We start from the raw sequence: 60,304 nt of genomic DNA, 5'->3' as shown, positions 1-60,304 counted from the left end.
GAAATGTTGAAGCAGAACCTAAAAACATCAGGAAGGAAGGTAAAGTTTGCCAGCAAATTGTTCTTCCATAGGGACAATGATCCAACCCATATACGTACAATCCAGTGGTTCCAAAGTCGGTTAAGACAATGTCAATGTGTTGGCGTGGCCTTCACAAAGACATGATCTCAATCATAGAGAACATTTGGGCACATATGAAAAGCCGTATGAATGATTTGTCCTACAAACCTAACTCAGTGCCACAAGTTCGGAATGAGCCAGAATTCCAGGAAGCTATTGTGAGAAGCTTGTGGAAGGAAAACATTTGACACAAGCGATGCTCTTCAAAAGCAGGAAGTGGACTACAGTGTGGGGCACTATGGGTAGCTACAACCAAAACAAATGCACAAGTCTATCGATAGCAGGAGAAATGGCTCAAGGTTATTTATCAAAGATGAAAGTCAAATCCTACAACCTCTAAAATCTGATGCCGTTCTATTTCTACTTTTTGTAAAGAAGGAAGTTGTGCTCAGTGTCTTCTTCAGATGTTTTCATCTCCTTTCCTTCAGTGGTTCTCTGTGCCACCACATGCCAGGAGGACAACAGGTTTTTGAAAATGTTTGGTTCGTTTGACAGTGTAAGGTTAAAGAGAACCGCAGCTGGAAATGTAATAAATGTTGCACTTTTGCTCAGAATCTACTGGACTAATCAGGTGTGAAAAAACCTTCACTGACATAATTATTAACTGCACTTGTGACTTGCAAAACAATGACTTTTCAGACTTTTATTTGTAAAAAAATAAATAAAAATCTGTTAAACTTTGATGAATAATCTTTCTTCACATCAACTTTAGTAAAAAAAATTGAACAGATCATCACCTTTCCAGCAGAAGTCACAGCTCATCAGGACCAACGTTGTCTAAACTGGTCCACCAGTCTACGTACACAGCTCTTTGATTTTCGCATCAGCTTGCAGTCACAGCAACCTCAGTTTCTGCAGTCCAGGTTCAGCTTGAAGAAAGAGACTTTTGTACGACAACTGCAATTAAAAGGTTTAGAAAGGCTGTTATCAGAGCTGTGAAAGATGCTGCTAACCCACCATCTGGATGCACTTAATCTGTCTGTAGCTCCAATAGGCCAACATTTGGGCAGTTTCCAGTTGCTACGCAGACTTCTGAGGATGTTGTGCATTGGAATTGTGTGTGTATGTGTGTGTGTGTGCAGGCTGCTCCGGGGTGTGACTGAACACATTGTAGGTCCGTAGACCTTCAGCGCTGCCAGTTCTTCTGAGCCAAACTTCACTTCAAACTTGACTGCTTACGAAACCCCACTGAATCAGAGTGCTTATAGACCTCAGAGTGGGCCTATACTCATAAAGCAGCACCAGTAAAAAATCCATACGGGTACTATAGCCATACGCGCACGCACACACTTGCATTTTTTCAGGTCCTGAAATAGCTTTCAGCCTCCCACTCCCCCTTATATAAGCTCCCAGCACGGAGATCCATCCTCTGGTAAAGGCTAGGGTGTGTGCAAGTGTTGGTGTGTATTAATGCATGTGGCTGTTTGTGTGTGCACATGTGCGCCTCTGCTTCTTGTCTGTGTGAATGCCAGTGTGTGGGCAGCGGGAGCGTCTTGATTTGTGTGTATATGTGTGTGAGAGTGTGTGTGTGTATGGAAATATTTTGGATGTTTCTTTGCCGAGTCCTGCTGGTACCTCAGTGTGTGGCGAGTTACATAGCATGTGCTTTAATTGAACAGCTCCTGTCTTATTTGTGCCATTTTGACCATCATGTGTTGTGACAGCTCAGAGACCTGGTGATAGCCTCCTGACTACCAGTAGTTCATTTTTGTCCTCTGTAGAGGACATTTCTAAACTTGAATATCTCCCACCCCCTGCATTCTACTGAATTAATTCCTTTTGGTATCTGGAGAGGACATTTAGGGCTTTTCAATGATACCACATGTGAAGGGGTGGGACTTTTGTACGTATCTTTTTCTAATTCATAAAAATTGCGTTCATCAGTAATAACACATTTTATGGGAAGAGACAAAGTAATTGCATAAAACCTTTTATTACCTTACAAAGAATGTGGGATTTAAAAAAAATGGTGATTGGACAATATTTTTTTTCCTGGTAGTCAGGAGTATGACGAGACTTCAGTCTTTAAAGGGGGAAAAAAAAAACTATATTCAGCAAAAACACAAAACAAAACAAAAACTAAAGATGTTTACAGATGTCTACATGAGAGTATAAAACAAACTGAAATCTCAGAATACACCACCTGGGGTTTTCACATTCTTCTTGTATTTCATGGTATTTTTATGTAGCAGAAAAGCAGAAGTTAGTATAGAACTGTGCAATGGATGAAAAATGTTTTACAAATACAGGATATAAACAATATTTATGGTTAAACATTTTTTGCGGTCGGATCATCTTACAAACAACAAACCTACCATTTGAGTTTGAGAGGAAACCACTAATTCATTGGTTCACTAATTCATTCAGTTTACGTTGGGGGAAAAACAGTCAAGATGTTAATTAGATTAAATGAAGATTTTAAAGGATTCAGTCAAAACAGACATTGGAGTGACACTGAAAATCTTACATTAGATTTTAATACACATTCCAAAATTAGATTCAGTCAGCTGCAGTGTATGCAGATTTTTCTGTTTTTAAATTATTCTAGGGAAATTAAGTGTTTCTTTTGTTGTAGAGCACATTTAAGACATAACAAAATGCTGGTTGGAAGGGTGAAATATGTTGCTGCAATACTTAAAAAACATCAATTCTGTAGAAAGTCTGCTCAGACGATTGATAAAAAAACAGCATTTAATTTGGTGTGATACTTTCATCAAATCTAGCAAAAAATCTATATGAGCACACAAAAATCAGGTGATATACAAACTGAATGGAATTTGAATCTTACTGGTGTTCTGTTTTATGGCACCGTAGAACCCAAACACAGGTAAGATGCCGATGACGTCAAGTTGAAGAGGTATTTTTAATGAAAAAACAAAAATTAAGACAAATAGTACAAACCCCATGATCAAATCAAAATCAAATTTTATTTGTATAGCACATTTCAGCAGCAAGGCATTTCAAAGTGCTTTACCTATTAAACACAAAAACACAGAGTCAGGCAATATTGAATAAACAATCAAAAACATTCAATTTCCTGCCGAGTCGAAGTTCTGCCCTTCAAATCGGCAGGAAAAAAAAAGAAACAAGGGGGGGGACTCCAACCCCCACCCCTTTTCTCCCTAGCGCTTGAATCCGGGTTGGGATTAAAATCCCAGTTGTTGTTTAAATGTTCCATAAACAACTCTAAACAGGTGGGTTTTAAGTCGAGATTTAAAGGCTCTCAGTGTTTCAGCTGTTTTACAGTTTTCTGGAAGTTTGTTTCAAATTTGTGGTGCATAGAAGCTGAATGCTGCTTCTCCTCATTTGGTTCTGGTTCTGGGGATGCAGAGCAGAACCAGAACCAGAAGACCTGAGGGGTCTGGAAGGTTGATACATCAACAGCAGATCTTTAATGTATTGTGGTGCTAAACTGCTCAGTGATTTATAAACTAACAACAGTGTTTTAAAGTCTATTCTCTGGGCTACAGGGAACCAGTGTAGGGACTTTAAAACTGGTGTTATGTGCTCCATCTTCCTGGTTTTAGTCAGAACAGCAGCAGCAGCGTTCTGGATCAGCTGCAGCTGGAGGATTGATTTATTGGACAGACCTGTGAAGACGCTGTTGCAGTAATCAATACGGCTAAAGTTAAACGCATGGACGAGTTTCTCTAGATCTCGCTGAGACATTAGTCCTCTAATCCTAATCACACAAGGATTCAAGGATTTTTTATTGTCATACCACCTTGGGAGTTTGTGGTATGGAATTTGTACTCAGGTCCCAGATAAAGAAATCCACTACACAAATAAATAAATGAACATAAAGTAAATTAAGTGATGTAGTTATGTGTCTGTGTCTGTTATGTGTCTCAAGCTATGAGGTGAAGCTGCATTTGGTGCAGCTTGAGTTCAACAGCCTGACGGCTGAAGGGAAGAAACTGTTCCTCAGCCTAGTGGTCCTGCTCTGGATGCTCCTTGGCCTCCGGCCTGAGGGAAGCAGCTGGAATAGCCTGTGTGCAGGATAGGTGGAGTCCTTCATGATGAGGAGCGCCCTCCTCCTGCATCGTGCAAAGGGAAGTAACAAGGAACTAGCCATGGAGCAAGTAACGGGGGATCTGACAGTGACTAAATTCAAAACAACCCCACACAGAGGAGGGTGGACCTCAGATCACACTGAACCCAATACATAGTTTTCATATCACATTCCAGGAACTTTGAAACTGACAGCCATCTTAGTAGGCAGTTGCTATGGAGTTATGTCAACATTTAACAAACCACAAGCTTAGAAATAATTTATAAACAGTATAGGTACATTATAACTATTACCTGATGACAATTTTTGAGTGTTCAACCCACCTCTGTGTAATACTAAAATAAATATCAGTTATATTTACTGTAGACCAGAGGTCTCATTCTCGTGGCCCCCACCGTGATATGAAAGTATAATATTAGTGGGGCCCACAGGGTGAGCGGCCCTCTGAAGGAAGTGCCGCCCGCCGTTCCTCGTCATGGCTGACATTCGGTGCTAGGCTAAGCTACACTGACTTCATGCACACTACGCTTGTAACAATAGTGTGGCCTGATAATGGACCGGTCCGGTACCAGTTTCCCTTCCCTGCAGTCGCCATTGCGGTACTTTCTACCATTAACAAATGCCACGACCAAACGCAGAGAAAGGCGACAGTTACTGGGCTGCTCGTCATCCGCCGCGCTGTTGTGACAAGTTTAAGCTGTAATGACGTCACGCGTCGAGACGTTCTATAAAACGTAGAACAAGAGTGACGCCAAGTGGAATAAACTTAGAGTGCGTTCACACTGCAGCCTAAAGTGACCCAATTTCTTTTACGTAATGCGACCTGTATCTGATCTTTTCATGACAGTCTGAACAGCACAGGTCGGATTCTTTTCGAATGCGACCCATATCCGATACGTATCCGATTCAAATCGACCCAACGTCCAGGCCGCATCCATCCGAACTGAACGTCACTGATATTCAACAAATTCTGCTTCCTGATACGCGCAAGTGGGAAGAAAAACAACCATGACGGACTATAATGAGGATTAAGTTGTTAATATGCTGCTCCGGTTGGACAACAACTTCAAATATGTAAGCTAAGCTCCACCGTTAGCCTCCATGTTTACTTCCGCAAACAATGAGCACTTCTTCTTTTTATGGCGGTTGTCAGAACACTGAGAACGCTGACGCTATTGCGCCCTCTACTGCGCATGCGGGACACTTTCAGGTCGTTTGCCCGTTCAGACTGCAGAACACATACAGGTCGCATATGTGTGGCTGTGTGAACGGCCCTGCGAAAAAAGTCCGATTTGACAAAAAATCGGAATTCAGGCTGCAGTGTGAACGCAACCTAAATTTTGTCACACCCTCATCATGTCTTTGTCTTAGCCAAAGCCTGCAGTTCATGTATTGGAGAAATAATTAAATGTTGATGACATATGAGGATATTTTTTAACGCCTCCCGCCTATTTGTGTTTTTCTCTCTGACTATTTTCGTCCTAGAGTCAGTATAATAGAGTCAGTATAATCTAAACTAACATGTTTATTCTGTATGTTTGTTAAAAATAATATCTTCTGAGCTGATTAGATGCAATGGGTACAAACTCTCAGTGTCATGGCAACACGAGTTTCTCTGCACGTGTCTTTTCATGCACTCAAGTGTGAGTGTGTAGGCGGAAGCAGGCTGGTAAAGCCAGCCTCTGCATCAGTTTATCGTACAGCGTTGCTGCGTAATGTGCTTTGTAAGTTTTCACGTTGTTACGTTGCAAGTTATTCATCAATACTTACGAGTGATGCATGATGAAGTCAAACAGGTGTGGCTGGTTAATAGTGTGGTACATTCTCTTTATGCCAGGATTGAGGCTTGGAAGATTCTTAAGTCAGCTGGGAAAAAAAAGTCTAGTATAATTAACAAGTTTTCCAAAATGGGAAATATATCAATGATTTATAAAGATGTATTTGCACACATACATGCAGAGTTCACTTTTAGTAAAATCCAACTGGCTTATAAAAATACTTATAACTACCTGTTTTAATAATTCAACACTAAATATACATTAATATGCATTAATAGACACAGTGGAAACTGTCTTAGCAGTACAGTAGCTGGTAACATCCATAGTCTTCATTATCTTGGCTCTTCTGGGTTTGACCAATCAACGCCTAGAAAAGTGAATAGTCTTCCTGGATTGGCTGCTTTGAAAACACCACACAATAGCATTCCAGGTACCCAAACTGCATTTTCTTTTAAATAGGTTTGATAACTTAAGAATGTGTTAAGAAGAATTCTCCCAAAGGGCTACTTTTCAAAACTTCAAATTATTTGCGCTACACTCATTTCAGATCTGTGATAGTAGCATAAGCTTAAAAACCAAACCCTGAGTCCTTTATCTTCCACCTGATGGTTATGCTTTATTTTAAGCTAGTCCAGCTCACAAAATTATGATGAAATCAAAACACTGTAGCTTGTTGTTGTAATGTACCAAAATGTGAAACTTGTAATAATTTCACAAAGCATTATACAGCCATGGAATCTTTTATTTATTTTTTTCTCTGTAAAATAGCTACAATAGAATATTTTTTCCCCTCATCACCAAATTAAAATGTTAAAAAGTGTATTTCTGCCCACAAAATACAAGGCAGGTTTTAGGTCAGATTTTAAATACTCAACACTGAATAAAAATATTGAGCTTTTTCTATTAAAAACTTTCTATTTCCTATCGTTCTCCAGTTCTTGTTAATTACAGTGGGAGCAATTAACAACTAAACCTCCATAATATATGACTGCTCCTTTTTATTGCACCCTTTGGATATTTTAGTGCATCAGTAAGCATTTTCATTCTGCCACTAACGTTGCTTGTGTAATAAACACAGATGCATTTCAATAAGAATTTGTCTAACTGCTTTGAAAAACTCTGACTGGAAATTTTATGGCGGATGGTGAAAAGAAAGTCTAACTGGATGTGAGCCAACCGCTAATTATTAAACACAACACGCAGGAGCTGATGTTACAGACAAGGTTGTGTCCTTACACGTCCTTATTTAGCTCTCATGCCTAACCGTTACTCCACAATGTCTATGTATTCATCCAACTCGTCACTCCACCACACCTCCCCATTTTAGCTGTATTATTTAAAGGAACAAACTTTATTTGCCCCAGTTTTTAGTTAACTGTACAGCATTTCTGTACTTATTTATTTGAAATATACCACCAGACAGACAGAAGTTATCCACAAGTTAAGAAGACATGTAAAAGTGAAATCTTTCAGGAGTGGCTGGTCTAAAATAATTATTAACACAACTGACATTTCAACCAGGAGGTCATAAAAGAACCTGAAACAACTTCTAAAGCTAGAGTGTTTGTGATTCAATAATTAGCCTACGTTCACACCGCAGGCAAATTTGACCCAAATCAGATTTTAGATGCCAATATGCAACATCTGACTTCTTCATGACAGTTTGATTGACCCAATTCAGATTTTTTTTTACCCCTCACCCCCCTCAGTAAATCCGATTTGTGCCACATTTATACATGTCACAATTCCACAATTCAGACGTAGACAGTGGCTGAAGGAAGCTGTGCTGACACGGTGGATGCAGATATCTGTGTTTTCTTTGACTTTAATAAAATTGCAGAAATTGGAATTGCAAAAATGATGGAAATGCGCTGATTTTGGAAAAAAAATCAAATTTATCGATAAAATGTTTTGGGTGGGTTGGTTTTTCGGCTCAACAGCACTGCAATGTTACTTACGAGTACGACTAAAAAGATGATGCTGTCATTTTACTTATCATGTGAACAAACTTATTTAAATTGGATTTTTATGGTGTTTCTTACTTAATGGAAACAGTGTTTACAAATTTTTTTTTCAGCTTTGGCAAGAAGCTGAAAAAAAAGCAGAAAGTATGAAGTAGACTAAAGAGCAGGGCATTCTGGGTAAATATAACCAAAACAAACATGGTTAGGTGCTTTTGCCAAAGACCAAAGAGAAATACAACAATCTCAAAAATATGGTGCCACTCCATTTTTATTTAGATTTCGTGAAGAAGGAAGTTTAGTTCATGTCGTTTCATTCACTAGTTTGTGGTGCAGCACCACCACAGGTGAGGAGGTGAACAGGTTGTGTGAAACCGAACCCCATTGGCTGAAAATGTTGCAATTTTGATTACCAATGAAACCAAGTTCCATTGGACTATCATGTGTGAAAACACCCTCAGCAGGGCAGATAATCCTGATAGGGGCAGGATCGTTTACTGTGAATTTAAAAACAGTCTGCTTTATTTGCTTGACCTAACATTTATCAAGTTTACTGTGAAATAGAAACCTGTTCTTCTTTAAGGTAAAAAAAATCCCTGTTTAGTCGTCCCCGTCAGAACTAAAACCTGGTCTCAGCCGAATCTTTACTAACTCTGTGTGACATTGTTTTTTTTCCCTGTCATCAGTGACAATGGCCATTAATGTTCACTAGGAACAAATCCCTGAAGCGCGGTGTCAGAATATGATGGACAGCCTTCCCTGAGGAAAGGAAGCTGTTTTAGAACCGGATTAAAGCCTGTGGTAAACAAAGCACATATGAGTAGGATGGTGCACGTCTGCACACTTGAGGAACCATCCTGTATGGTGTCTTCTACCCTGGCCTCACATGACTCTGACTCGTCTTCATTGTCTTATTTTTTTCTCCTCTCTTTTATCTTCTTTCTTTTCCTTTTCACTCACTATCTTCTACCTTTCTCTCATCCCTTCCCCCGTCCCCCATCTGTGGGAAGCTGCCATTGTGCGCATGTCGTAGATGAGTCAATTTGTGGAGGCAGGACGGGCACACGCTCCCTCCCGCACGCGCGCGCATCCTGTCTCCCACGAAGGCATCTGTTTCAGTCTGTCTCTCCGCGAGATGCAGCACCAACAGAGGGGAGAGGGGGAGACGACGAGCCCGGGGAGGGAGGGAGGCAGAAGAAAGAGAGAGGTGTGAGGAAGGAGAAGAGGCAGAGCTAAGAGAGAGAAGAAAGGACGGAAATAAGAAAAGAAAAAGGAGTGAGCGGAGAAGAAGCGGGAGGACGACGGGATGCGGCTGTAGCAGCAGAGCTTGTGACTTCTGAAGAGTTTCGCCTCGGAGATGGTTGAGTCGTATCATCCTGGCGTTTGACTCTGAGCATCTCCAGCGCGCGAGCGTGTGTTTGAATGTGTGCATGAAGCCATGGCGAGTGCTCAGCCGGGGGTCCACGCACTGAAACTCCAGCCTCCCTGCGTCTCACACACCCTGAGGAACGGAAGCAACTTCATTAAATGGGATGAGGTAAGAATGCAGACCCTCTCTCCCAGTACCCATATAACCTCCTTAAGTTCTTTACATGTCTTTCTCCTATACGGTGGAGAATTGAGTACTTTGTTTATGAAGTGACTCAGGAATTTCATTGAATCCAGTCCAAGCGAATTAATATGGAGTGTGAAAAAAATGAGGAGGAAGAGGAGGAAATGTGCCATGTTGTCAGATGTGTTTACTGTTCATTTGTTGATTGAGCTTTGGCAGTAAGTACCTGCGTGCGCCGCGCCAGATAGGACTGATGGTGTTAACTGCATTTGCAGTCAGCTACTGTTTGGCCACCTGTTGGTGCAGAATCCATTGGCATGTCTTTGAGTGTGTGTGTGTGTGTGTGTGTGTGTGTGTGTGTGTGTGTGTGTGTGTGTGCGCGCGTAGGTGTGTACATGTATACACACTCAAATGTTCTCCATCAGCACCATCAGCTGTGTAAGTGTGGATATTAGTAGAGTTATGCCTGAGAGTGTGTTGGTATGCTGAAGTATATAGCCTTGACAATGAGGAAAAGCTGTCCAGTCGCTATGGCAACTGGTATGGTTAGCAACATACTAAACTGATATGAAGTGTCTGTGTGTGTGTGTGTTTATATATATATATATATATATATATATATATATATATATATATATATATATGCATCAGGATGCTGAAGTATTTGACATCATTTTGATCTCATCATTAGCAGTTGGTTTCTACTTCCTCTTGTAGGCTATGCTGTGATTGGCTAAGAGGCTCCAAAAGCAAATAACATGACCTTTTCAAAGAACATCCTAAATAATTTACACATCTCCCAAAGCTCAGCTATATAAATATCTTAACTCTAGATGCACTCATTGGAGCTTTGGACAATTTACAATCTCTGCTGTGTTTTTTGTAAAATGTTGACTGATTTTATATATATATATATATATATATATATATATATATATATATATATATATATATATATATATATATATATATATATATATATATATATATATATTCCCTTCTCACCCTCCGCGGGTGGTCTCTCTCTCTCTTTCATCTTCTGAGCTCGGGTCCTCTACCAGAAGCCTGGGAGCTTCAGGTTCTCCTCCAGTATCTTGGCTGTGCCTAGAACTGCACATTTCTGGACTGAGATGTCTGATGTTGTTCCTGGGATCTGTTTGAGCCACTGCTCCAGTTTGGGGGTGACTGCCCCGAGGGCCCCGATGACCACAGGCACCACTGTGGTCTTCACCTTCCAGGCCTTCTCCAGTTCCTCTCTGAGGCCCTGGTATTTCTCCAGTTTCTCATGCTCCTTTTTCCTGATGTTGTGGTCACTTGGTATTGCTACATCCACCACAACGGCTTTCCTCTGTTCTTTATCCACCACCACAATGTCCGGTTGGTTCTCCATTACCATCTTGTCTGTCTGGATCTGGAAGTCCCACAGGATCTTAGCTCGGTCATTCTCCACCACCTTTGGGGGTGTTCCCCACTTTGACCTCGGGGCTTCCAGTCCATATTCTGCACAGATGTTCCTGTACACTATGCCCGCCACTTGGTTATGTCGTTCCATGTACGCTTTCCCTGCCAGCATCTTGCACCCTGCTGTTATGTGCTGGACTGTCTCAGAGGCCTCCTTGCACAACCTACACCTTGGGTCTTGTCTGATATAATATATCAGGAGGCAATATTCCACAATAAGTGTCCTAGCACTGCTAATCCACCTCATTTGCTTTTGCAGCTGCAATTTAAATCTGTCAGGCCCTATGGTTAAAAAGACGTTGAAGTAGGGAATAAGATCCATGCCTTTTTTGATTGATGGAAGAGCTTCATTTTCAACTCTTCTGGGATTTTGGCTACACAATTATAACTGTCCAAAAGTAAAAAACAAATAAAAGTAAGCGTAACCAGAGAGAATCACTGGCCTAACATGTAGCGCTGCAAACAACAAACTAAGAATTTGTTTATTTCTTAATTTAAGGATCCCCATTTGTCTCTACTACAGTTGAGACTATTTCCCATTAGTAGAGACTATTCTTCCTGGGGTCCACATCAACATTACTATAAGAATCCTTTACAAACACTCCTACAAAGACATAAAGGTATTTCTTAAGACACAAAGTTAAATTAAGCACAAAAAATAAAATAATACAATCTAAATTAGCTAAGCTATTGTAACATGCTAATTCTTGCAGTGAGAGGTCATCACTTTATTACATAAGAAAACGATGTGACATCACAATGTGTATTTATGTGAGTAGGAATGCAGACGCTGCTTATGGGTGCTTACTAAACAGCTTCCTTACATGTAAAAGGTCATGGTCAATTTATCTTCCTTTTTGTTATTAATTTTTTAATAATAATGCTGTGCTCCTTTTTATGCTAAATGCTTTTTATATAACTACACAAGAAAGAATAACATTTTTAAATGCAGATGAACACACAACTTTTAATTTTTGAAATAGTGACTAATAATTATATTAGTGTTGTTCTATGGACATACAGCTGGATCACATCCAGCAGAGTTCCAATTGGAAGCTGCCATGGGATGCTAGCTGAACATGAATGCTCTCAAATGAGTTGCGTCATCAGAAGTTTATGCTAGTTTCTAGTAAAATCATCTTTTAACACTGATGAATCAACACAGTTTTGTGTCACCAGAACAGGTGGACTGATTGCATAATTTGTATAGTAGAAAGCTGTGATCTGTGTGATGAGACACTTATCAGGATTTTATAAAATGTTTCTTTCACTTCTAAAATGTTTTCTGCAGAAAGACTCCTCTTCTTGTCACTGACTCCATACATTTATATATTTCCAGGATTTGTCAACAGTTACTCCAGTGACTCTACATGTGGATCCTCATGGATTTTACCTCTTCTGGACTGACCAAAACAAGGTGAGGAACTCACACTATTACCTGATGCAAATAATATAGAACCTTGTGTCCATGATAATCCGTTACAAAAGAACTCAAGGTTTTAAAATGAATGTTTATGAGTCATTAAGTCATCCTTTAATCATATATATCAGTAATTATTACTCATGTTAATCAGTAATTGTTCCTCATTCTTATTAGCTTAACTAAATGTAAGTTACATTCATAAACATTTTGGGCTTTTTCAACATTACATAATTGAATATTACCTGTTGTTCCTTACATAAAAAAATGTTCCATTTATTTTTCACACAGCTACTGGAAAAGTAACGCAATAGTAAAATTTTACACATGTAAAGCAGACTTAACATTTTACCATGTAAAAATGTTACATGGTATTTGTAAAATCAAGATGAATTCATGTTCATTTTAAACATGAATACAAAATAATGAACAGGAGAGTGTTTCAGGGCATTTCTGGGTCCATATGTAAGCACAAAAAGGAGACTTGTAGCTTCTGGCACCGTTGTGAGTCTTTTAATGGTTGCTTTCATCTGGGAAGCAACCAAAAAATGGTTTTAACTAAATCTTGTCTTCTTTTATTGCAACCAGTATGCTCGTTATATTGATCGTGTTATTTTCAGGTAAAATTACTATGAAAATTGGTTTGTTTGGTTTACTGTGGTGAAAGCTCTGTTTAAAAACAAACAAACAAACAAAAAAAAAAACTGGGCTAGACATTGATTCGGCGTTTCCCCCAGAAAACTTGCTAAGCCTGGTGGTTGGGGTGCCGAGGCGGTCCACCGTGTTTTTGTATTGAAAGATGTTAAGTTGACAGGAAATGTAAAAATATTACTGGGTAACTGTTATGTTGCAGGATAACATCGCCAGTGAAACGCTACTTATATCCACAACTAGCCTTAAAAGCAACAAATCGAAAAATGCAATTAAGATGAATATCAATTATTTGCACTTCTGTTTAATCCTAATTAAGTCAACAGCTCCCCAGGGCTTCAGGGGCCCAATAAATGCTAATATTTTAACGCAGACCACAGATATAGAAATGTAACATTTGTTTATTGAGATTATCAATGCTGCTGAATTTGATTTAATGGTTTCAGCATACATAAATTAAAAGACTATAAATTGTTTAACATTCAAGTTTAAGATTTTAATGAGCTGGCAAGTTTAATCTTTGAGTTTGAGCTCTGTTTGCTCACAAATACAAATTAGTAAACTCCAATTATAACTGATTGTTTTTTAGGTTGGCCAATTAAACTACTCCCCCTCTCCCAGATTAAATCTAACACAGGAGCTCTTAGAGGTGCTGATGTTTTTAGCAGCAAGAGGGACCCCTAAGTCAAATTCTGCTCAAGGCCTCATACAGCCTTGGACCGGCTCTGCATGATGAGAGATGGAGAGATACCCTAACAAATGGGAGATTTCATTTAATGCTGCTAATGTGGCTTTAGTAGCTCTTCTATTTAGTGTCGAGTTTTAATAAGTGCTACAGAAGCTGTCTTGTTTGCTTAAGCTTATGGGATGAGTTTCTCAGATCTCCGTGCGACCGCGCGTATTAACTCCAAGTAGACAACGCATTTGATATGATTTGATGCATCGTGTAACCGGAAAAATAATACTAAAAATAATAATACAATAATATAAAACCAGCTTGATGCGTCACTACAAGCAGAGCGCAAAATTTCCTCACCGGGCTGAACTTGCTTGATGATCGGTTAGCGCTGATTCGTTAACCACTAATGCAAGCCAACCAGGACGCATACATAAACTTTGTCAGCGCAGATGTAAATGCCGCACATAATTCTTTGTTCACAAACATAAATCATTCTCACCACTCCTCAACTCGCTCCTCTGAAAGCGCGACTACAAGTTATTCCTGCTTTAAAGTAGAGCTGTGCAACCAGAGCTAACGCAGTGGGTTTTAAACTCTTAACTTGATGTAGAGTTCTCCAAAGAATAATAATTCCTCACAGGGGGTTGATGTAAATATCCATACAGGTCAGCCTGTGTCCAGTTTGAGTGAAAGGAGGCGCGCGCGATCAGCACAGAGGTAAACTTCAGAGATCAAGCAGCGGTAGCGCGCGAAGCAACCGACAGAGGGTGTGATTGGTCCGAGAGCACTGGGGTGAAAATGCATCAAATATAAACCTATCTTTTAGGAGTAAATCTGCTCAGAGCAGATTTATTCAATTATAAGAATTTTTTTTTTCTTTTTCCAATTATTAATTTTTCTAAAAACAAAAACAAGCAGCGCTTAGCCTGACGTGGGGCTGGGGAGCTTATAATACATTAGCAGGGGGAAACCCTTACTAACAGTTATGCTAATTGTAGCTGCTGGCTAACATAAACACAAAACTGACTCCAAGTACTTACCTGAGTGAAGTTGGCCCCCCACCTTCTTCAAATCAGACAAAATTGGTGTCAAACGTTTGTGCTACGTTTGTGCTGGTTTGTGCAGCAAAAATTTTCGTTTGTGCTGCTATCATTTTAAAGATATAAAGAAATGTTTCCAGAGGTCATCCAAGGTCAACCAACCCCCCACCTTCTTCAAATCAGACAAATGGGTGTCAATCAACTCAGCTACGTTTGTGTTGGTTTGTGCAGCAAAAAATTTCATTTGTGCTGCTTTGGCTTTGAAGATATTAATGAAAGTGTAAAGGTCAAAAGGTCAACCAGCCCCCCCACTTTTATGAAATCAAACAAAATCGGTGTCAAACATTAGTGCTATGTTTGTGCTGGTTTGTGCTGCAAAAATTTTCGTTTGTGCCGCTGTCATTTTAAAGATATAAAGAAAGTTGGATTTCATAAAAGTTCACGGGCTGGTTGACCTGTTCACAGACGTCAGGGTTTTTCCCAGACAACTTTATAAACCCGGTGGTAGGGGGCGCTATGGCAGCCACCCAGCGACCTACCGTGTTTTTGAGTGAAAAATGTTTAAAATTTACAGAAAATTTAAAAAGATGGCTACGTAATTATGTTATTGGAGGACACATATGGTAAGACCATAAAGTTTTACAAAAGCCAAGCATAAAAAACATAAAATTTAAATACCCCAAGGCTCAATCCTAGGACCCCTTCTTTTCAATATTTATATGCTCCCGCTGGCTCAGGTTATAGCAAGAAATAGGATTAGCTACCATAACTATGCGGATGATACACAGCTTTACATCACGATGTCACCAGGTGACCCTGAACCCATCCAATCACTGAACAGATGCTTAGAACAGATAAATGTGTGGATGAGCCAAAACTTTCTCCAGCTGAACAGAAACAAAACTGAAGTTATTATCTTTGGACCGAAAGAGGAGCGAACTAGAGTCAATGCTCAGCTTCAGTTATTACAACTGAAAACCAGCGATCAGCCCGAAACCTGGGAGTAGTGATGACCTCTGACCTGAACCTTCAGAGCCACATAAAGACAGTCACAAAGTCGGCCTTCTATCACCTGAAGAACATCTCCAGGATTAGAGGACTGATGTCTCAGCAGGATCTAGAGAAACTCATCCATGCGTTTATCTTTAACCGTATTGATTACTGCAACAGCGTCTTCACAGGTCTGACTAATAAATCAATCAAACAGCTGCAGCTGATCCAGAACGCTGCTGCTCGCGTTCTGACTAAAACCAGGAAGATGGAGCACATAACACCAGTTTTAAAGTCCCTACACTGGCTCCCTGTAGCTCAAAGAATAGATTTTAAAATACTGTTGTTAGTTTATAAATCACTGAACGGTTTAGCACCAAAATACATTAAAGATCTGTTATTGCTGTATCAACCATCTAGACCCCTCAGATCTTCTGGTTCTGGTCTCCTTTGCATCCCGAGAACCAGAACCAAACGAGGAGAAGCAGCATTCAGTTTCTATGCGCCACGGATTTGGAACAAACTTCCAGAAAACTGTAAAACAGCTGAAACACTGAGAGCCTTTAAATCTCAACTTAAAACTAGAGGTGTGCCGATCGATCGGTCACCGATCATAATCGGGCCGATTTTCGTGAAAAAGTGCATGATCGGTGATCGGCGATCATTGGCTCTTGTTGCCGATACCGATCATGTCATTTTGCAGCCTGCCTGTGCAGCTGGTCTCCTCTTTCCTTCACACTGCGCAAACGCGCAGCAACAAATCCTAAGCGATGTGGAACTATAACGCACTGAGTGAATGGGGAAGTTTGCGTGTTGCGGTGGAAAATTGAAGCACGTCAAAATGCATCAACACAACGAAGCTAATACGACATAAAAACAATGAGATACTTGACGGAGTTTGGCTACATCGAGGCTCACTGCAGTAAAAAAGACATACGGAGGATCAGACAGCAGGTAAAGCAGCGCACAGCTACAAACACCCGGATTAGCATGACGGTCAGAAAGCTAAACAAATAACCCGCGAAATAATTTAAGTCTTCGAGCTGCGATGTCAGACGCTGGTTCTGCTCTCCTGTTGAACCGCTGCTACGCTACAGGTAGTAATATCTGACAGACGGAGCTTCGCTTCTGCTCCACCTGGTAGTGACTCTCACACCGAACCTCTGCTTAAAGCTGCAGCATCTAACTAAAAAAATAAATTTTACATACGTATTAAAACTTTTGCTGTCCAACCATGAGACAGATAATCTCTAAAAAAATAATCAATCTCCTCCCTGATCTGCATAATTACTCCGCTCAGTCAGAAACAGCCAATCAGAGCTAGCAGTAATCAGCTAGCCGCCATGCTAACAGGAAGTTTTCATTCAGTAACTCTGGTTGTTTATTGTATGGAACCTATTTTTGCCTTTGAATGTTAAGTTTTATACTTGAATTTTTTTGGCAATGTTGAGAGGTTTTATTTTGGCTCTTTGCATTATTTAGCCTCTTCAGAGCCTTCATATGTTTTCAGTCTGTTAAAGATAGTATTACCGATAGCAGTAAAATTTGCACAATGCCTGTTTTGTTTAGTTTTCTTCTTGAAAAAAGTTATTAAAAGCAAGTTTTTGTCTAAATTAAGGTGAATTCATGGGTCCTTTTTCCACATAATGTAACCGGTAGTGTTTATGATAAAAAAATAAAAAATAAAAAAATAATTATGTGATCGGTATCGGTGATCGGTATCGGTGTATCGGCCCTCATGGGTGATCGGTATCGGTATCGGCAGGAAAAAACCTGATCGGAACATCCCTACTTAAAACCCACCTGTTTACAGTTGCTTATGGCAATTGATGCCTTCAATGTATTTGCGAGTGACTGGGGGTCATTGCGCGTATATAAAACCCTGTAAATTATAGACTCTAACAGGTAACCAACTAATGCACAAAATCCGCGTAGGACAGCGAAAGTCCTAGCGCAAAATTTTCGCGAAACAGGCGGACGGAGCCTGGTGCTGCAAGGCTGGAGGCCTTGTCCTGTTAGGCTGCGGGGCCTGGCTAATACCCGTGTTAAGAAATGGAAGATCTCAGTAGATCATATAACTTGATTGGACAGGAAGTCCAACAGAATGATTTTATCTTTTCTTTTTATCTTTTTATTACTTTCTTTTTATTTTTCTTTCTCACTGTTTAAAATTATGTAAAGCACTTTGAAATGCCTTTGCTGCTGAAATGTGCTATATATACAAATAAAATTTGATTGATTGATTGATTGAAATAAACAGATTTTTTTTGTGCTGAAGTTGTTACTGTGTAGATCAGTAAAGACAGGCAGTGAATTTAAAAAATAAAAATGACTCCTGACTTCAGTCTCCCTTTGTGTTCACGTACTTACCTTACTATGTTACCATTGTGCTTCCAGCCATTTCACCAAAGAGACTCTTTGACTGGTAATACTTACTGGTTTATTAAAAAAAAAAAACTATAATAAATAAACAGTGCTTAGCTTGGTGGGGGCGCATGGAAAACCTGGTGGCCTGCCAAACTTACTGAGAGAAATCCTGGATGTTATGCACTTGTAATAAAACACCAATAAAAAAAGTTTACTCTGAAAAAATAGGGACAGGAGTTTGCTAACAGTGTTAGCATCCAACAGTCTGTCTCTATCTTGTAAGCTACAAGTACAGCTCAGTTCGAAACAAGCAAGACTAAAATGATTGTCTCGATTCATACAACAGGTTTTCTCTCTAAAGTAAACACTTTTTTTACTGGTTGTTTCTAAATACTTGTGTTTGATTTGTTTTGGTTGTGTTATTAGGACACAGAGTTGTTGGATCTGACCTATGTGAAGGATGTCAGAACTGGTAGAAGCACCAAACCTCCCAAGGTACCACCAGCTGTTTCTTTCCACTCTCCTCAGCATGACTTTTTGTCCTGAGCTGTATTTCTAATGCTATTTATTTTTGAATTTAAATTTTCTGTTTGCCTTTTGGTTCTCTGTGCCCCGTCAGTGACCTTGCCCAGTGAGGCTTCTCCTAAAGTTGTGGAAAAGCTAATGTTTTATTCATTCATTTTTATCATATTTGAAGTTCAATTCTCAATAACTCGTAAGATTAGCATACGCATGTTTTTTATGTTTGGTTGAATGTATTTACTTATAGGCTAAAGAATGATATGTATGATTATTTTTATCGTGTAAGTTTTGTAATTTTTTTTTAACTAAATAGGTCATGTGAAATTTTTACAACATATGTTTTTCTGTCCTATGTAAAGAGAACTTCTGCATTTCTGCCTAAGAAATGAATGTATTTTGGGTCTTCTGTATAATGAAGTTTCCAAGTAGTCTTGTAATAAAAAAACAGAACAATCATTAGAAATGTATTAAAATTTTTGTAAATCTTAAAAAAAAACATGTCTGTTTTCCAAATTTGTCTAATAAATTAAATTAATTGGTGAATGATTTAAAATCTCTTTATTGCTTAAATGTTTACAGTAATCTTTCTAAAACCACCATCATCACTATGAATCCACTTCATCTAACATTTTTCTTTCCGTGTCCTCTGACAGGAAGCCAAGCTCCGGGAGCTGCTCGATGTGGGAAACCTCGTTGGTCGGTTGGAGAACCGCATGGTTACCGTGGTCACCGCCTCAGACCTGGTCAATGTCGGCCAACTGAACTTCATCGCTTCGCAGGAGGACGAAGCCAAGGTAAAGAGCTGGTTCCTGCTTCTGGGACAGTTAGGGGTGATTGTGATGTTTAGGATGATGAAGATAAAATGTGTGGGCTTTATTTTTGTTTGTTTTTCAGTTATGGTGTGAGGAGGTGTTTTCTTTGGCTACTAACCTGCTGAGCCACAATCTCAACAGAGACCACAGTCTGCTGAAAGCGTGAGGCTGGACACACGCGCACACATTACTGGAGAAAGTCAATATATGGATGAAAAATATTTTAAAACTTTGTTAATAAAAATATTGCTGATGTGATACACTATGGATAAATTGTGAGTAAGCTGATGTTCTCATCCTGTCACCATATAAATGCTAGAGGCACAAAGAGTCGTGAAACTGATTAAGACGCAAATTACAAAAAAGTGACATGATAATTGAACCACTTTCACTAGAACCACTTTCTATGATCTTAATTTGAAAGGGAATCTCTTAGCAAAATAGTCCAAGTAAAAAAACTTTTTTTTTACTTTATTTTATATATACATTTATAGTCACATGTAAACAAGCTTCTAAACGCCATAAGTCATTAAAAGTCCTGGCAATGACAGGTGTAAACACATTCATGAGATATATTTATAATGCAGCCATGATGGTGTCGCTGATCATCTATCAGCTATCAAAGGAAACGTCTTATACAGGTGTTGGAGCAACAAGCCCCACCTACTTGGGAGCGGCCTTATATGCAGCTTTTTCAGGAAATTGTAGTCAGTAATTTTACAGATGAGTTATGATTCAACACATTGGAATGACAACGTTTTATGAACTGTGTGATACTGTGAGAGCTCTGGTGGAGCCAGCTGCACTTTGTCAGAAAAACAAAAACAAGCCATCATCCTCCTACCACTTCCTGTCGTCTTCTTTGCTGTTTCTGCCGGTAGTAACATCCTGCTGTTCATCACGTGACTTGTGTGATGTAAAAAAAGTGTTTCAATTGCAGTTTTGCAAAATGCATCTATTTGGATACAGGCCAAAAAAAAAATCTCATCCTAGTGTCAGAACGTTTTATTGAGTTTGTTCAAAATTAGCATGCTTCCATTAAACAAATTTAATTTTGTAATTTCTTAATTTCAGTTCATGCAATTTTATAGTTGCATGGAAACGCAGTTACTGAAAACATGAAACTGGCGTTTTCAAAAATTATGGTTTATGTTTTCCAAAATGCCCAATCTGTGTGAACACACAGCCTAAACGACAAAAAAAACCCTTTGCTTACACACCTAAACTCTACATACCTGTACTCATCTACACATCTAAACTCATGTGATTTTCTACAACCAACTGAAGACACAGCAACTGTGGGAAAGAAGGAAGTCTGGTCAGATTAAAACAGAGCTGAACTCTTTTGCATTCATGTTAATTGCAACCTGTGATTGATGATGGGTAAAGATGGATAAAGCTGGTAGAGACATACCCCAAAAGATTCAGCTGTCACTGCAGCAAAAGCTGATTCTACAACATATTGACTCAGGAGGACTGAATGCAATGACCTGTCACACATTTCAGACGGTTTTTTGTTGAAAAATGTAGTCTCATAAAACCCCAACAGGGCATAGTAAAGCGTACAGTTGTAACTCAACAAATTGTTAAAATGTTTCATTACTTTTCTCTTTGTTTCAGGTATGTCAGGCTAACTCTTCAGCCAAACGCAGAGGGAAAAATTCCTGTGAAAAAGTAAGACTTTCATGATTACTTTTGTCATCGTCAGTCTGTGTTCTGTGTCTGAACATTAGGCTTTAGGCACAGAGGCTTGTAAATGTGAAGAAATAGCCTGAGAAAATCTGCAGAGACACTCACAAACTTAAACTTTGCTCTTTCGTGTCCCTTGCTTCCAAGATTAAACCTAATTCCATGTGCACTTGGGGAAGCAAAAACAGGGACATTATTCATGGAGGTACCTAATTCAGCACTGACCTGGTAATCAACCAGTGCCAGAGTTATGAGGCACATAAGACATTGTATGAAGGAAAGCTGCTTTTTAGAAGCAAATTAAGGTCAGTTGGTGTCTTGGAAAAGTAAAGGAGGAAGGATGGAGTTCCACAAAATTCAAGAGGTCTAAAGATGCAGAGATATTTATCAAAAGGGACTTATGCCAGAAGAGGAGGTAAAATAAAGGTAGAAGAGCTTTTATTGAGGTTTATTTAATTAACTTTGTTAAAGGTTCTAAATGAGGTCGTGCGTTTTTCCTATTGCAGTATTGGCCGGCTGTTTTCGTCGGACAGAAAGAGAATTGAGAATGCCCTCGAGAGCTGCAAGTTGCCATATGGACGGGTGAGCAGAAGTTTAGATTATAAAAAGATGCAGCCAACAATAGATGAAGGTGACAATGAATATAACACAATTTCAGATATTGGGTTCCCAATAGTAAACAGAAACAGTAGCAGATAAAATGATAATTTTTAAGCACCATGAAAATACTGACGTTAGTTCACCTTTGGCTAATGTCGTAAAAGTTAGCACCTTCTTCGTAGCTTCCTATTGGCATTAAATTACGGACCTCCTTCAGAGTTCCTTGGACTTCATTTGTTCCTCTGTCATTCAAAATCTAAATTACTTTGGCAAATCCAAATTGGGATTCTGTTAAAGCACACACTGAGGTTTATGAAACCAGAAACAAAGGATACAAAGGATTTCATTGGGATTATAGGGTCAATGGAAATGGAGCTATTCATGCTTTAGAAATGTCAATTTTGGACTGAAACTGTCCAGTTTTGTGTAGAAATAGGACCCACATGCAAAGAAGTGGTAGGCCAGAAGAACAGAGGAAGTCTCTGAAGGAAGCACTGAGAGGCAGACTCTGGAGATTTCCAGTGTGAAAACTACAGCTGGCTGGAGGGTACAACAGGTGGTCCTGGGGGTACAGCAGGTGGCACACACGCTCTGGAGCTCTGAAATGAAGTTTGGCCTTTAGGGCACTGAGTTGAGACTGACTAGGGAGCACTGGAGGCGTTCAGGAATGCTGTTCATGCACTCTGAGGTAAGGCATGGGCTGTGGATGCAGCCTGAGCTTAAGGACTAGAGGCCATCTGGGGAGGCTCAGGTGATGAAGGGAATGATAGAACATCAGCCGAGGTTGGCTGAGGCTCTGGGATAAACAGAGACTATAGCCAGTCTACAGAATGTTTGGTGAGGGCGGTTCCACCGGGACAAAAGAGGGAAGCAGAAGGACAGGCCTCCGCCACTGTTCCAGGCAATCGCCATGAGGGAGAGCAAGGCCAAGCCTCCCTATCATAATGAACCCACAGCACTGATTCAGAGGGGAAGATTTCTGCTGAGTCTTTGTGGCCAGATTCATCCATCATGTTTCATCTTAACATAGGACCAAATGCAGAGGAACAAGTAGGCAGGGAGAGTGATGGCTGAAAAACTGAAAATTTACTTAACTTACTGAGCCAAGTTCAAGCAATTGGAGCACTATGAACCACCTCTAAACTAAATACACAAAGAGCAAATCACAATGAAAAAGCAAGAAATTCAACAAAGACTAAACTGACACTAAAAGACCTTATTGAAAATTAATAAGCCACCCAAAAGAATCCAAATACAGAAACAACAATAAACACCCACAGCTTCAGACAGAAACACATCTGACTTAGCCGTTTTCCCCTCTTGATGTTACAGTTAAACCTGTTTCTGTGTCTTCTTTATTTGACCAGGGCGACAGCATCAAACTGGAGGACTTCACCTTGGATGTTTACAGGAACTTCTTGGAGAGTCTGTGTCCTCGTCCTGAACTCGGCAACATCTTCAAACTGCAGTAGGAAAACAGCATCCGTATCATTTAGAATTCTTTTGAACCTTTTTTTTAGTCAAGAAAATGTCTTACTAGTGTAATATTTGTGGGTGATTTTTATCAAGGTGTTTTGAATTTCCCAATTAACAGTAGAAGAATTTTCTTGAGGAAAATAGTCAGAAGCAAAAAAAGCTGAAGTCCTGTTTTTGAAGTAATGTTTGATTTTTGATTCTTTACAAAAGGCAACAATACAGGAATAATTAACATGAGATCAGTAGGAAAAAGACATTTTAGCATGAAGGGTTACTAGACCACTCTCGATGAGCTCCATATTTTTGCCCCATGGTTGTTGTGTGCTAAACTGACGGCGCTCCTTTCTGCAGAGGAGGCGAAGGTGGGGGGATGTCCGTCGATCAGATGACTGAGTTCATCAACAACAAGCAGAGAGACCCAAGGCTCAATGAAATTCTTTACCCCCCTCTTCGCCCCACACAGACACACACTCTGATGGAGCGTTACCAACATGACCAGGACAATCTAAAGCAAGGTATGCATAGTGTAAGCCTTCTTTATCCCAAGTGATTGAGATATGCTTAAAACACATTTTAATGTCTAAATATAATGATTTAAGAGATAGCTTGGTGTTTACATGTAATACTTTAGATAAAATAAGATGCATAAATCTAACTAAGGCAGGGGTCTCAAACTCCAGTCCTCGAGGGCCGGTGTCCTGCAGTTTTTAGATGTACCACAGGTACAAAACACTGGAATGAAATGGCTTAATTACCTCCTCCTTGTGTAGATCAGTTCACCAGAGTCCTGCTAATGACCTAATTATCCTATTCAGGTGTGGCGCAGCAGAGGCACATCTAAAAGTTGCAGGACAGTGGCCCTCGAGGACTGGAGTTTGAGACCCCTGAACTAAGGCATCAAAATGTTTTAGTGTATTTTTTAAAATTCTACACTTTGTTTCAGTCATCTTAAAACAAAAAGCATGTACCTAAAGATTCTTTGGGGCACCTCTGCAGAGCATCAAACCAGTCTCTGTTTCTAGAATGGGCTATTGGTTTTATTTTTTTCTCCAATGCCTTTTTTGGTTCACTACAACCGGCGCTACTCAGATCAATACAGTTTACCATTTGTGGTACTTGGTGTGACTACCTCTTACATTTTCTATTTAAAACCAGAAAGACTCATCTCTAACAAGTGTTGCATCACTTTTGCAAAACATATTTACTTATCAGGGATGAGGTCCAGACTAAATGCATTGATCTTCCAGTACCAATTTCTATGGTGGCCTGGAAGGTTCAACAAAATGCAAAAGTTATGTTAGCATTTTCATACAAATTCCCTTTTTAGCATAATTTCCTTTTAAGCATGAAATCTGTATTAGCATAAATTTATTTTCGGCAGATTTTCCGTTTTAGCATTAACTCCATTTTAACATAAATTCTCTTTTAACTATATTAAAAGACTCTTATGCCCACACCTGTTTCAGACCTAGCCACCAAGGTGCTAAAGCTCAAGTAGAGAGAAAGCTTCTTAACATATTCAGGACTGTAAAAAAAAAATCATAAAGTTGTTTTATTATAAACCATATAGAGGATTTTTAAGCCATTGTGCACACTTTTACAAAATATCTTTTAGCACAAAATAACATCTTTTCGTACTCATTCTAAATGTAAATTGTTTTTAACTTCATATGTTGTGTGACATTGTGTTTTTGTATGCATGTTGTCTTTAGGTGTTATCTCTCTCCAGGCTTTTTCCAGCTATCTGTCCAGTGATGAGAACGGTGTCATTCCTCCTGAGAAACTGGATCAGTCTGAAGACATGAACTTTCCATTATCACAGTATTTCATCAACTCATCGCATAATACGTACCTTACAGGTAAGGGACACACAACAAATATTAAAAACCCAACATACACGATAAGAAGCAATCACATTTGTCTTATTGTTTGAAGAAGTCACAGATCTAATTCACTGAGTATGATAAAATAAGCTGTAGGCCTGGCTAAGGGTTTAGCAAGTTATTCATTTAGTAAATAGCTGACACAAACAGAAATTAAGAGCACAGACAAAAAATGTATTGTTTGTATCCATATAAAATACTGAACACAGTGACATTTTAACTATGCAAAGAAAGTGGAATGTCATTCAGCTCTGTCACACCCCTTCACTTTATTTGAAGGGGTGTGAATAAGACTGACATAACACCTGTCATGAACATCAATAAGTCTTCATGAATAGTTATGACTGTTGTCATAAAACGTCATTCGGTAAATTATGACTCTTTTAATACAAAGTTGACATTATTCAAAATGTCTTTGTTATGACAACTTGATATTAACCAAGAATCATGTCATAAATATGTCATAATAGTAGTCATAATGATTTAATTGTTATTACACTATCAAAAGCTTTAACAAAACAGCGATTAATATTTCCACTACCTGAAATAAAGCAAAACAAGTAGGACCAACAATAAAGATTTCATTAAGCTTTATTACATGGTCAAATGATTTAATAATAGTCAATAACAATTTCTTTTATGTCAAGTAAAGTGAAACTAGTAGCAACAATTGTAAAGATGTCATTAAGTATTATTACAGTGTCAAATGCTATGCTAACAGAGTCATTGATATTAAGTCTTACCTCAAGTGAAGTGAAACACACTGGACTACTTATAACTACCATCATAACTGTAGAACAAACCCTTTGTACATTGGAATAAAACAAAAGATAACTTGTTCTAAGATAACAGAGGGTTTAACGTCTGGTTACTCTGAAATGCTGATTGAAAAACTAAAACAGAATTACTTATTCTTTAACTTAAGAAAATAGGTTCTTTCAACAGTAACATGTTTTGCTTTGATTATGTCAGCCATCTCCTTCGTAATAGTCTTCCTGTAATGCTCTGAAAACAGGAGATCTTCTTCTTGTCTTCATTTCCTGGAAGCAGCTCTTTGAAGGTGTCCAGAAATGCCCAGAAATTACAGCAATAGTTAATCATGGCAAAAGCCTTTTCATGAATTCAAACTTGGTGAATCTCTTCTGGACATTCTCATAGTCGGTGATGACTCAATTCATTGTGGTCACTTAAAAAAAGAACAAAGACAAAAAACAATGTCATCATAATTCAGCATTTATTTAAATACCATTTCAAAAATGTCCCTTGCTGCACACTGTCAGAATGGTAGACTGGCAGACAAATGCCTAGTTAACATGACTGGTTGTTATAAAGTGCAATACAATTATTTCTTAATACAAGTGGAATAATAACTGGAGCTGAACAAAATTATTCTGATCAAATATTTGTCTGGCAGAAGTTCAGACAGACTGCCATTGTTGTTATTCAGATTGCATCATTTAACATATAGTTTTAGGCACATGAATGCATCTTTTTACTTAATGACCATTCTAAATTATTTCTAACCAGATACTCTGGCTTATTGATGTTTGCAAGAAGTTTATTAATTATCAAATAGATTTAACACCAGTTTTTAATTGTCTAAAACGTAACTTATTAACTCAGCTGGTGAACACTGATTCCTGCTCCCCATTCCCCACTTACCTGGCTGTCCCACTCCACTTCACCTGGAGAAAATATTAACACAAAAACGACTTACCTTATTTTCTTGGGGAATATTTCATCTGCTTCTTTCTCTGGTGGCTGGTCCTTATTATCATCCTCCTCACTCGTAGCATGTCTTCATTAGCCAACTTTGCCCCCCACCATGTGTCCTTAGGCTAACATGGGTCTTCATGTGGCTAAAGTTGCCAAAGCAAAGAACACAAGCACTGTGTCACATCAGCCAGGTTGATAAATAATGCACATAAAGGATAACTTTGACTAACATGTTAGCTTTTAATTTGCTAGATTAAAATTGGAGGGAAAAAACTAATTTGCCTGTCTTTAAAATGTTTAATGTTAAGGGCTAACGTTACAGTAATGGAGTTTAATAACTTTAGCTAACATTAACTTACAGCAAGGTAGGATTGGCTTGAATTACTCATAGCTAACGTTACAAAGAAAGAGAACATAGTCAATGTTATTTTCTCAAAGAAAATGTAAAGTTAATAAGACACATACCTCATATGTATTAGGTGACAAACCGGCTTCTTTTTAAACAGGAGGTCTGGCCCATAGACATAATATAAGAGTAGACCCCGCATTGGCTGCTCCGGCGCAGGAAATACGGCGGCCATCTTGGAGCGGTCGTCCCTCCTACTTTGCTCAATCAAAACAGCAGAAGATGCCTCAGCACTGAGGGATATTGTTGTTCGGATCTATGGATTATTGATGTCAGGGCTCCACAGACAACATTTCACAAGTAAGATGGACATATTATTGTGTATATATTGTGATTAGAATATTACTTTACTGTATTTATGTCCACCGGCGAGATACCAGCTAACATTAGCTACAGTGCTTGGTGTAATACGGGTTCAGTCCCGCTATGAAGGCTAACTGAGATTCTGTAAATCTAAAAAAATATTATTCTCTAACATTGACTTAGATTATCTGACACAAGAGCCTATATTAGAAATGAAACAATGTAATATTATAAAAATTATATTATGTGTTTTAACATCCACCGGCAAAGTTTACACAGGTGGTAAAGACTATTATTTATATATTCTTTCACTCAGTGAAAAGTAAGATACATCCTAAATCTTCCGTTTTTGTTTTGAAAGTTTCCTAAAGACACGATGTGAGGAAGAAGAGGGAGAAAACATATATAATAGCAGAATATTTATAACCATGTTTGCGATTTGTGAAACATTTTCCTGATTTGTGAAAACTCAATAAAGTTCGATAATCACCATTTTGTGGCATCTCTTTCATACTAGAACTGCTCTAATGAAAAAAATACAATTCCTAGACACTTGAAACTTGGACTGGATTATTCTCTTTAAGCTGGATATTTAAAGCCATGTTTAGTATTTGTGAAACTTTTTTCTGATTTGTGAAACTTCAAAAAAGGGCGATTTCACCACTTTTTTTTATCTTGGTCACACGAGAACTGCTCTATTTCCAAAACTACGACAGCTAGACTCTCCAAACTTCAACTGGATTATTCTCAACTAAGAACAGAATATTTAGAACCATGTTTGGGAGTTCTGAAACTTTTATCTGATTTGTGAAAACTCAGTAAAGTTCGATTTTCACCATTTTTTGGCATCTGGATCACACTATAACTGCTCTAATTAAAAATAGACAACTCATAGACTCTTCAAACTTGGACAAGATTATTCTGCTCTAACTGCAGAATATTTAGAACCATGTATGCGATTTGTGAAACCTTTATTTGATTTGTGAAAACTTAAAGTTTGATTATTACCATTTTTGTTGAACTCTTTCATACTAGAACTTCTCTACTTAAAAAACTACAACATCTAGACACTTCAAACTTGGACTAGATTACTCTCTTCAAGAAGAATCTCTATAACCATGTTTGGGATTTGTGAAAACTCAAAAAATGTCAATTTTCACAATTTTTTTGCATCTGGATCACCATAGATCTGCTCTAATTAAAAAACGACAACTCCTAGACACTTCAAACCTGCACTGGATTTTTCTGCTCTAATAGCAGAATAATTGAAACCATGTTTGTGATTTGTGAAGCTTCAAAAAAGGGCGACATCACCCCTTTTATTTATCTTTTATCACACGAGAACGGCTCTAATTCCAACACTACAACACCTAGACACTTCAAACTTGAATCAGATTATTATCAATTAATAGCAGAATATTTAAAACCATGTTTGGGATTCGTGAAACCTTTTTCTGATTTGTGAAACTTCAATAAATGTTGATTTCAGACGTTTTCTGAATCTTGGTCACATGAGAGCTACTCCAGCTCTAAAACTACAACACCTAGAGTCTTCAAACCTGGACTATATTATTCTGCTCCAATAGTAGAATATTTTAATCCAGGTTTGGGATTTGTGAAACCTTTATGTGATTTGTGAAACTTCATTAAAGATCAGATTACTATTCATACATGTTCCATGCGGTTTTTTTCAAATTCAATTATAATTCAAAACCACTTTAACCACTTTAACCAATGGGAAATTAAATGTTGTTGTAACTCATTAATTCTTCAATAAGTTATTGTCGATCATGCTGGCTGTTGGAAGGAAAGAACCTTTGCAGGGGTCTGTTAAGTGAAGTGAAGTTTCACAAATCAGAAAAGAGCTTCACAAATCCCAAACATGGTTCTAAATATTCCACTGTTAGAGCACAATAATCAAGTCCAAGTTTTAAGAGTCTATGAGTTGTATTTTAGGAACTGGAGCAGTTCTAGTGTGATCCAGATGCAAAAAATGGTGAAAATCTACCTTTATTGAAGTTTCACAAATCAGAAAAAGGTTTCACAAATCACAGTCATGGTTTCAAATATTCTTCTATTAGAGCAGAAAAATCCAGTGCAGGTTTGAAGAGTCTAGGAGTTGTAGTTTTTTTAATTAGAGCAGATCTATGGTGATCCAGATGCCAAAAGATTGTGAAAATTGAACTTCATTGAGTTTTCACAAATCAGATAAAAGTTTCAGAACTCCCAAACATGGTTCTAAATATTCTGTTCTTAGTTGAGAATAATCCAGTTGAAGTTTGGAGAGTCTAGCTGTCGTAGTTTTGGAAATAGAGCAGTTCTCGTGTGACCAAGATAAAAAAAAAAGTGGTGAAATCACTCTTTTTTAAAGTTTCACAAATCAGAAAAAGTTTCACAAATACTAAACATGGTTTTAAATATCCAGATTGAAGAGGAGAATAATCTGGTACAGGTTTGAAGAGTTTAGGAGTTGTATTTTTTTAATTAGAGTAGATCTAGTGTGATCCAGATGCCACAAAATGGTGAAAATCGAACTTTATTGAGTTTTCACAAATCAGATAAAGGTTTCACAAATCCCAAACATGGTTATAAATATTCTACTATTTGAGCAGAATAATCTAGTCCAGGTTTGAAGTGTCTAGGTATAGTAGATTTTAAACTACAGTCGATTATTGATGCGGAAGGTAGTGAAAAATTAAGTGGAATCGCCCTTTAGCTATTGGAAGCTAGAATTGGAAACCAACTTCAGCGAGCGACGTAAACGTCATACGCTGTGACGTCAGCTCCAAAGCTCTATTGAGATCCTAGCAGAGTCTGAACTGGTAACTTATTTACATATTGTAAATAAATCATATGTGGGGATTTATTGACCACAGCTTTATTTTTATAATACTATCATGAAAAATAAGAGTACTGTCTTTGTGCTTACAAGAAAACAACCTGCTGAATACTATTAATCAATCATTAATCATTTTTGTCTAGATTAATGTCAAGTTGTCAAAACAAAGACATTTTCAATAATGTCAACTTTGTATTAAAAGTGTCATGATTTACCGAATGACGCTTTATGACAACAGTCATAAATATTCATGAAGACTTATGACAGGTGTTTATGACGGTGTCATGTCAGGCTTATTCACCCGCCTTCAAATAAAGTGTTATCGGTTGGGTTTATGTAGCATTTGATTTTTAACAAAATATTTATACCTGTATTTCATAAAAAATAATCGTTGACTTTGAGCATTTATTTTGAATTATGTTGGTCCTGTTTACAACTATGATTTTCATGTTCAAAAGCATTTTTTATGTTCCATCTTATAGTATAATAACTGAACAAAATTGTTTATTTGACTTCAAAGATTAGAGTCAAGACTGCTTTACATTTAATTTATATGTTGAAAATTTGTATAGTAAAATGCAATAAATTAGTTGTGATGTACAGAAGATAAACATTAGCAAGCTCAAGAATATGTTGAGTTCTTAATATATAATAGTAAAGGTTAGTTATAAAAACTAGATGACATGTCAATTTATGGTCTTAAATTGCAAAATAAAGTCTGCAAATTGATTGTAGAATGGTTTCATTTTTACATCACTTTGCATGAGCTACTTTCAAACTAAGTGTTTTGTGTTCTACAACTACATTTCCTGTGGACTTAGAATTAAATTTTGTTGAAAAATTGTGTTAAGAATATATTAAATACATTAACTTTAATATATTTTACACTATAATTAACATATGGTATAGAATACAGACTTCAATGGTTTGGAGGACAAAAGTATTTGGAAAAGTCCAAGGTTTTTTTTTTTAAAGTTTTTGAATAAATCACAAAAGACAGAGTAAATAGAGAGAGAATTTCAGTTTTGGGTTAACAAAATATTGGTAAATTTGACATAAAAACTGTTAAATTATGGAAAATATTTTGATGGAAATTCTGAAAAAAAAGTATATAAAAGTACAGTAAATGTCCTGGTAATTCTCTGCCAGGATATTTTCAGTGTTTTTTACAGAATTTCCGTCAGAAGTTTCCCGTAATTTAACAGTATTTTATTTCAATTTTTTCCATTAAAAAAACAAGGAAATGTCCTGGTAATTTTCTGCCAATACATTTTCTCATTTTTTACGGAATTTCAACAGAATTATTCCATAATTTAACAGTTTTTTCCCCTTAATTTAAAATATACAAACTGTTAAATTATGGCCCACCACCACCACTTCAGGCGACATTTCCCATATTCTCAAACTCAAAGCTTGATATGTATGGGGCAACGTGACAGTTCATCTGACTGACTACATAAACTAAAAGCTGGATCATTTATTTTTAATAAGCATATTTGTGAGCCTGCCTCTTTTTATTAAATTGAAATTAATTTTAGATTTTTGTATAACTTTTTTCAGGTTAACTTAGAAAGCGAGTTGTTATTATTACAGGTTAGTTTTCTAAACTACAAAAAAGTAGCTGTTAGGGAAGCTCAAAAATGAAAAATTGGACTGATATTGATATCTGATAGTAACACTGCTGTTATGCCAGATTTACCAGTACTTTATTTTGTCAATTTCTTTTATATGATTACTCGATTAATTGTAAGAATAATCGATAGATTACGCTATTACTAAAATATTTGTTTACAATAGCCCTAAATATATAAATAAAATAGCATTTATAGGGGGATCGGGATCGCCCCCACCCTCTTCGACCCCTCACATCTACCTCTACATTGAGGGGGGGCTAGTGTACCATGAGAGGTACACTAGCCCCCCCTCAATGTCTCTCCTTCGCCCCCCTCCTTCTACAGCCAGACCTCCTCCCCCTTCTTGCAATACGCCGTCCGTCCCCCCCCAGCACTCAACGGTACGCTAGATCGCCCCACACCCTCTTTGACCCCTCACATCTACCTCTACATTGAGGGGGGCCTAATGTACCTCTCATGGTACACTAGCCCCCCCTCAATGTCTCTCCTTCGTTCCCTCCTTCTTCTCTTCCCCCAACCCCCACCTCTCTAAGGATACGTCAGTCCCGCTCCTTCTCTCCTTCTTCTTCGAACCTCTTCTAGTCTTCCAGTCCGCCACCGTTCCTTCGGCCTCCCATTCTGACTCTTCGGTACACCCTACCCACCTTGCTCTGACTGTAGCAATGGATGACTAAAGGTTTCTGGTATTCTCAGATTGAAAACTTGTACGCACTCTTAAAGCCATAATCATCCGCTCTGGTAGGTTGCAAAATTCTGCTGAGGACACGCATCCAGTTTTGACACTTCTGACACTGTGTCACTCTGTTGGTGAGAAAAAATCCTGAAAACACCATTAGACATGAGGACTCAGAGGTCTGTCGTGAGTCGGAGACAGGTCCTGCTCAGACATCTGTCCAGACTCATAGACTGGTCCTGACTCAGAGATCTGTCCAGACTCGAGGCAGGTCCTGACTCTGAGACGGGTCCTGACTCAGAGACATGTCCTGACTTGGAGACATGTCCTGACTCTGAGACAGGTCCTGACTCAGACATCTGTCCAGACTCAAGGCAGGTACTGACTCTCAGACAGGTCCGACTCTGAGACGGGTCCTGACTGGGAGGCGGGTCCTGACTCAGAGACTGGTCCTGACTCAGACTGGTCCTGACTCGGAGGCGGGTCCTCACTCTGAGACAGGTCCTGACTCTGAGACTGGTCCTGACTCTGAGGTGGGTCCTGACTCAGACATCTGTCCAGACTCGAGGCAGGTCCTGACTCTCAGACAGGTCCTAACTCTGAGACAGGTCCTGACTCTGAGACATGTCCTGACTCTGAGACAGGTACTGACTGGGAGGCGGGTCCTGACTCGGAGACTGGTCCTGACTCGGAGGTGGGTCCTGACTCTGAGACGGGTCCTGACTCGGAGGCGGGTCCTGACTCTGAGACGGGTCCTGACTCGGAGGCGGGTCCTGACTCGGAGGCGGGTCCAGACTCTGAGACAGGTCCTGACTCTGAGACGGGTCCTGACTCTGAGACAGGTCCTGACTGGGAGGCGGGTCCTGACTCGGAGACTGGTCCTGACTCGGAGGCGGGTCCTGACTCTGATGAAGGTCCTGACTCTGTGACGGGTCCTGACTCGGAGTTGGGTCCTGACTCAGAGGCGGGTCCTGACTCTGAGACGGGTCCTGACTCGGAGTTGGGTCCTGACTCAGAGGTGGGTCCTGACTCGGAGGCGGGTCCTGACTCTGAGATGGGTCCCGACCCTGAGGTAGGTCCTGACTCTGAGGCAGGTCCTGACTCAGAGGCGGGTCCTGACTCTGTGACGGGTCCTGACTCGGAGTTGGGTCCTGACTCAGAGGCGGGTCCTGACTCTGAGACGGGTCCTGACTCGGAGTTGGGTCCTGACTCAGAGGTGGGTCCTGACTCTGAGGCAGGTCCTGTCTCAGAGGTCTGTCCTGACTCGGAGGCAGGTCCTGTCTCCGAGGTGTGTCCTGAATCGGAGACCGGTCCTGACTCCTCCGAGTCAGTACCGATCTCTGGGTTGACCAAATTTACAGGCCCAGCTAAGCGTGGACTAAACTCAACGTTTGGTTCACTCTTGGTGGGTTCTTGCCTCTCCTCTTCGTCAGAATCATCTCCACCACACGCAGCCTTTTTGATGAGCCCCCATGCCTTCTGAAGAAAGGTGTCTCGGAGATTGATTATCCGCGGTCGTGCCAGGGTTCTTTTGAAGCACTCTACAACCTTGTGAATCACAATTGGGTTGTCGCTTTTGATCATTTTGAAGAGCAGTTCTCTAACTACATCTTCATTGCCACAGAGAAGTTGTAAGATATCTCTGCAGACTTTTTTTTCCATTTTCTCAAAAAACACAAAATCAATGTCTTTGACTTCTTTCCAGATTTCTGGAGCAAGCTTTCTCTGGACCGGTTCAGTGTCCTTCTGTTTGTAAGCCCCATAGCTAGATCTATTACTGGACTTGTAAATCAATCTCCATAGGATTTTTTGCACCATAACTCTCCTTCCGTCTTCTGTTCCTCGCCTGAAGCCCATCCTGTTTGCGTCCCTCAAAAATTGTTCAGGGTCCATGGTTGCCTGAGTATAGTCTTCACTCAGGCAGTTTTCATCTGCGTACAAGTCCTCGGTAGGAAAAAACGTCTTTCGGATCTTTCTTTTTGTGGTTGTTAACATCTTCTTTGGACGAACAGGATTCTCCAGGTGCTTTTTGAATTTTTCCACAATGACTTCGTGTCCTTCTGGGTAATCGAGCAGTGCGATTAAATGCAGTCCACTGGCAAAGTGGAATGCATCTCTTGCAACACTTTGGAAAATCCTTTCAGCGAGCTCTTCTGACACCTCAGAGAGTACGTCCACATTTAAATCTCCAGTTTTTCTCAATAGCAAAATCAAAATTTTGCTGTGTTGTTCGTCAAATGTGTCTCGGACAAGATGCAGAGTTGGTTCATCTGCAGCCTTCTCAATTACCTCCCACAGAAATTCGCTGAGAAACTTTCTCTTCTTATAATCTGGGCTTCTTTGACCAGGATGGACTTTGTTGGAGAATGTCTTTTTGACTTTTGTCCAAAAAGAGACCTTAGGCCTCACTTCCATTTGCCTCTGTGGGCTTTCGTCAGTCATTTTTATTGTGGTGAGCTAAAACGTTCAAATGAATCTTGTGTTGGCTGATTTGTGGTAACTGATCAGAGAATTAACTGATCAGTTGGTTATGTCATGGACTCTATGACATCATAAAGTCATCCTCAGAAGAGCCTCATGACACAGACATCATTTGAAGTCATGCTGATGACATCATTGTCAGAAGCATGGCAACTGTTGCTAAGGGTAAAAATAGCACGCAGTGAGCATGGGCTATGAAAAAAAAAATCTGTGTGCACTAAATGCATTATTCCCACAAGTCTGAACTGGCAGTGATGTGCGCAGCTTAACAGGAAGGGTCATGGAACCATTGGACCCTCCACTTTACCGCCCTACCCATTTTTATTTGTTATTTGGGTTCCATCTCCTAACAGGCATAGAGCAAAGTGTCAGTGGAACCACAACACGACCTGGTGGGCCTGTCTATCAGTCTTGTGATACCCACTGGTGTGTGCCCACAAAAGTGAAAAAAGAGCATGCATTTCTTTAAATGTTTATGGGGTTATGATAAGAAGATATTTTATTTGTTAACAGGGGTTAAAGATGATGGGTGCAGTAACGGTGTTTCACCGGTAGGTGGTGTATTGGGACTCTGAGCTGCCTGTTGCTCTGCCGTTTCTCATAAGCTGAGAGAAATTGGAGTAACACAAACTGCGTCTCCCGTGTGCTCATTTGCTTGAGGTGAGAATAACCCTAAAGTTTATTTTAACTAAGTACTTTTATTATTTGGTACTGTTCGAGGACTGTTTAAGGAAATGTAATGTGTTAAAAGATATTATACGAGTTTTGTTGTGTTTCGGAGCCAGCAGCGGCTAGAGGAAGTAGCCAACAGGCCATGATGCTAGTTGGTTAGCACACACTGTAGCGGTGGGAAAGAGCGGGCTACTAGGTGCAACCATAGACATTAATACAGGGATCCCCAAACTTTTTCCTGTGAGGGCTACATAACTTTTCCTTTCTCTGCTGGGGGGCCGGAGTCAGTTTGTAACAGAAAGAGTGTGACGATTGCAGGAGTGCCTAAATGTAAAAATGTATTGTTTTCCAGAAAGCTCAATCAAATAACCCTCTCTGGGTTCTTCACAGAAAAAATCCAGGAAATAAATAATAACACTATTAATGAAATAAATACCGTATTTTCCGGGCTATAAGCCGCAGACATCTCTGCCGCTCCAGGTTTTCCACAACGATGCAGCAGCAGCAGAGGGGGGCGGACAGCCAAAATTTGAGTAATAACAGGTCAATTGAATATCACATTTATTAGGGTTGAAAAGGAAAAAGTTGCCAAGTTTAGATTTAACTGAACTGATTACGGTAGTTTCTGAATGGAAACTGCAACAGTGAAAGTGCTGATCCTTCATGTCTGCTACTAGCATGTGCTAAATGAAAATGGCCGCTTTCCTTCTTCTTCTTCTTTAGATTTCAACAGCAGCTTGCATCCATTATTGTTGCCCTACTGCCATCTACTGGATGCTAATATCTATACCTCAAATTCTCATAATGATCCCAGTATTATTTAAAAAAAAAAACAAAAAAAAAAAACAAAAAATCTTCTTTTCCCCCTCAATGCGATTTAACTGATCAACAACATTCTCAAATTTCAATTCCCTATTAAAACCTAATTCTGTTTTAATAGGCGATTTCTTCTTTTATTTCCAATTTTGACTTCCTATGATTCACTTCTTGCTAAAGAGCCCCCTGGTGGTTGAAGAAACCACCAAAATGGATGTGGGCCGGATCCGGCCCGCGGACCGTAGTTTGGGGACCACTGCCTTAAACTCACAGAGCAACCTCACTGATATGCAGCACTGTTCAAAATGTTTTTATAAAATATATATTGGTATGTAGAGATCACAGAGGACTGAAAAGTGATTTTTGGGGATAATGTGCTGAGCTGGAGCAAATAAATCCGGTAGAAATCATCAAAATGTTTTTGTTCTTGTCATGTTTAAGTGTTTAAATGCACATTTTAAATTCAGGTAAAGATGATACGAGTAAAAATCTAAATGCAGTGTTTGAAAAAATTAAATAATAATAAAAGTAATTTATTAGGAAAAAGTAACCAGAAATAACTGGCTTATGGAATATTTTTGCTCATTATTTTTCTTCTTTAAAGATTTATTTTTAATTCAGTCCCACCTTGGACAGCCTGCTTAAGGAAAAGCCAAACCATCCATCCATTTTCTTACACCCTTGTCCCTTAGGGGGGTCAAGAGGGTTGCTAGTGCCGATCTCCAGCTAACGTTCAGGGTGAGAGGTGGACAGGTCGCCAGTCTGCCGTAGGGCAGCACAGAGACACACAACCATGCACACTCACACCTAGGGACAATTTAGAGAGGCCAATTAACCTGACAGTCATGTTTTTGGACTGTGGGAGGAAACCGGAGTACCCAGAGAAAACCCACGCATGCACAGGGAGGGAATCAAACCCAGAACCTTCTTGCTGCAAGGCAGCAGCTCTACCAACTGTGCCACTGTGCAGCCTGGAAAAGCCAGACCAATCAAATTTAAATCTGGGCTTTAACTAGGCCACTTCAAATCCTTTTTTTTTTCCAGCCAATCAATATCAGACCGTCTATTGTGCTTTTGATCAAGTGAGTGTTAATCAAGTGAGTGTTTGAATTTCTACATTATGTTAGATTTATGCAAGATGTAACGAGATGCACACCTTTTATTCAGAACTCAGACGAACGGATTTAAGTTTTAAAGTTGTTTTATTAGAGATCACATATCAGAACTTTTCTTTGTCACCACATGATTCCCCAGAACAAACGTCCTCTTCACAAAGCCCAAGTTTGGTCATTCTTGGAGAAAGAATAAAGAATAATGAGAGGGAGACAGAGGAGGTGACGGAGGACACTCGTATGTTTTCCAAAAAAAAGTCAAAATAATAAACAGAATAAAAACTATTCTCTACTCCTAATCTCCCACAAACACTCCCACATGCAAACATGTGAGTACAGAACACTGTGAACCTGAAAACTGAATATTTGTGAGTAAGAGACATAAAGAAAACCAGGTACAAATGTTTCCATGTAGCTCTAAGAGCATCAGGCCAACTCTGTTGGGCCCTTCCCAAAAAGCTTTAGGAACGGCCTAGCCAAAGTACAGTTTCTTTTTACATCCCCTAAACATAGCTATGTAAACTTTTTAGATTATCAAGTGAAGATCCTTTTGTTAACTTATAAAGTTTTAAGTGGGTTAGCCCCCCCTTATCTTCAGGACCTTTTAAGTTTCCGGTCTGTGTCCAGAACTTTACGATCACATAATCAGTTATTACTGACAGTTCCTCGAACTCGACTTAAGAGGAAAGGAGATCGAGCTTTTTCTGTTGCTGCTCCTGTTTTATGGAATAACTTACCTTTCCAGATTAGATCTGCCCACAGCCTGGATCATTTTAAATCGCTTCTTAAAACTCATTTTTACTCTTTGGCATTTAATTGATGTGTTGTTTTATACTCTGTTTTGTCATTTGTGTTGTCGTTCTTGTACAGCACTTTGGTGCAGTTTTATACCTGTTTTAAAGTGCTATAAAAATAAATTTGACATTGACATTGAAGCATTTTGAGCTTTGAGATGTAAAAATTAGAGGTACAAGAATTTACACTACATTATGTAGTTTGATGTAAATTGATTAAATAAAAGGTTCAATTTTAGTAATTTTAATGCAGCTCTGCTGTGATTTAAGCATTTGCTCACTCCTCAATATAAAACCTAACTTTAATTGTGTTAAATATTTTCCATTGAAACCCAAACTGAGAAGATTATTCTAGTGAATCATTATTTTTTATCACTGAGAGCAGCTTCACCGTTCACTGGAAACGTCCTGTTTTCATTCAAGATGCCCGTTCACATAATCAGCTTCTCTGCCTTCTGTTTTACATGTTTGAACTTAAATTAACTCTTACTAATGATGTTAGTATTTATTCCCATTACTAGTCAGATTAATTACTTTTATTTTAACAACCAATCAGAGGTGGAATCTGGGACAGAAACAATGTCCCATTAGGCAGCCAATAATAAAAAAAAGTTGTTTATTTTGTCAGGCAGCGAGATAATGAATGGATCTATATATGACAATACATAGAAATATAACATGTGAATATTTACTGTAAACTAAATGAATTTAAAAGTAAAAAAACCTAAACAAAAATATATAGATTATAAAAATCTAATAAATAAGTTGAAATCAAATCATTTCCAAAGCATAAAAAAAGTATTCAGTTTAAAGATGATCAACAAAGATGGAGATCAAACTGAACATATTCTAATAATAAAAGCTTTAATAAATAATAATAATAATAATAATAAACATATTTGAAGATTTTGGGACCTCCTACGTAAAATTAGATTTAGATTGCCAAGAGTTAAAGTCATGTTTAAAAGATTTGGTTCAAGTAATTGAACGTGTGTGAGAGGACAGATCTGAGGCTCTAGATGGTGATGGCTGTTGGAAGGACAGATCTTTTGCAGGGGTCTGTTAAGTGAAGTTTCACAAATCACAAACATGATTCTAAATATTATACTATCAGAGCAGAATTATTTAGTCCAAGTTTGAAGAGTCTAGGTGTTGTGAATTTGGAATTACAGCAGTTCTCGTGTGACTGAGATAAAAAAAAAGTGGTGATTTTCAGCTCTTAGGAGTTAAAATCTCTAGTATGTTTTCATTTTGTCCAACATTCCACCTGTTTTTAGAAGTTTGTTGTCATTAGTCATGATTTATAATTTCCCTAACATAAGTGTTGTATTTTATCTTAGGCAAACAGTATGGTGGGCCTGGCTGCCTGGGGTCGACGACAAGCTGTCACAGTTTTCTTTCTGTTTATATTCCTTCTACGTGTGTTTCAGCGGGCCAGCTGGCAGGAAGCTCCTCGGTGGAGATGTACCGGCAGGTTTTGCTGGCTGGTTGTCGCTGTGTGGAACTAGACGTGTGGAAAGGGCGGACCGCTGAGGAGGAGCCGGTCATAACTCACGGCTTCACCATGACCTCTGAAATCTCCTTTAAGGTTTGTCAGCCACTGTTTGAAACTGTGAGATAAAAGCTACGTCTTAAATGTTGTCAGCGGAAATTTGTCATACTTCAGCGCATCCATTAACTACAGCTTCATTATTGATTTCAAGACATGGGAAATTTAAGCATATTATACAAATTTTAGACAGGGTTGAAGGCAAAGTTTTGGAAAAGCTATCCAGAAGTTTATCATTTATCATTAACCGTTCATGCTTGGGGTCATCATCTTGTTGTAACACCCAAATTTTATAATAGTCGAAGCAGGAGGCTAACAATAGTCTTCTGGAATGCCCTGCCTAAAGCCCTAATCTGTACCATGTTGACAATTTTACTGCTACATGTTAATTTTTTTCAACCACATACAGCCACAAGCTGATGTTTTTACTGAAATCCTATATGATGAACCTTCAGAAGTGAGAGCATAATTCTGATGTAATGTTTTTAAAGTTTGTATAGCAGGCATTTGTTTTAAGATTCAGGTTTGGAAATCATGTTTTATTTTCTACCTTTAATTGTGATTGCTGGATCAACACAACATTACCTTGTGTTGGTCCAGCTCCTAAGAAATCCTAATAAGGTGATGTGTCGAAATGCGATAAAGTCATATCAGTGTTCTTGTAAAGCATCATGCCATGAGTCCATGCCAGGAAATCAACCAGTTTAAATCAGCACTGCCAATTTTGCCAAGTGATTAAATTTCCAGCCAGAATTGTCCCTAAAAGCATGTTGCTGGCTGCAGCCAGCATGTGACTGACTTGTCAGGCTAAGTCTCAGTCACGTCTCTTGTTGCCAGGCAATGCACCAACGCTGGCTGGGTTCCAACCAACATCTTAAACAGATTTGATATTAAAGCAATTGAGTCAGCTTCACTGAAATCTAATCCATGTTAGAACTTGTTAAGGCTGTTTTCCTGCATATCCTATTTGTGAAATGGATACGTGACAAATCAACTAAAGGATGATTTTTTTTTTTGGTTTGTTTTATTTTGTAGGAGGTGATTGAAGCCATTGCAGAATGCGCCTTTAAGACTTCACCTTTTCCTGTCATACTTTCATTTGAAAACCACGTCGACTCGTAAGGACTTTATTAACACATACATTCACCAGCCAGTTTTTCTTCCATACACCTTCCTATCTTGCTTGCAGCTCGTGCTTTATGATAGATTTAACAATAGGTTAGAAAACCTATCAGAGGTGTTTGGCATTGGATTACAATAGAGTCTTTGTCATGTTAAATCCTGTTCTTCCCCATCATAAAACTCTCTTTTAAAGTTCCCTTCACCATGTCTAGGTGCCAAATTGCATTGCGATACCACCATATGGTTGGTTAATTTTTGGATCCAGTGTCCAGCCTTTCTAGCCATACAGCATTACAGAGATTTAAAGAGGAGTGGCAAAGGCAAATGAGGTGGATTAGCAGTGCTTGTCAGCACGTGTCACATGATCAGCAGCCCGAGGTTGCAGATAGCACAAACCATGAAGAGGACGACGACAGGAACAAGTTGGAGGATAACATGATTTTTAGTGACTTATTGCGTGAACAAACTTATTCAATTGTGATTTTAATTGTGCTTCCTATTTAATTGCAAAGGTTTTGTACACGTTGGTAACAGAAACGCAGCTGCTGTCTTTGTGTGGAATATTGTTTCTGCTGCCTAGATTTGAATCTGTTAGCATGTCATGACAGCCATGAGATTGTCATACAGCATCAGTCTTCAGTCAGAGGCCACTTCAAAGCCGTTGTAAGACTGACTGCTTCTCCAGATACTTTATGCCCACAGCATATTTTAAGACACTTGGACGATATGAGTTATGACAACATTTAATTTTCTTTTGGTGTAGATAAATTGTTTTTGAATTGAACTGATCTGCTTTTTAACCGGTGTGCCAGCTAAACTGACTGGTGAATGTATTATCCTGTTTACGTAGAATATGTCATTGTTGAAATAAAATGTGTAAATACATTTCTTTATGTGTTTTCCAGCTTGAAGCAGCAGGCAAAAATGGCCGAATATTGTCGCTCTATTTTCGGAGAAGCATTGCTGATCGATCCTCTGGACAAATACCCTGTAGGAAAATGCAGAACATTGTTTCATGCTGTGATTTTGAAAGTAACCTTGCACTGACCGCCGTTCTCTTTCGCTATTTTTTTCCTCACACTTTTTCCGTGTCTGCAGCTGGAGGCGGGCGTCCCTCTGCCCAGTCCTCAGGAGCTGATGGGCAAAATCCTCATCAAAAACAAGAAATCTCACAAACCCGCCAACACCACTGACACCAAGAGGCTAATTGACCAGCCTGCCAATCAGAGCAATGAACCAGTGTCTCCTAGCAACAACACGGGAGGTATGACACAAAGACAATAGACTCAGAAATCCACATGAAAGATGCTCAGCTGTGACAGTCAAAGGAAAAAAAAAGGACAATCATTTACTTTGGGATTTGTGATGCTGCATTTTCTGCAGGAAGACACAAAATGTCAGAGCCTTCAGGACTCAAATTAAAATGCTTTTTGTCCCAATCTGTGGAGTTGTTTTCACATCTATCCTTGCAAATATGAGTCACTGCTGTCGTTCTGGAAAGGTTCAGCGACGGAGCCGTCCTTAGAAGGCAGAGACACAAAGCAATTTCATGTGTGTGGGGTTTTTGTAATGATCAGTTGCTTTCACAAGGCTCATGTGTGTTTATCTTAACCTTTTAGCCGGAGTGGAACTTCAGATGTCTTTACATTCATACCGCTGCATCTCATCAGGGATGCCTCAGTAATGAACAGACCTCCCAGATGAGCTCAGAAGGTCTGAACGCCAATTAAGACAGAAGCGCAGAGGGAAATTAAAAGGCTGTATTGACATGTTTGGCATCCAGGTCCTTAAAAACATTTTCTGGGACCAAAGATCCCAGCCATGGCTTAGAAAGCAGACCAGGATTTCTCGCTGAAATTCCTTCTCACAGAGCACTTTTAAGATACGAAAGAAATAGTCTGTTTTCGTCCGAGAGCAGCCCCTGTCTTTTGGTTTGTTACTTGAAAAATGATGCGCTACAACCAGCAGCTTCAATGTATTTCATTGGGATTTTATGACTGAAAATATTAAAGTCCTTTTTTGTGAAGAAGCTCAGTCAGACTGGATGAAAAATATTGCTACAAATTCTCAGTTGAATACAGATTTGGGCCATTTAACATGTTCTGGTGAACATCTGCCAAAGTCTCAAGTTTTTCATTCGAAATTCTCCTATTTTTGGCTCCATCAACTGGAGAAAAGCATCAAAGCATGCAGATACCATGTTTCAACATAACTATGGTATATTCTTTTAAACAGTTATTTGCATAGAACCGTCTCCAGAGTTACCATGGATTTATTGGCTGCTTTTTTGACTTATGCTCTTCTTGCACCATCTGTCAGTGCAGATGGATGGTCATTTACTGGTCAGTTCACAGTTGTGCTAAACTCTATTTTGTTTTCAGACAACAATGGGTTGTAACCAAACACCGCTTAAAATTTATCCAGCACTTCATCTCTGACCTGCCTGCTGTGCCCATTTGCTATTTGGTTGCACTGTTTTTTATTTAGGAGTGTTTTTTTTAATCAAACAAAAAAAGTATCAGATTTTTTTATGTTAAAAAATTTGGGCTGGAACTTTAACGTGTTAATTTTGATTCATTAATTACATAGATTTTAAGGTGTTACAAATTTACAAAGACAATTAATTGCTTTTCTTCCAAGTAGAACCTTTATGTTTGTACGTTTCTGATACATTTGTACATCTGACAGACAAGCGACATCCACAAATAGCAGCAAGAGAAAGCTTCCTCCCTTGGCCCACTGAGGGTTCATTTTTGTTTCAAAACCTTTCTGATGGGACGCTAGAAAAGACTGTTGTTGTGTTCAAGTTGTGCTAAAAGGAGTTAGCCTAACAGCGAAGCTGATCAAAAATAGCATCTCAATGCTAAAATGTAGCAGCGATACAGACGTCCCCAACGCTGATCACCACATTTCTAAAGAAGTTCTGCTCACAATCAGAGGTTCATAAAACCTAGATAGCACTTTGCACCAATCTGATGGTTGAATAACCTAAATAATAGATTGAAAACAATAAATATCTTTCTTGTTGAGCTCATATGTATGTTTATTTATTCAATTAATTAGCATCAAAATTGTTTTTAAATTGAAAATGTTGCTTATTTTGTCGAAACATGGTTTTCTATAATTAATTACAGCTTCTATCATTAACTCAATTACAAATTTTAATCATGTTTCAACATTTATCCTTTTTCTTCTTTTTACACAATTTACACAACTGTGAGTTTGTCTGTCACATAAATCTTAATGAAAGACAGAGTAGTCCAGAATTTGCTTGTGCAGTAAAATGTTGGAAAGTCCAAAGGGTGTGAATACATTTACAAGACCATTTTTTCACTGAGAGCTCTGTGTTTATTCTAATTAAACTACGATGTGCAGTGAGGCCGCACACCCAGCCTCCCATGATGCATCTGCCTCGTAGCCAGCCGGCTTCTTTCCTTCCACAGAGTCATGTTTCATTCTAGTTCTTCTGTAGAAATGAGATGGGACATGGAGATGATGGCAACTCATTTAATTTTAACAGACATGGAGGCTGAGAGTGAGGAAGATGATGATGATGAAGATGATGATGGTAAAAAGGTCAGTGGGGACGTTTTAAAGAGCTGACAGAGGGCCACCCTCACCGCTGTCATCCTTTGTTATCGTTCGCAAGCGATGTGTGCTTTCACAGCTTTGTTGGTCTGTTCTTACATGCTGGTGTTGATCTTGTCGTGAATGTTTGCTGTTTTTGTTTTTTTTTTTTAGTCTGTGCCTTTTTTTTCACTGTTGTCCCGAAGCTGCTCTTTATTTGTCATCTGTGCTGTTCTTGATGTGTCATTTCCCTTGGTTTTGGTCTTTGGTCAGTGTTTGGATGCTGTCTATCTTGTACTGTTACAGTTTTTAATTGAAAGACTTCAGCCCTCATCCATTCAGTTCATCCATCGTTTGTACTCTTGCTCCGTGTTAGTGTCACATATTTCTAATAGTATGCCGGAGCAAACATGCAGTGATCAAGTGCCTCTTATGTCAGTTTCCATCTGTCCTGACTTCACAATCGATTGGACCAAACGCTTGCTGCATTTCCCTTACAAATGTGTACAACTTTGTCTATATTCCACTAATTACGAAAAAACACAACTTTGTACTCACACCTTTTCCTTTTAATAAGAAATGCAATTACAATCACATGTGAATAAATTTGTTCAGGCGATAAGTCACTAAAAAATATACAGTGCCATGATCTTTCTACCACTTCCTGTCGTCGTCTTCTTCATGGTTTGCACCAGTGGCAACATCCGCTTGTTGATCATCTGTCTTGTGTGATGCAAAAATAAGTGTTTCCATTTACAAAATAATCCAATTTTGATACAGCCAAAAAAAAAAAAACAACACCACCACACACCTCATCCTTGTGCCAGAACTTTTTATCAAAAAAGAGTTTTTTTTTAAATTGGCGTGATTCCATACAATGAATTTATTTTTTAAATGTCAAATTGCCCAATTCTATGGTCAATGGAAACACAGATATTGCTTAATCTGCACGTCACGTTACGTTTTTTACAATATATACATACACAACAACTATTTAGAACAAATCATGTAAAACAAGATCAATTTAAAAAGCTGAACTCAACTAATAATACAAATGTTTTGCCATTTAAAAAAACACAAATGCCATTTCTAATGACTGATGTCATTAAATGGTTCAGCCTCATGATGGCATTCATCCCCAGGTCTTAGTTGAGCTTGTTGAGATTTGTGATCGAGTTCAAGTTAACAATGACAACAATTGTCACTTCAGTATAGGACCTCTTCAGAAGCCATGCTTTGCTGGGCTTTATGTGCTTGGAACCATCGGCCTGTTTGGACATTCAATGACCCCCAAGCTTCCTCACTGACACCATAGCATTTTATGACTTGGGTCAAACCTTTTGAATTTCCTTTCTCAAGCTACTTAGTAGGTTTTTGGAGTTCTGGTCTATTCCTCCTGACAGAACTGGTGGAACTGAGTCAAGTTTGTTCTCCACTTCACTCACACACGTCTTTTTAGATCTGCCTACAAACTTTCTATAGGACTGAGGTCAAGGTTTTGAGATGGCCACGACATTGACTTTGTTTTCCTTAAGCCACTTTGTAGCCACTGTGGTTGTATGCTTAGGGTCATAGTCCATTTGGAAGATAAATCACCTGAGCTTTGAATTCCTGGCTGATCTTTATAGAAGTTGTTTCAGTATTTCCCCAAACAGCTGGGATGGTACAAGCACCCTGTTCAATGCATCAACCATAAACCCGTCTTTCAGGAACAATTACGCTCTGCTGGTAAAGTGTACAGCGTAGCGCAGTGTAGCAAAGACACATTCGGTCCAGGGTTACTGGTGTATAACCTATTTAAATAAAAACAAAGAAGACTTGGGGGCAAGTAAAGCCTGGTGGCTTGCCAAGCTTATAATGCACTGAGGGAAACCCTGTGTATGTAAACTTCCTGCTTCAACTGCAGTTGGGAGCTGATTTTCTTCACTTACTATTAAACCATCAACACTCCAGGTTTTTAGGTGTTACATCTTAAACACGCCTCATGCATTCGATGAACCCCTAACTGGTTCCATCAAGTCTGCTTCAGACTATGTGATTTCCTAATGTGTGCACTTCTTTCCAGGGGGATGAAGAATCTGGAGACTGCAGTAGTTATTGAAAGTAGCAATTACTGTTGAATTTGAAATAATTGTCATTTCCCACAGAGAACATGATTGTGGATTTTAGGAGAAGAAGGAACGTGTCAAAGACTATTTCCATGATGGGGGAAGAATTTAAAGAACATTTGTGTTTTCCTGGTTAACAGACTGCTTTGGAGAAGCATCAGTGATTCTGTCTACAAGAAGAGACAGAGCAGACTGCCTTAGTTAAGGGAGTTTAGGTTTTACAGTATTTACAGAATGACGTTGTAGATTTTCAGTTATGGAGAGTCCAGTCTCATCTGTAGACATCTATGAGGGTCGCAGCATCAGAGCCAGTGAGTAAAAAAAAATCTATAAAGAAACAAACTAAGAAAGAAAGCTGAAACTTGTGCAAAGAACGACACTTCATAAAATCAAAAGCATAATGAACAACCATGAGCATAAAGCACAATTAGACTGAATATATTTGAATTCATCTCAGAGATACTTTATTTATCCCAAAAGGAAATTAAATATCTTCAATCTGAAGACTGCCTCATGACTGTCATGATGACATGCTAACAGCTCAATATCCATGAAGCAGAAATTATATCCCACAGTAACATGTTCTGGATGACACCTCCGGTTCTTAGCTTAACTTTCTGACAAAGAGTAAGATAAGGCGTGTTTCTTTATTAGGCTTGAATTGCATCTCAATCCAGCTGTGTGCTCATTTGATGTTTGTTTTTGGTTGTTCTCATATGTCCACTACAAAAAAACAACAAAAAGAAACAGCTGTTGTTTTACTGTGCAACAGCAAACCCGTGCATTTGTTCTGCATCTCTGTTGTTGAGCAGCATACTCTCTCAAAACCAACTTTGTGCATGATTATTTGGCTGTGAAGATGTGTTTTTAAGGAATGTTTGATCGTATTTCAGTGTTTAACCTTGTGATTATTGGCCTTCGTCTCAGGGCTCTGCAGAGCGAGAGGCTGTTGCTACGGAGGAGATGTCAACTCTGGTAAACTACGTCCAGCCGACCAAGTTCAACTCCTTTGAAGCATCAAAGAGTAAGAGAGCAAGAGATGCAGAATCTGCTGCAACACAGTTTGAATGTTGGATCTTTGTGTCTCTAACTCAGCTACATGTTTTGCCTCAATATTCTTTTTTATTAAATGACAGGATCAGGATGTAAGACCATCTGAGGCATTTTCCCTAAAACCGATGTCTGAAGGAGGGAAGTGATGTAACCAAAATAATTGCCCAAGAAATGAGCTGCTTCCTGTGTTTTTCTGTGTCTAGAGGCAGCCCGCTGTTACCACATGTCGTCTTTTGTGGAGACCAAAGCTTTGGAGCACCTCACAAAGTCACCAGTGGAGTTCGTGGAGTATCCTTAGCAACCAATACCGCAGTTGCGGAACGCCATGGCAACCAGTTCTTTACTTTGTTTTCCCTCTTCCTCTTTCAATGCTTCTTTTTTTACTTCAAATGTCAGAAATCTGTATGAGTCACTGAGGAACTTTAGCATTCTTTTTTTATTTGAGCTTGGGTATTTATGTCAGCTTGCAGAGGAGGAACTTCAAAGGTTATAAGTTCATTTCAACATTTATAATTACTAACATCTACTTCTGAAAAATAAATCAAAGCCCTTAAGTAATTTTTTGTATCTATATCCCGAAGACAATTTCATGCATGATTTCTCTATACCAGAGAATTATTCTCTGGTTGTTTTCCTTAATGTCGTGTCGACAAGATATAATAAATCCCAGTTGAGTCGTATTTACCCAAAAGGAACCAGAGTGGACTCGTCAAACTTTATGCCTCAGCTGTTCTGGAACGCTGGATGCCAACTTGTGGCTCTCAACTACCAAACTATTGGTAAAAATGAAATAATACAATAGAAAAGGCTAAACAACAAAGGTGAATTTTAACTCATAACCAACAGGAACAAGAAGGCATTTCAATTTTAATCCCCTTTAGACTTGAGTGCCACCATTGATCACATCAACATTGTGCTTCTTTTATCATCTTGGGTCGGAATTATGGATTCTACTTTAAATTTATTTTGCTAATTGTGTCCCAAACAAAATCTTTAGCATTGATTTTGTTCGTAACATCCTTAGGACCACAGTTGAATTGTACTTTATCCCAGGGATTAGTCATTGGCCCTCTTTTATTCTGAATTTATGTATGTTATCATTTAAATGCAGGTGACTGACTGTATAAGTAAATTTTGCTTGAACTCAAAGCTTACTAGAAGAAATGAAGTCAGATCAGACTGGATTAAACCAAGCTTGAGCCAGGTTAGGTCCAAATTCAGTCTTCAGTGGTAAATACATCAGTAGCATATAGATTGGTAGCATCTAGCACATGTTCCTGAGTTCCTGCCATCACCTTTAATTTATAATAGAGAGTATCTCTTTTTTATGTTCTTCTCTCTCAACAGGTTTAAATCAAAGTTAATTTGTGTGTTTTCACCCTGAGAATTATAGTGCCAAAATCTCTCCTTAGTTTTAACAGAAGTAATACTAACAGTAACCGTACATCAGTCAGAGAACCATGACTTACATGGTGTAGATCAAGAATATTTAAATGAACCAGTGGCAGCTGTTTGAGACTAACAGACAAGTGTAGCTCAGGTCTCAGTCCACAGTTTTCTGTGAACTGCTATATTTTATTACCAATAAATAACCTGCACAGCATTACCCAGACTGCACTAAAGGGCTTTATTTAAAAGACATTTTAGTCCAAGAGTAACTCCTACTGAAATAAGGAAGAGTAACTTGAAATCTTGTGATATTGCTAACAAAAATGAGTTTTATGTTCCAGATCTGTCCATGCAGCTGAACCTCTTCATGTTTGAGTACAACGGCCGCAGTGGCTACCGACTGAAACCAGAGTTCATGAGGCGTCATGACAAACACTTTGACCCTTTCACAGAAAACACAGTGGACGGCATTGTAGCTAATACTCTCTCTGTGAAGGTACATAAACTCCTTCTCATACTGTAACTGCTCATAATGATGACATCCAGTATGTTCACTTAAAGGTGCTGTTGTCCCTAAATATGTTCTTAGAATCAGAGTCAGCCTTTATTTTCATTGTGCAAAACCACAACAAAATTTGTTTCAGTACAGCCCATCTAAAGAACACCAAAGGACCAAAAAAAAAGAAAAAAAGAACAGCAGCAGACGTGGGTAGAGAGGTGCCTGAGTCTGCAGCCGTCACGGGAGGCGTTGCCTTTCATTCCAGAATAAAATAATAACAACATGAGGGTAGACTGTTCTATCTGATTATGAGGAGGAATATTTGTCTGTAGATGAGGAGTCTTAATTTGTTACTTTATGATGGTGTTAACTTTTCTGGTTTTTGCTGTGAATGTTCTGCAGCCTCTATGTGGATAGATATATCTCTATATCTCCAGTCTTGGCCAGGATTCTCTTGCAAAAGAGATTTTTAATCTCAATGGAATTTTCCTGGTGAAATAAAGGTTAAATACATAAAAGCACAAATCCATTTAAAACTGCTCTTAAAACCACTATTACATATCGCAGGTCATCTCAGGCCAGTTTCTGACTGAACGGAGGGTGGGTGTTTATGTGGAGGTGGAGATGTTCGGACTCCCCGCAGACACTAGGAGGAAAGCTCTGAAGACTAAAACCTCCCAGAACAACAACGCTGTCAATCCAGTGTGGGACGAAGAGCCCATCATCTTCAAGAAGGTGAGGGACACCTAGAGGAACAAACGGCCTAGTTGAATCAAATGCCGCTTTCAGACAGATGACTCCTACTTTTGTGCAGGTTATCCTTCCGACTCTGGCCTCTTTGAGAATTGCTGCGTTTGAGGAAGGAGGAAAGTTCATCGGCCATCGGATTATTCCAGTGTCTGCCATCAGACCAGGTCTGTATAGTCACAGTTAATCTGATTCAGATCTAAACTCATCTACTAATGCTGGTTATGGCATCGAAAAATACAAAAGGAAACAACTGATAAGAGCTCTGAGCTGCAGCATTGTTCATTTCAATACTTTTTTTTTCCTTTTGCTGTCTGTAAACTCACAGATAGTCTTGGCATATTATTCAGACACTGACAGTCTTGCTAAAATAATCATCTTGGCTCTCACTCTGTTCAGAATCACATTGAGGCTTTAGAGAAACTAGGCTGCTTTCATTAAATAAGTGTTGCTTGACTCGGTCTTAGCAGATGCAGCAGCAAATATATTACCCTGCCAGGTTTTATGTTATGTAACCTATTTTTCTTTCCTAATATTCTGAATGTACCTGAGTGAAGTTGGGCCACTCTCCCTTTTTGTACACATTTTTCAGATCATTAAACAAATTACATGATCACACAAAGACAAGATAAATAAAACCGTTTATTGTTTTTTATGATCTGTTTTTGAGTTATTCAGAGAGAGGTGTGCTTTGGATTATTGTTCTCCTGCATAACACAAGTGTGCTTTAGCTTAAATTAAGGAACTGATGGATGAGTATTCTTCATCAGGATTTTTTCTAGAGAGCAGATTTCAGGGTTTTGTCAATCATTGTAAGCAGCAAAGCAGCACTAGACCTGCAAACTACAACTACAATCCTTGACTGTTGGAATGAAGATCATCTTTTTCTGACACGCTATGTGTGACACGCTGAATACCTTCCAAAATGATCCACTTTTGGTAAATATGAGATGGACCATTGTGTTCTTTTTCGTCAACCACAGACTCCCACCAGTAGCTAAATACTAATACTAAATACTTTTGACCTCCTCTAAAATCGCATTAACTGTCTATTTTAATAGTTCAAACAACAAATATACCTTCATGTAATATGGAAAACCATCTTAGCACTTCAGCACAAGCTAACATCCATTGTCTTCTCTATTTGGGCTACACCCAATTAGCACCAAGGAAAATAAATAGTGCTTCTGGATTGGCTGTTTTACAATTGTGTATTTTAGCTTCCCAAGCTGCATTTGCTTTGATGCATTTTATATATGCTCTACGAAAAAATCCACAAATATGTGGGTTTTAGTTGTCACATTCCACAGAAATATCAGCGAATCCTGAACCGTGAATATGCCAGTGTCCACTGTACTTCTGTCAGACATATCCTACTTAAGTGATTTCGTGACTCTACTGGTCTGGGAGTGCTAGAGAAATTCAAATGACCTTTCAAAAAATTGTGGATGGTTAAAGCAAATAATTTTTTCCCAATGGCCCTGGTTTGTTGGATAACTTTTTTCGCTTAATAATGAAATCGCCATTAGAAAACAGCATTTTAGGTAATCTTTGATGTCAAAGTTAGCTTGATGAGCTGAGACATATAAGTGGGTCAACAATGTGGTGAATAATTTGGTCCATGTTTCCTCTGCAGGCTATCGCTACATCGGCTTGAGGAATGAGAAAAACCAGTCTCTGATTTTGCCTGCTGTGTTTGTCTACATTGAAGTCAAAGACTATGTCCCAGATACATTTGCAGGTAAAAACTCCTCAGAAATGTAATCTTTGGAAAGGTATTGCAAGTAAAATGTATTAATTAACTTCTTTAATCCTGTCTGACTCTCTAGTCCTGACTTATGGTGATCCTTTATTATTGGAACTTTAAGTCGATCCAAATGTTATTGATTCTTTTTATCCACCTGCTTAGTGAGAGAGTTCTTTGACTGGTTAGGATGTGGAAGAAATCCTGGCAGCAGGTTCAAAAGTTCACCATTCTCATGTGTGAGACATGCTCTGATCCCTGTGATGGGCTAATGCTGCGCTAGTCCTGGAGCTTGCTGGATATCCTTGGACTTAATGAATTCTGAATTCACCGCACAATGAGATGGAACATTCTTAGCACCAGTTTGTTTTATTTATTTATTTATTTATTTATTTTTACTTTAGGCCATTTTTATGTGAAGCATTGATGATTACAGACTTTCCCATGGATGCAATCATTGCTAACAATAGATGAAAAAAAAACTGTGTCACTGCTTGTTTATCACAAACAAATGATTCTATGTGTGATCAACTGCTAATAGGATTGCACAGCCTTTAGCTGTATAGAGCTTATTGCTCCAACAAGGTCTTCTCTTCACAGACTAATTTGGAAACATTCATTTTTGCACAAACCTCTCCAGTAATTTTTTTTTTTTTCATAAATCATCAGTCATACTGCCATTTTTGGAACATCACATCGTAATGCCAGCTAAACAGATTTGTTGTAGTTTCCTGGGAACTTGTGGGCTTCACAGCTCGTTAGAGCCACCTGCTGGACATTTTTTTAATAGAAGGATAATTTGATTGCATATGGCGTGCAGCTTGTAAAGTTACACAGTTGCTAATTAAATAATTGGTTGGAAACTGTGACATTTTGTAATGAATGAATATATGACTTTGAAAAATGAATCTTCACTTTATCTTTTATGACAGGCTAAGTAACCCATATTATTGCTGTTAACTTTTGACTGTGTAACTTTACAGATGGCAACCCGTAATTGTCAGTGTACTTATTCATTCTGCTGGAAGAAGGTTTCTTAGAACATTCCAGATCTCAGGACAATACACATGCTGTAAAATCTCAGATTATTTTTGGGTCGCTTTTGTTTTTTCAAAATGTTTTAAAGATAATGAAAAGGTTTGCACAGACTCGTGATAACTACAATTCAAATAAATAATCCTCAAAACATGTTCAAGTTTTGCCTTGAGAAGAATTAATGATCCAGGGTTATGGCTGTAGAAGTTCTAGTTCATCATCTTCATCATCTCTGACATCCAGCTGTGATCGTTTGTGTCCTCATTTTCCCTCCAGATGTGATCGAGGCTCTGTCCAACCCGATCCGGTATGTTAACCTCCTGGAGCAGAGAGCCAAGCAGCTGGCAGCTCTGACCCTGGAGGACGGTGAGGAGGAGGCGCAGATCGAGGTACCGCTTCTTCTTATTCCATCTATTGTTGTTTATTTATCTATTTACCTAGATTTTTTTATGTAATTTGGTGACAACCATTTTTTCCTGATTTACAGGATGAGATGGACACGGGAGCAGAGCGGAAGAACGACCTGAAACCGACTCCGCTGGAAAACGGACTCAGTCCCACCTCAGGTCCAACGGGTCACACCCCCGTTGCTACGACACCTAAAGCCTCCGCAGCCCATCAGCAAGCAGCTACAACTGGTAGGAAAAAAAACATCACAACTATGGTTTTAGTATCAATAAATGTAACAATAGATTTAATTGTCTTGCTCTTTTCACTTTACTCTTTCATTTTTGAAATTTAGAAGCAGCCAAACCAGCAGCAAAGACTGAAGATCTAGTTTTAAGTGTTTTAATAGGTGAGGTTTTCTTCATATATAAAATATATAAATCAATGGATCAATAACTGCTTTACAGTGCTGTAAAAAGTCATAGATTTGTATTGTTTTTGCTTGTTAAATATTAAAAATCAACAAATACTTAGATTAATAAAGTAATCTCAGTAAATACAAAAGGCAGTTTTTAATTGATTATTTTATTTATTAGGCAAAAAAGAAGTTATTCACACAATTGAGGAATGTTTACTCAAATAGGAAAGAAATCACTTAAATAGAAGCTGTCTGACACCTTGAAGCAGGCTGAAAGATCTAAATAAAATCTGCATTTCAGACCCTGATTTAACCAAATTTTAAAAAATAAATAAATAAAACATTAGTTTTACATTTTTGAGTATTGGTAACTCTGTTACTGTTTTTCCCTAATTGACCACAGTAGAGTTTTAGTCAGAAAACAATCAGGACATCAGTAGATTTTAAACTGTTTACTGTAGAACTGCATTGTGGGTACAGAATAAACATCAATCGCTGCACCCACATTATGAGTGGAGAGGAAATGGAGCTACTGCTACAAAATAAGAGCATGAAAATAAACATCTGACTAGTTGAACAATTCCTAACAGTCAAAATGGTAAAACTTCAACACAGATGTTGAACTTTATTCAAATGAAAGTTTACAAAATTGCCAAATAAATTAACATTTAGAATTTTTCTGGAAAATGTAGGAGAAGCAAAGTGTGCTAAACATTTTCAAAATTAGCAAAAAGGCCAAACAAAACAAATTGCAGGTTAAGAAGTTAGCTTATTACCAGAAATTGCTCACCACACAAAATAGAATCATCATTTGAAAACTGTTTCTTTAATTTAATCTGGTTTCCAAATGAAAAGGAAATATACTTTTTAGCACAGTAATTAAGGTAATAGCAAAAACAAAATGTTTCTGCTTAACTATATCAAGTAATGTTCATATGTGAATGAAGTTTTTGTTTGTCTCTGTTTGGTTGCTGTGATTGTAAAATTGTCTGTTAACCCAAATTCAATCTTCTTACAATTTCATGTTTTTTGATGAGAACTATGAATCTGATGACGTACTGACAGATATCCCAGCATGCACCTTGGATGCCCTGCAGCAGTCCAAGGTCTACCAGAAGGAGCAGCGGCGTCAGTTCAAGGAGCTGAAGGAGCTGGTGAGGAGGCACCAGAAGAAGACCTCAGAGCTCCTCCGAGACTTCAGCAACAAGTACAAGAAGACGGCCAGGCAGTGCAGCAAGAGCAGGTGAACAAAGCCAGAATAACAATACAACACAGTTAATCTCTGCCACGTAAGGTAAGGTGCTGCATAAATGTGGCATTTTAAGATGTGTAGTACATTGCAAAAGTATTCTGTCAAGTTATGAACAAACTTTGGTGAATGTTTTGTGAGTTTTAGGGGAAGGTGATAATGCTTTGTGCATTTGCCAGGGCTTCATGTCCGGAGAGTCAGAGAGACGAGCGTCTGCAGCAGCTCAGGGATGAGCAGCAGCAGCAGCTGCTGGCTCTGAGGCAGGAGCAGTACTACAGCCAGAAGTATCTGCAGAGGGAGCACATCAAGATGGTAAGGTCTGACATCATCTGTGCCTCAGGTTGACTCCACTTGTAACAATGACTCAGCATGGTTTTTTTCTATGATGAGAGTGAAGGGATGAGGATCTGTTTCCTTCAGCTTACAGAGCGGCTCACCAGTCTGGCTGAGGAGAGCCACAACTCCCACATGAAGAAGCTCAAAGACATCTGTGACAAGTAAGCAGAGCCAAACCGTCCATAAAATCAAAAGATGTACATGTTCATCTCTTTAATGATGCTGTCTGCGATATTAACAGATCTTCCCCTTCCAATCTAAATGTTTTGCTTTAGAACTGGAATGGACTAGGATTAGGACTAGGACTAGGTCTGTCCTAGTCCTAGTCCAGACTGGGAAGGACTGGACTAGAAAGGGTTCTTTTCTTTCTTCTTTCCTCCTTTTTTCCTTTTTTCCTTCCTTCTTTGTTGTCTTCCTTCTGTCCTTTCGTCTTTCTTTCCTTCCTTTTTTGTTTTCTTTCCTCCCTCCATCCTTCCTTCCTTTTTTCAATTCTTCCTCCCTTCCACACATCATTCCTTCCTTCCATCATTTATTCCTTCTTTTTTTCTTCCTCACTTCCACTCTTCCTTCCTTTTTTCCTTCCTATTCTTGTCTTCATTTATGCATTTATTCATTTTTCTTTTCTTACTTTGTTCTTTCCTCCTTCCTTTCCTCCTTCATTATTCCTCCCTTCTGTCCGTGATTCCTTTTATTTTTCTTTTCTTCCCTCTTTTTTCCTTCCTTACTCTCATTCTCTGTTTCTTTTCCATTTATGCTTCAGCCTGGCCACAGAACAAATATATGTCATAAATTCATCCTGAACGTTTTGATTTCTGCTAACTGGGACTGAACGCTTTGGGAATGTGCCTGGAAAACTCTGGAAGTTTGACATAAAAAAAAATCTACAGGAACCGTGTAAACCTACTTTTCCTCTTTTTGAAACACACATTCCCATGTCTAATGTGGAAATGTCCTATTTCCACAAAATAACCTGCAATACCCACACAGCGCCAGAACAGGGCGATGGTGTTAAAGTGAACCACTTTTATAAAATTCAAGGTGAATTAGTTCTGAGAAGGAATCCACTAAGAACAGGCTTCCACTTTACATTTGATTCTTATCACAGTTTTTCCAGATTTTAATTACCTGATGCAAAATAAGCTGAACTTTGCTATGAACAGGTGAAGAATAATTGTCAAAATGAAAATATTGGGACTTTCAGACCATGCTCAATGCAGATATCAATTAAAATGAGCTCCAACACCATAATCTCTCTAAAGTCTGTATTTACCATGTACACATCCAGAGTTCTTAGAAATATTCACTCTGAAAAGCCTTTAAAAAACCTTCAACACACTCGCTGTCTTTTAACATGAGACAGAGTTTGTTTTTTGTGACATAAATTGATTAATTTATATATTAAACATGTTCACTTGTCCTTTTTACCTTTTATTTTTCTAAATTGTCATTACTCCAGTAACAGTCCTTTGTTTTGGTAAGCTATCTTTTAGTATATAAATGTATTTCTACATCACAGGGGCCTTTCAAAACAAACCCATTTCATTTTTCCACATTTTGCCATGTTTTCGCAACACACCTCAATGTATGAAAGAGGAATTTTATGATTCCACAAACAGACAAAGTGGTGTGTATGTAGCAAAGTGATACACGGTTTTCAACATACCAACCTAAATCTGAAATATGTGGTGCTCATTCAGACTGGCAACTAGCAACCCTGCAGCTCAAATGTTTCTTCATGCTGCTGCAGGGAGAAGAAGGAGCTGAAGAGGCAGATGGACCGACGGAGAACCGAGAAGATCAACCAGGCCAAGACCAAAGAGAAACATCTGGCTGAGGAGTACGTCCTCTACACAGTGCCCTGAACCATACTGCTAGCTAACCATGCTAACCTAACAAACTGGCTATGGTCAACTTGTCTTTCTTTCAGGGAGAAGATCGAGATCAACAAGTCCTACGTCAACGAGGTTGTGCAAAACATCAAGCGGGTGAGCAGTGGTAGAGGAACCTACCTTCCAGTAATTTATTGCTGAACTTCTTAGACACTGAACAAGATTGGGATGATGTGCTGGCAAAAGAAACAAACATTTTGTTGTCCTCAGCTTGAGGAAACTCAAACTAAGCGTCAGGATCAGCTGGTGGAGCAGCACAATGACCTCCTGCAGGAGATCCAAGATCAGAAACCAAAGGTAAGTTACATCTACAGATGGTAGTACTGCCACGTCTGGAACCTGATCAGACAGCCAAGGTAATTGACAGGTCTGGCATTGGAAGTGATAACATCCCCATAAAATAGATTTAGATTTGTGGTTCTAATGTGACAAAAAGTACAAGGGGTAAAAATCCCGTTGCGAGGTACAATTGGCCCTTTGCATGTGACGTCACATTGTTCTGAAAGCGGCCCACTCTGCCACGACGGAAGTCAAAACTATCAATGCGCATTAAATCCTTTAAAGGTTGACAGTAAACAGACATTGGGTCACCTAATATTGCTTTTATTTAGTTGATTAAGCTGTGAAATGGGTCATAGGATGTTGAGTCATTAGCTGCACAAACACACAAGGAAGCAAACCAAACTTTTCATTTTATCACAAACCTTTTAACAAGGAAGAAAGATGGTGATGGCAGCCGTTAATTGGAAAGACTGGCAACCCTCTGTGTTTTCACAGAAATTAGCAGAGCATCCATGCACTTCATAAGTTAGCAAGGTTAGTAAGAGGCAATCAAATATTGAGTAATGGAGATGATACACATCGAATCATTAGTAACCCAGGAGAAAATGCCTCACCATCATGTAACCTAACATGTAAGGGGGAAAAATAGATTAGCATCTACTTAGCTAAACTTTTACAAGTAGAAGCCATGGCTGTACTGGCAAAAACAGCTTGGGAAAGCACTTCCGTCATGGCACCTCAACCTGAATTAGGTGACGTAGTTGCGAAGGGTCCATAGGAAGACATTCCAGTGACGTACAAGACTTTATATCGGCCAAACATTTGAGTAATATGACCTCCCTGCAGGGGACAATGTTAGATCTTTAGTTTCCAATCTCTTATAATTGCAAACGGTTCTCCAGCTGCAGGCGGCAGTGGAGGCTGAGTTCCAGGAAAAGTTCCAGCGTCTGCCTGGCGAGATCCGAGACTTCCTGCAGGACAGGAAGTTGGAGGGTAGAGGTCACAGCAAGTCCCGGCCGTCGACTCCCCATGAAGCTCTTTCAGAGGAGGACTGATCAGGAAAAATATAGGAGGATGCAGAGGAGTGATACAGGAAATGAAACTGTAGGAAACTGAGGCACTTCACTGAGGAAGTAAATATTTATAAAGACTGTTAATTCTCTTTTTAATGGAAAAAACAATCTGATGGTTTTTTTAAATTATTAGAAGCATGAACTGTGATGTACTTCAGCATTTAATCAAATGTCATTTGGTCTTATGTTCTAACATTCTGACAACTTACTGCATGATATCTATCTATCTATCTATCTATCTATCTATCTATCTATCTATCTATCTATCTATCTATCTATCTATCTATCTATCTATCTATCTATCTATCTATCTATCTATCTATCTATCTATCTATCTATCTATCTATCTATCTATCTCATGCATCTTGCTTATAGAACTGCTATGACTTTCATTACCACTTACTCTTTACAATGATTTTCTCTGTCCACAATCTTAGTAAATTTTTATTTTTGGCACAAGCTGAAGCCAAGATTCACACAACCATTCTGATTGGTTCGTTTCCCAACAGTTTATAAGGACAGTTTTTAAAATATAAGCAAAAAATTAGGCAGGTTTTCTTGCCTATGCCTGAGAGAACCTGACGTTACTCATCACCACTAAATGCACGCATAGAAAACTTACCGGAACCAGAACGTATGTTTACAGAATATGGATTATATACTGCCATCTTTTAGTGCCATAAATTCATATCCTATACAGAGTATGAATGATTTTAACCCCAAAAGGCATAAAAACAGGAAGTATCTAGTTTCCACTTACAAATATGCAAAAAACTTTATTAATCTGATAATGTTGAAAAAAGACAATTTTGCAATTGTGGTGTCTTCACTACATAAGAAACGCAATTAAAATCACACATAAAGAAATCTGTTCATGCGATAAGTCATTAAAATAACACACCGCCACGATCATCCTGCTACTTCCTGTCATCTTCTTCTTCCTGGTTTCTGCCGGTAGTAACATCAAGCTGTTGATAACATGACTCTGCTGATCTGACAAAAGTGTTTCCATTGCAGGTTTACAAAATACACTGACATATATACAGCTGAAAAACCACTTCATCCTGGTACCAAAACTTATTGGGAGTTTTCAGATATGTTTTGTAAAATGACTATTAAATCAATGAAATTCAGAATATGCCATGTTTTACTCCCTCAGAGCTCCTGCTACTCAACAATCAGCAGGTCAGATGTTTGTTTCTTTGCAACTGCATGATATTTTTTTTCTTTAATGTGAAACCTCTCCAGACTCAACAGTCTGGTGATATGTGTACTTATTAAATGTTATTTCATGATACTTGATTAAGAAGAACCACCATGAAACAGCTCGACTTCTTCTTTGTTGTAAAACTGTGTGCCAAATCCAGCCTGTTCCTCTTTGTACAGTGATTATTCGGA

At 38.8% G+C, this 60,304-nt stretch overlaps 1 protein-coding gene across 1 annotated transcript; it reads left to right on the top strand.

The window, feature by feature from the left end:
- Positions 1 to 8,773: 8,773 nt before the first annotated feature.
- On the top strand, positions 8,774 to 58,944 carry LOC106904663 (1-phosphatidylinositol 4,5-bisphosphate phosphodiesterase beta-1-like). Its single transcript, XM_088001364.1, has 32 exons — positions 8,774 to 9,408; positions 12,224 to 12,301; positions 18,458 to 18,526; positions 19,207 to 19,347; positions 19,448 to 19,527; positions 20,986 to 21,039; positions 21,561 to 21,636; positions 23,022 to 23,122; positions 23,482 to 23,645; positions 24,843 to 24,989; positions 39,890 to 40,047; positions 41,044 to 41,126; positions 42,036 to 42,120; positions 42,229 to 42,394; positions 44,651 to 44,706; positions 47,733 to 47,829; positions 48,062 to 48,146; positions 48,513 to 48,637; positions 49,589 to 49,743; positions 50,314 to 50,481; positions 50,561 to 50,660; positions 52,130 to 52,234; positions 53,549 to 53,661; positions 53,760 to 53,910; positions 54,015 to 54,068; positions 55,143 to 55,320; positions 55,506 to 55,638; positions 55,747 to 55,823; positions 57,410 to 57,499; positions 57,590 to 57,647; positions 57,762 to 57,848; positions 58,736 to 58,944. Exons 1-32 carry the CDS (start codon positions 9,310 to 9,312, stop codon positions 58,886 to 58,888), a joined length of 3,486 nt encoding a protein of 1,161 aa, XP_087857490.1. The 5' UTR covers positions 8,774 to 9,309; the 3' UTR covers positions 58,889 to 58,944.
- Positions 58,945 to 60,304: the final 1,360 nt, after the last annotated feature.

The sequence above is a fragment of the Poecilia mexicana genome, unplaced genomic scaffold (assembly GCF_051168715.1).
Source record: "Poecilia mexicana isolate PSO_F unplaced genomic scaffold, ASM5116871v1 scaffold_20, whole genome shotgun sequence".
Taxonomy (NCBI): Eukaryota; Metazoa; Chordata; class Actinopteri; order Cyprinodontiformes; family Poeciliidae; genus Poecilia; species Poecilia mexicana.
Note: the sequence above shows the minus strand (reverse complement) of the source record. Positions and strands in the feature narration are given on the sequence as shown.

Coding starts and splice junctions, on each gene's coding strand:
- LOC106904663 (XM_088001364.1), top strand. CDS start 9,310: ATGGCGAGTGCTCAGCCGGGGGTCCACGCACTGAAACTCCAGCCTCCC. Junction 23,123..23,481: donor GGCAACATCTTCAAACTGCA/GTAGGAAAACAG, acceptor TCCTTTCTGCAG/AGGAGGCGAAGGTGGGGGGA. Junction 50,661..52,129: donor AGTGTCTGCCATCAGACCAG/GTCTGTATAGTC, acceptor TTTCCTCTGCAG/GCTATCGCTACATCGGCTTG.